Here is a 72,089-nt window from a genome sequence, read left to right on the forward strand (position 1 = left end):
CAAAGGAGAATTACATGTTTCGGGCTGTGCCCTTCATCAGATCTCCAGTGGCTGTGAAACAGGGGAATTTATAAGGGAGGGAAATAAAGAGGCATTACCACCCAATCCCTGGCTCCACCTTCTGGCCACTGGTTGTGAACAAAATACAGACAAAATAATGATGCACAAATACAGAGATACAAAAATACAAAATCCAAGGTTACAGATTGGGTGATGATCATGAAATGTATATGAAGACTGAGTAATAAAATCAAATAATAAAATAGATGGATGGAAAATGAATGCTAATGAATATGAGAAAATGATGATAATAGGCCCAATGGAGATGTGTAATGGATGAGTGAATGTAGGGAAAAGTAAAATAAAAATGTATATATGTGTGTGAGGGAAAAATAAAAATAAAAATAAAAATGAGGAAAAAAGGGGAGGGAGGGGGAGCACCGATCAACTTCCTCCAAATAGCAACAATTGGATTTTTCTCCTCTCTGTGGACAGTTGGCAACACAGCCACTGATTGAGTGACTTGTTTCCAAAATGTCTGTTCAACAGAAGTCCATTGTTAGATTAACTTCTGTTGAGCCGCAGTGAGGAAATATGGAACACACACACACACTTTACACCAGTGCCGGGACAAGATCATCCAGTGCCCAGGGTAAAAATGGGAAACTGCACCCACCGTCTATCACCCCCCCACCAGCCCCTGCTCCCTGTTGGATGGAGAAGAGGGGTGGGCCCAATATGGTGCCATGCGCCAAAATGTTTGTGGAATGCAAGTAAATAGTACCAATATTTGAGGTACGCTATAGCAAACCAAAAGGTTTAAATTTGGTGCACCAGTATGGGGCTAATTTTGGCAAATTGTCCCTGGGTTGGTGGGTCACTAAAATAAAAAAAAAAATGTCAGCATTAGCGGTGTCACTGAACTTAAATAAATGTACCCCAGTCGGTGGTGTGACCAGAATGAAAAAATGTCAGTGGTGAAAGAAACACCACCACAAAGCTCTACCACCTATCCCCCAGTATTAAGCTGTTTACTCTACCCCTCAAACCCCCCTCTCCCCCACTACAAAGCTTTTACTTAACCCCCCCCCCCCCATACATAGCCCTTCCACCCTCCCCACCCCCAGATACTTACCCAGTCCTCTCTGTAGGTGGCACACTGTCACTTGTAAACACAGAAACCGGCAGAGGAAGTCAGATTCTTTTTTTAGAATAAATGACTGCAGTTAGAACAGTGCCAGTGCTGGAGGTGGTGGTATTGTGTACCACCTCGCTGCAGACAATATAAAAGCCCTGTTGACAGGAGTGACACTGTAGTCACTCTTATAAAATGATATGTATACAGAGATTCTGTATATAGAACACCTCACTAATTCATCATTGTGGGAAATTAGTGTATGTTCCCACAGAAATAAAGCATGATGAATTAATGTATAAACAGGTTGCTTTTGGTGGGCAGTGCTGCCACTGAATGCAAATAATAAAGTTTAATGTGGCTGCCATGCAACCGCCCTGCATTTGACTGTGACATGTTAGTATGGTAACTATTGGGTTAAACAGCTCTGAAAAGCAATCAAAGCGTGGATCACTTTTCAGGGGTGAGTCACTTCCACACATGTGAATGAGCCCTTTACCCAGTTCCCTACTGGCGCATAGTAATATGATGCCGGCAGGAACACTCCGTAAATCCAGGCACCCATCATATGAAGTCCACCCGTTATCGCCGCTACTGCGCGCCCCCGGTGCTCGGGGGTGAGGCATGTCGCTCGGACACAGCCCATCCCCGGTCAGTGTAAAGAGCCAATGTAATTGGCTCTTTACCACGTAATCGGCTGTGTCCAATCTGTCAGGGAAGAACTTGATAAAGAATGGCAAAGTTTCCAATTTCCAAAATGGCTGCGCAGGACTGCCAGGAAATGACATATATGCTAATTCCAAAATGGCCATGTGGGACGTCCTAATTAGGGCCAATTATCAACACCCACTTCCTATATAAACTCAGCACTGGCTGCCATTCATTGCTGGATTATCTTCAGCTAGTACCCGATTGCCTTGTGCCTTGAAACTCCTGCTTGATTGACTACCCGTTACCGACCCGGCTATCCTTGACCTGCTCTGGCTTTCTCCTGCTTTGAACCCGGCTTGCCTTACGGACTTCTCCCTGCCTGCTCCTGATTGACTACCCGTGTTTGACCCTCGGCCTGGCTTCTGACCTTGATTTGCACTAACCTGCCTGCACTTCCAGTGATCCAAGTGACTGTCTTTCCTACTGCGGATCCGAGTCCTGACACAGCTACACCTACAGGCAACCCGTGCACCTTTGGGCACAGCACCCTCTGTCACCATCTCCAGGGGTGCTCTGCACTCAGCCGCAAGGGGAGCCCTCTCCTCACGTCAGCCTCCAACCAGGTTCATGACACAATCACAGCCAATCACATGAGAGGCTCCAGTACGAGCCACTCATTCTCGACGCAATGCGTGCCCCCAGGGGGGGGGGCGCAGCGCGGTGAACTGGGACAAGGCTCGTCCCTCGGACAGGGCCTATCCCCGATCAAGGCAAAGAGCCAATGAAATTGGCTCCTTACCACATGACCGGCTGTGTCCAATCACAGCCGGTCACAAATGTTAACAAAGATGGGGTAACTCTACCAGGTTCTCCTCCTCACACACCGATCCAGTAAACAGTGAGTTATCACTTTACTGTGCACACTACTGTGCCCTGATTGCCCACCAAATAAAGAGGACCTGTCACCAGCTGATCCTAGTACTTATCTGTGAGCCCATCGGAGTACCTGTCACCTGCCCATCAGAGTACCCGAGTACCTGTCACCTGCCCATCGGAGTACCCGAGTACCTGTCCCCTGCCCATCAGAGTACCTGAGTACCTGTCCCCTACCCATCAGGGTACCCGAATATCTGCCACTTGCCCATCAGAGTACCCGAGTACCTGTCACTGCCCATCAGAGTACCCGAGTACCTGTCACTGCCCATCAGAGTACCCGAGTACCCTCCACCTGCTCATCAGAGTACCTGCAGCCTGCCTATCAAAGTACTCGAGTACCTTCCATCTGCTCATCAGAGTACCCGAGTACCTTCCACCTGCTCATCAGAGTACCTGCCGCCTACCTATCAAAGTACCCGAGTATTGCCGCCTGCTCATCAGTACCCGAGTACCTGTCACCTGGCCATCAGAGTAACCGAGTACCTGTCACCCTTCATACAGCCACCATGTCCAAGTCCAGAAAAGTTTTCACTGCCGAAAAGGCATGTCAATTTCTAACCCTGACGGATGAGAGCAGCGGGGAGCTCTCACTGTCCGATTCCAGTTCCGAATCCGGTTCAGAATTTGAGCCCTTTGAAGGCTTTACATCGGGGACTGAATCGTAGGAGGAAGCAGTCCGTCCTAAAAGAAGATGCTCTGAAAACCAGTACCCAATAGCCAATCTGCAAACGCCAATGGCGCTAAACCCCAGGAGTAAAGGCCCAGTACAAGCACTGGAATTTCACACCAGCCCCAAAGAATTGGAGCCTAAATGCATCTTCCGGATGCCTTAGCAAACCCATTGTGGCTGCCTTCTAGCTCTTGGTCAGCTACAACCCCCCCCCCCCCCCTTTACAGCATAGCCAGGTTTGCAGGTCAACACTAAAGATTTTTCTTACATAGTTACATAGTGAGGTTGAAAAAAGACATCCGTACATCCAGTTCAACCTATGATGTGTGTGTGTGTTTGCTGTTAACCGTACATTGTATACCCCTGTATGTTGTGGTCTTTAAGGTGCCCATCTAATAGTTTTTTGAAACTATCGATGCTCCCTGCTAATATGACTGATTGTGGAAGAGAATTCCACATCCTTACCACTCTTACAGTGAAAAACCCCCTACGTACTTTGAGGTTAAACCGCCTTTCCTCTAGTTTTAGTGAGTGGCCACGTGTCTTATTGTATTCCCTTTATCTGAATAGTTTGTTCCTTATGCTAGGGTCGCCAGTACAGTATTTGTACATTGAGATCATATCCCCCCTCAATCGTCTCTTCTCCAGAGAGAATAAGTCCAGTGCTTGTAGTCTTTCCTCATAGCCTATGCCCTCCATTCCCCTAATTATTTTTGTTGCCCTTCTTTGGACTCTCTCCAGTTCCAGCACATCCTTCCTGAGGACCGGTGCCCAGAACTGGACAGCATACTCCAGATGTGGCCGGACCAGAGTCTTGTAGAGAGGGAGAATAATCTCTTTATTTCCGGAGTGAATCCCCTTTTTTATACATGCCAGTATTCTGTTGGCCTTGCTTGCAGTGGCTTGGCATTGCATGCCACTGTCAAGCCTGTTGTCTACCAGTACCCCCAAGTCTTTTTCCATCCTAGACTCACTCAGAGGTTCCCCCCCTAGTGAGTAGCTTGCTTTTGTATTTCTGGCACCCAAGTGCATTACTTTACATTTTTCAACATTAAACCTCATCTGCCATGTAGTTACCCACCCCATCATTTTGTTCAGGTCCGCTTGTACGGTTTTCACATCCTGCATAGAAGATATTGGCATGTTCAGTTTAGTATCATCTGCAAATACTGAGATTGTACTAGATATCCCCTCCTCTAGATCATTTATGAATAAATTAAACAGGATTGGTCCCAGGACAGAACCCTGGGGGACCCCACTTTCCACACCCGCCCAATCTGAGTACTCCCCATTAATCACCACCCTTTGCACTCTCCCCTGGAGCCAGTTCTCTATCCAGGTACTCACCTTATGGTCCATACCTACCTTCCTTAGTTTGAACAGTAAGCGTTTGTGGGGATCGGTGTCAAAGGCCTTTGCAAAGTCCAGATACACCACATCCACAGGCTTTCCTTTATCTAGGTGACAGCTCACTTCATCGTAGAAGGTTAATAGATTGGTTTGGCAAGAGCGATTTTTCATGAATCCATGCTGATTACTACTAATAATACCGTTTTCATTACTAAAGTCTTGTATGTGGTCCCTTAACATCCCCTCCAAAATCTTGCAGACTACTGATGTTAGGCTAACCGGCCTATAGTTATGCGTTCTGGCCTCGCTTTCTTACCGTTTATATACTTAAAGAATTTATTGGGGTTCTTTTTACTCTCTTTCGCTATATGTATCTCGTGTTCTATTTTAGCCACCCTGATTTCGTCTTTACATTTCTTATTGCACTCTTTGTAATGCTTAAATGCTGCCAATGACCCCTCAGTCTTGTATTTTTTGAATGCCTTTTCTTTAGCACTAATATGCATTTTTATGTTGGAGTTTAGCCACCCAAGGTTTAGTTTAGCTCTTTTAAATTTATTTCCCTTTGGAATGCACTGGTCAATCCCCTTGTTAAGTATGCTCTTGAAGCACTCCAATTTTTCCTCCGTGTTCTTTGTTCCCAGGGTTCTATACCATTTGATATTTTCTAGCTGCGAGCGCAGTTTTGGGAAATTGGCTCTTTTGAAATTCTGTGTCCTCATATTACCCTTGTGTTTACTATTGCTATGATTAATACTGAAACTAATTGACCTATGGTCATTGTTTCCTAAGTTGCCCCGTATTTCTATATCCGTGAGCAGGTCTGTATTGTTGGTAATCAGTAGGTCAAGTACTGCATTGTTTCTTGTCGGTGCATTCACCATCTGACCCATGATATTGTCCTGCAAAACATTTAGGAACTGCCGAGCCTTGGCTGAGTGTGCGGTTCCTTCTGCCCAGTCTATATCTGGATAATTAAAGTCCCCCATTATAATGACATTTCCCATCCTTGCTGCCAATCCAATCTGTAAAAGGAGGTCTGCCTCCCCCTCCTCCCTCTGGTTGGGGGGCCTATAGCATACGCCCAATATTACCTTCCCCACAGTGCCTTCCCTTTGAAGTTCTACCCATAGGGATTCTACCTCGTCCATAACTCCATTATTAACATCATCCCTCATATTTACCCAATTGATTTTTTAAATAAATGTTTTCCCTAATGAGTTCCTTCAAGGCATAGTGGACCAAACAAATCTTTTTACCCATCAGTTCATAGAGAAAAACCCCAACTCCTATTATGCCCGTACTTTCCAATGGAGACTCCTAACATTAGAAGAGCTTAAATTGTTTTTGGGTCTTACAATCAATATGGGGCTTACAAAAAAAAAATAAGTTGCATTCTTTTGGTCCACCAAACCCATCCACCACATGCCAATTTATTCATCGGTCATGTCCATGTCCCGTTATGACATTATAATGCGCTTCCTGAATTTCATTGATAACTCGCAGTGCTCTCCTTGAGATCATCGCAATTTTGGCAAACTATAAAATTTGCCCCCTAATTGATTTTTTTTTAAGCAGTACATTCCCAGCGTGAGGGCCAGGTACGGATTAAAACTAAACAAGCTCTGTGAAAGAACCACTGGGTATGTGTATGCCTTTCGCGTGTACGAAGGCAGAGACTCCCAGCTCCAGCCCCCTGAGTGCCCAATGTACATTGGAATAAGTGGATAAATTGTCTGGGACCTAGCCTTCTCACTGTTGCAAAAGGGGTACCACATTTATATGGATAACTATTACACAAGTTTGCCCCATTTCCGCCAACTGTACCTGAAAGAAATCTTTGGCCTGCAGTACCGCAGTGTCTAGTCACCACAAAATTATGAAACGGGGAATAAGCAAGCCTTAGGAACGAGAAAGTGTTGGCCGTGAAGTGGAGGGATAGGAAAGATGTACAGTGGGTACGGAAAGTATTCAGACCCCCTTAAATTTTTCACTCTTTGTTATATTGCAGCCATTTGCTAAAATCATTTAAGTTCATTCTTCTTCCTCATGAATGTACACATAGCACCCCATATTGACGGAAAAACACAGAATTGTTGACATTGTTGCAAATTTATTAAAAAAGAAAAACTGAAATATCACATGGTCCTAAGTATTCAGACCCTTTGCTGTGACACTCATATATTTAACTCAGGTGCTTTCCATTTCTTCTGATCATCCTTGAGATGGTTCTACACCTTCATTTGAGTCCAGCTGTGTTTGATTATACTGATTGGACTTGATTAGGAAAGCCACACACCTGTCTATATAAGACCTTCCAGATCACAATGCATGTCAGAGCAAATGAAAATCATGAGGTCAAAGGAACTGCCTGAAGAGCTCAGAGACAGAATTGTGGCAAGGCACAGATCTGGCCAAGGTTACAAAAAGATTTCTGCTGCACTTAAGGTTCCTAAGAGCACAGTGGCCTCCATAATCCTCAAATGGAAGACGTTTGGGACGACCAGAACCCTTCCTAGAGCTGGCCGTCCGGCCAAACTGAGCTATCGGGGGAGAAGAGCCTTGGTGAGAGAGGTAAAGAAGAACCCAAAGATCACTGTGGCTGAGCTCCAGAGATGCAGTCAGGAGATGGGAGAAAGTTGTAGAAGTCAACCATCACTGCAGCCCTCCACCAGTCGGGGCTTTATGGCAGAGTGGCCCGACGGAAGCCTCTCCTCAGTGTAAGACACATGAAAGCCCGCATGGAGTTTGCTAAAAAACACCTGAAGGACTCCAAGATGGTGAGAAATAAGATTCTCTGGTCTGATGAGACCAAAATAGAACTTTTTGGCCTTAATTCTAAGCGGTATGTGTGGAGAAAACCAGGCACTGCTCATCACCTGTCCAATACAGTCCCAACAGTGAAGCATGGTGGTGGCAGCATCATGCTGTGGGGGTGTTTTTCAGCTGCAGGGACAAGACGACTGGTTGCAATTGAGGGAAAGATGAATGCGGCCAAGTACAGGGATATCCTGGACAAAAACCTTCTCCAGAGTGCTCTGGACCTCAGACTGGGCCGAAGGTTTACCTTCCAACAAGACAATGACCCTAAGCACACAGCTAAAATAACGAAGGAGTGGCTTCACAACAACTCCGTGACTGTTCTTGAATGGCCCAGCCAGAGCCCTGACTTAAACCCAATTGAGCATCTCTGGAGAGACCTAAAAATGGCTGTCCACCAACGTTTACAATCCAACCTGACAGAACTGGAGAGGATCTGCAAGGAGGAATGGCAGAGGATCCCCAAATCCAGGTGTGAAAGACTTGTTGCATCTTTCCCAAAAAGACTCCTGGCTGTATTAGATCAAAAGGGGGCTTCTACTAAATACTGAGCAAAGGGTCTGAATACTTAGGACCATGTGATATTTCAGTTTTTCTTTTTTAATAAATCTGCAACAATGTCAACAATTCTGTGTTTTTATGTCAGTATGGGGTGTTATGTGTACATTCATGAGGAAGAAGAATGAACCTAAATGATTTTAGCAAATGGCTGCAATATAAAAAGAGTGAAAAATTTAAGGGGGTCTGAATACTTTCCGTACCCACTGTATACATCATGTCCACCATCCACGATGGAACCTCAGTGGAACTTCAAAGAAGACACTGTCCCGTTCAAAAGCCTGGTTGTATCCGCGAGTACAATAAGTTCATGGGGGTGAATTTAAATAATCAAATGTTGCAGCCCTATCTCCCGACACGAAAGTCCCTCTTTTTGTATAAAAAATTCGCAATTTTCCATTTGGCCATTTACAATGCATATGTCACCTATCAAAAATCTACAGAAACACCAAACACCTTCCTCCAGTTTATTGAAGATATTGCCACTGCCCTCATTTACAAGCAAGGATCCCCCCAGAAAGCATTCATTCCGATTGTGTCAGCAGACTTCATGAGCGCCATTTCCCTGACCATATCCCACCATCAGAAACCGGAAGAAGACGCTAAAAAAAAGTGTCGGGTGTGTAGCAAAAGAGTAATTAGGAAAGATACTAGTTTTTATTGTGCCCAATGTCCCTCCCAACCTGGCCTATGCATTGGAGATTGCTTCAGACTCTATCACACTGCCCTAAACTAAGCCCATATTTCAATCAGACTGCCATTTCCCCTTTTTCAATTTCTGTGCTGAATATTTTTCTGCTGCCTCAACCAACCATATCACTGCCTTCCATGTGAACCGACCCTGGCCTGTACATCGACTATGCCTCTGCCTGCCATCTGCATTGTTGGTCTGCATTGTTTATCCGCCACGTTTCTGCCTTTCACTTGAACTTACACTGGACTGTTTATCAATTATGCCTTAACCTACCGTCTATTTCTGCCTTTTACCTGCACTGACCTCGGCCTGTTACGACCATGTTTTTTGCCTGTCACTTAGATTGATCTTTCACTCTGCTACTGTAGTAGTGAGATTCAAAATAACACAGGGGTCTCACTTTTGTGAGGGGCTTCAGAATAGTGTTCGGAGTTGAGAAAACCAGTTTTTGATTTTCTCTGGGTTTTGTAATCCTGGAACAGGGTCTGGAGTCCGGAGGCTTCAAAGTGATTTGGGTGGGAGAAGCCTCTACCCCTGTCCCCATTCTTTCCCGGCCGAGGCCCTAAGCTTGATGGTCCTGCCTGCTGCCTGGACCAATAATTTGGCTGTGCTGATAATATCTCTGCCTGCAATGACCCAGGACTTTTTATGGAACATGTGCCTGTTGCCTGGACCAATACTTGGGCTGTACTGACCATATCTCTGCCTGCTGCCTTTACTAATTATGGACAGTATTCCTGCCTGCTGCATGGACAATCCTTTCGCTGCTGCTGACCATATCCCTGCCTGCTACCTGGACCAATGCTTTAGCTGTGCTGACAATATCTTCCTGTACTGACAATAGACAGTATTCCTGCCTGCTGCCTGAACGATCCTTTCACTGTCGCTGTCTACATTCCTCCCTGCTGCCTGGACCACTACTGCACTGCTAAAACCACAGGTAATCTTTTGTTTACCCTTTGCTCAGCAGAATGTATTTTGGTATGTATTATGCTATGTGTTAGGGGTCTTCAACAATGTGATAGGTTGTCAGGAATTTATGTGTGTGATTTATGTCCTTAGAACATCTGAAGGTATTACTTGGATGTTGAGTCTCTTTATGTGGCCAGGCTGTGTAAAAACCTCACACGTGTGGTATCGCCATACTCAGGAGGAGTAGCAAAATGTATTTTGGGGTGTCATTTTTGCTATGTACATTCTATGTGTTAAAAATATCCTATAAATTGACAACTTTGTGTAAAAAAAATAAAAAAATAATAAAAATAGGTTTTCATTTTTTCCCCACATTTTCCAAAAACTTGTGGAAAAAATGACATGTTCAAAAGACTATTAATGCCTCATAGAATATACTTTGGATTGTTTGCTTTCTAAAATGGGGTCATTTTGTGGGTGTTTCCATTGCCTTGGTGCTCCAGGGCCTTTAAAAGTGTGATGGGTAATCAGAAAGTTCTATGTGTATTTATGCTCCTAGAACGCCTGAAGGTGCTACTTGGATGGTAAAGGCCCGTACACACGATAAGAAAATCTGAAGGAAAATTTCATCCGACGACCGATCTGCCGATTTTCAGATTGTTAGTATCGTGCTTTCGACAGCCGACTCCGACTTTTCGGCCGAAAAAATCCTGATGTGCAGGCTATAAAATTTTTGTCGTCCGTAATACAACGTCCGATTTTCGTCTCATTAGTACAGATTTTGATGGAAAAAAATCTAAAGAGCAAGACTAGGCATGCTCAGAGACGAAAGAACATATACAAAACAATCCAACACATGACATCACTTCTGATGTAGAATTCTGTCGTTCGGGAAAATTTGTATGAAAATAACCTCTTCACTTTCCACATCAGACTAGCATGCCACAAAAAACGGACGACAGATCGTTCGATAATCTGATCGTGTGTACGGGGCTTAAGTCTCTTTTTGTGGCCAGGCTGTGTAAAAGTCTCACATATGTGGTATCGCCATACTCAGGAAGAGTAGCAGAATGTACTTTGGGGTGTCATTTTTGCTGTGTACATGCTATGTGTTAGAAATAGCTTATAATTTGACAACTTTGTGGGGAAAAAAAGAAAAACAAATTTTTTCTTAATTTTCCAAGAATTGTGGGAAAAAAATTACAACTTCAAAAAACTCACCATGTCGCTTACTAAATACCTTGACTGTCTACTTTCCAAAAAGGGGTCATTTGGTCGGTATTTGTACTGTCCTGACATTTCGGGGCCTCAAGAAAGGAGATAGGCCGTCAGTGTACATCAGGTGTGATCAATTTTCAATAATTGGTACCATAGCTTCTAGACTCAATAATTTTCACACAGACTAAATAATATACACTAATTTGGGTTATTTTTAACAGATATGTAGCAGTATAAAATTTGGCCCAAATATATGAAGAAAAATTTATTTTTTACAAAATTTTATAATAGAAACTAAAAAAAAGTGTTTTTTTTCCCCAAAACTTTTGCTCTTTTTTTGCTTATATCACGAAAAAAAAACCCAGTTGTGATCAAATACCACCAAAAGAAAGCTCTATTTGTGTGAAAAAAATGTTAAAAGTTTTATTTGGTTACAGTGTAGCATGACTGAGCAATTGTCCTTCAAAGTGTGAGAGTGCCCAAAGCTGAAAATTGGTCTGGGCAGGAAGGGGATGTAACGGCTCTGTATGGAAGTGGTTAAAGAAAAATATCCCATTTGGTCTTCACTATTGGAAAATGCCATGATGTCTAAGTGAAGACTGGAATGCTTAGGAGAGGACCTTCTCTCTTTTTATTGAAAGTCTTCATAGTGCATGCACTATTTTAGTCCATCAGTCAAGTCCACATAAGAAGGTCCAAAAGATCACCAAACAGATAAGCTCCTTAGCACTTAAAAAGTATTGTAAGAATAAGGGACCTAACTAAAAGCCAAATTCTAAAATGGTAGGTGCTTCTAATCTGCAAAGCATGGAGTACTAGCCTTGGTTTTAGGAGGTGATACTTCTCCTCTACCTCCAGCTTGCATTAACAGAAGCCAACCAAACCTTCACTGCACACTCAGGCTCAGCCTTATTTATTGCCAGCAGACAGTATAGCTAGGCAACTGGAGACAAGTTGAAGAAGCAGTGCAGGGATAGCTGAAGATTGCAGAGTTCCTCTGTCTGTCTTCCTGTAACATCGGGAGATTGAGATATCGGTGTCAGCCTGGCAGTAAAGAAGGCTGAGCCTAACATGCAGTGAACTCTGTTATCATGTGAGGCAATTTAATGCATTTATTTGCGGCTGCTGTAGAAGAGTTGCTCCAGCTCCAAGTACGCCCCTGCATCAACACAGAGCCCCTCTGCCCTGGTCAGGTGTCCCTTCTGCCCATGTCTTGTACCGGCCATGCAAACATGTAATGGCTTTGCACAGAGAAGCCCTGATCATCTTTTTTTTTGGGGTCCCCCACCAGCAGTCATGGCTTCTCCCTCTTGCCGAGTACCCCTAATAGTATGAATTGTGCTATATGAGCACTCAACTAGGCTAGCTCCTGAGCCACACTGTGTGTCTGTCCATTCACACACAGAGTGTGGCTCAGCCCCACCCCTCTCTCTCTCCTCATTGGCCCAATTGCTGTGATTGACAGCAGCAGGAGAGAGACCTGGGAGAGCTGCAGCTTTCATGCGCATCGCTGGATTTGGGATGGTTCTCAGGTAAGTATAAGGGGGGTGGGGGGGCTGGGTAGGGAGCTGCATTCAGAAGGTTTTTTTATCATCATGCATGAGATTTATTAAAGTGTTTGTTACCCCAACATTCCATATTCCTGATATGTGGCTGCTGTACCATGTACTTGTAGGAGAAAGTATCCTGTCCCCTTTGTATTGCTTCCTTTATGTGAAATCCCTAGTGTTCCTTCCAGTCCCTCTGATTTCCTATTAACAACTGACCACACTAAGCAGAAGAACACACCCGTGGTCAGTTCTCTAGCTACGCTAGGCTACTCTCCTCCATTGGTCAGACTTGTCCTGACTGGCCCCTGCTGCACAGCCATTCACTGGGAAGCTCTGTGTGCTTCTGTTTCTCCTCCCCCCAGCTCTTAGCAGCTGATAACAGAGGGTATGTGATCACTTATAAAAAAGGGGAAAAATGTATTTATGTTTTTTTATATTTATACACAAATATTTTGCTTATCATTTCTATTTTAAACTGAATGGGTTGTTTTACAAGGTGATCATTTACAATCACTTTAGGGAAGAAAAAAAAAACTTGAGCCTTTAGAACCACCCTAATGTTTATCCCATATTTCAAATGAAGATAAATTCAGACTGGATTTCACTTTCATTTCCCAAGTATGAAGCTGAATTTCAGTGATCTTTTTGAAGGTTTAGGTATCCAAATGGCTTTAGGGAGAAAGGGACCAAATCCTGAAACAAAGGCTATCCCCCCAAAACACAAAGAAGTGGCCCAAAATCCAAACAAGGCAAGCAGCATCTGAAATGAAATATAGCAATATAACTAGAGTTGAGCGGACACCTGGATGTCCGTGTTCGACGGGTTCGGCCGAACTTTAAAAAAAAGTCCGGGTCCGTGTCCCGGACTTTTGCCGAACTTTTCCCGGACACCGAACCCCATTGAAGTCAATGGGGACCCGAACTTTCAGGCACTAAAATGGCTCTAAAACACCAATGGAAAGGGCTAGAGTGCTGCAAATGGCAGCAAAACGTAGTTAAGAGCATGGCAAGTGCTCTGCAAACAAATGCGGATAGGGAAATAACTTAAAACAACAAAAAAAAACAGAAAAATAAAACAATGTTCTTCATCTCTGAAGGACGAGGCCCATATGGAGTAGGAGGGAGGTTGAGGTGGTGGTGGATGTGGCGATGTCATAGGCGTGCGCACAGGGTGTGCCGGGTGTACCTGGGCACACCCTAATCACCTAGGGCACATAGCATTATCGCTCTGTTTGCCAGTGAGGAGATGGGAAAGATCTCCCTCGGACCTGCTCTGCTCTATTTCACTTTGCCAGCAGGGAGAGAAATGTATCGGGGCCATGTACATGTAGGCAAACACATGCATGTGTATTTAAACTTTGGGATGCACACCCTAATGCAATAGGCTGCGCACACCTATGGGCGGTGTAGGTGGAAGCGGCGGTGGAGGAGGACCAGGGACAGATTAAGAGCATCATGGGCTTGGTGCTGAGGATTTTGAAGGGCCTTAAGGGCTGTGCCTTGGCATGCACCCAGAAGAGGAAGGGTGCAGCCATGCATGCCTAATTCAACATGGGATGCTGTCTCTGAAGCCCATAAACACATCCATGCATCAGCAACTGTCCCTCCTTGTCCGGCCTTGGTGCTGTGTGGGGAGGTTCTGAGGGAGCTGCCTGGGGAAGCGAGCATAGAAGCCAGACTTCTGTGTTTACAAGTGACAGAAGAGCGGTAACAGTGAATATGGCCAACCCGGGGCCTATATTAAGGTAGGGGCCTGGAGCTGCAGCTCCAATAGCCCCTATGTTAATCTGGCCCTGAGGAGGACGAGGTAGCCAACACTGCTTTTTTTCAGAAATTTTAAATGAGGGTACACCCCAAAAGAGTGAGAAAGAGCAAAAATAGAACAATGGCTGGGTAAGGTCGGTATCCATCGCTATTCTGCACAAGGTACGGAAAAGTCCTGTGGGATCCATGCCTGGTTCATTTTAATGAACGTGAGCTTGTCCACATTGTCTCTGGACAGGCGGCTGCGCTTGTCTGTGATAACGCCCCAAGCCGTGCTAAATACCCGTTCAGATAATAAACTGGCTGCAGGGCACGCCAGCACCTCCAAGGCGTAAAGGGCAAGCTCAGGCCATGTGCCCAATTTGGAGACCCAGAAGTTGAAGGGGGCAGACCCCTCATTCATTTCGTCTAGGCGTGTGCACACATACTGCTCCACCATGTTGGTGAAATGCTGCCTCCTGCTAAGACGTTCCATATGAGCTGCTGGTGCTGCTGTTTGTTGTGGCGTGCTGACAAAGCTTTTCCACATTTCGGCCATGCTAACCCTGCCTTCTGAGGTGCTGGCGGTGCCCTGGTTGCATTGGCGACCTCTTCCTCCTCCTCCTCTGCCTTGTGCTTCCACTGTGGCCCCGCTGTCAGGTGGGAATGCCAGCAGCATCGCGTCTACCAGCGTGTGCTTGTACTCGCGCATCTTGCGATCGTGCTCCAGTGAGTGAATTAAGGACGTTAATTTGTCCTTGTAACGGGGATCCAGCAGCGTGGCCACCCAGTAATCAGCACAAGTTAGAATGTGGGCAACTCGGCGGTCGTTGTGGAGACACTGCAGCATGTAATCGCTCATGTGTGCCAGGCTGCCCAGAGGCAACGAAAGGCTGTCCTCTGTGGGAGGTGTATCGTCCGTGTCCTCTGTATCCCCCCAGCCACGCACCAGTGATGGCCATGAGCTGGCCTGGGTGCCACCCTGCTGTGAACATGGTTCCATCTCCTCCTCCAGCTCCTCCTCCTCATCCTCCTCATCCTCCAGAACTGTGCCCCTGCTGGACAATTGTGTCCCTGGCGTTTGTGTGTGCAGGAACCCACCCTCGGAGCCCCTTGTGAATGAATGCCCTGAAAGCCTTGGAAATGTTACCTCTTCATCCTCCTCCTCCTCCTCCTCATCCTGTGCCACATCCTCTTCCATCATCGCCCGAATTGTTTTTTGAAGGAGGCATAGAAGTGGGATAGTTAAGCTGACAACGGCGTCATCGGCACTGGCCATGTTGGTGGAGTACTCAAAACAGCGCAACAAGGCACAAAGGTCTCGCATGGAGGCCCAGTTATTGGTGGTGAAGTGGTGCTGTTCCGCAGAGCGACTCACGCGTGCGTGCTGCAGCTGAAACTCCACTATGGCCTGCTGCTGCTCACACAGTCTTTCCAGCATGTGCAAGGTGGAGTTCTACCTTGTGGGCACGTCACATATGAGGCGGTGAGCGGGAAGGCCGAAGTTACGCTGCAGCGCTGACAGGCGAGCAGCAGCAGGGTGAAAACGCCGAAAGTGCGCACAGACGGCCCGCACTTTCTGCAGCAGCTCTGACATATCGGGGTAGTTTTTAAGGAACCTCTGCACCACCAAATTCAGCACATGCGCCAGGCAAGGGATGTGCGTCAAACCGGCTAGGCCCAGAGCTGCTATGAGATTTCGCCCGTTATCGCACACCACCAGGCCAGGCTTAAGGGTCGCTGGCAGCAACCACTCATTTGTCTGCTGTTCCATGCTCCTCCACAACTCCTGCGCGGTGTGTGGTTTTTCCCCCCAAACAGGCAAGTTTTAAAACTGCCTGCTGTCGTTTACCCCTGGCCGTGCTGAAGTTGGTGGTGAAGATATTACGCTGTCCGGATGAGGAGGCGGTAGAGGATGAGGAAGGGGAGTAGGAGGAGTTAGGAACAGGAGGCAAACTGAAGCGCCCTGCAATCCTCGGTGGTGGAAGGACATGCGCCAAATTGCTATCCGCCTCAGGCCCATCCGCCACTGCATTTACCCAGTGTGCCGTTAGGGAGATATAATGCCCCTGACCGTGCTTACTGGTCCACGTATCGGTAGTTAGGTGGACCTTGGCACAGATGGCGTTGCGCAGTGCACACCTGATTTTTTCCCCCACTTGGTTGTGCAGGGAAGGGATGGCTTGCCTGGAAAAGTAGTGGCGGCTGGGCACGACGTACTGTGGGACAGCCACCGACATAAGGTTTTTAAAACTGTGCGTCTCCACCAGACGGAATGACAGCATTTCAAAGGCCAAGAATTTTGAAATGCTGGCATTCAGGGCCAGGGATCGCGAGTGGGTAGGGGGGTACTTCCTCTTCCTCTCAAATGTTTGGGAGATGGAAAGCTGAACGCTTCCACAGGACATTGTGGAGATGGTTGGTGACCCAGGTGGTGGTGTTGCTGACAGATCGTCTGTTTGCGGGGTGGCAGGTGCCGGTATCACTACAGATGTGGATGGAGCGGCCGAGACTGCAGCAGAAGAGGAAGCAGGATGAGCCAGAGACGTTTCTTGGTTTTGAAGGTGTCTGCTCCACTGCAGCTCATGCTTTGCACTTAGATGCCTGATCATGCAGGTTGTGCTCAGGTTGAGAACGTTTATGCCTCGCTTCAGGCTCTGATTGCACAGGGTGCAAACCACTCGTGTCCTGTCATCAGCACATTTTCTAAAGAACTTCCACGCTAGAGAAATCCTTTGAGCTGACTTTGGTGCGCTCGTTCCCTTGCTGCGTTGGGCAGTAGCAGGCGTAGTGTCTAGGGCACGGCCGCTCCGCTTCTGCACCCTGCTCCCTCTTCTGCTGTGCTGGTGGTTCTGTGCGACCACCGCCTCTTCCTCCAAACTACTCAGGTCACCTCATGACCTTCATTCCATGTGGGGTCGAGGACCTCATCGTCCTCCACATCATCTTCCACCCAGTCTTCACCCCTGCCCTCCTTGTCGGTCTCCACAATGCTGAACGCCGCAGCAGTTGGCACCTGCGTTTCGTCATCATCGGAGACGTGCTGCGATGGTCCTTGCATGTACTCATCTTGAGAAATAAGTGGTTGGGCATCGCTGCACTCAATCTCTTCCACTTCTGGGGCAGGGCTAGGTGGATGGCCCTGGGAAACCCTGCTGACAGAGTCCTCAAAAAGAAGAAGAGACTGCTGTATGGCTTGGGGCTCAGACTGCTTGCCTGATTTGCAAGGGGGTGAGGTGAAAGATGGTTGGACATCAGCTGCAGGTGCCAACTCTGACCTTTCTGCAGTAGACTGGGTGGGAGACAATGTGAAGGAACTGGAGGCAGTGTCAGCAGCAAACCAATCTACTATCGCCTCTACGTATTCTGGCATCATCACTTCTAGAGGCGTATGATGCCCTACCAAATACTGATGCAGGTTCTGTCGCCTACTAACACTTGAGGAAGGTGTTTCACTTGTGCGTGTAGCTGGCACAGATCGACCACGTCCTCTCCTTGCAACAGGAGCTCTACCAGCAGCACCACGACCCAGGCCACGGCCCCTATTTGACGGTCTCCTCATATTTCTGTAATTTAAGATCTTGCCCTAGAAAGGTGTTTATTGAATAGCGGAACAAAACAACAACAGTATCGCACGGGTGTATCTCACAGTCAAATATGCCAACTATGCCGCAATTTTATGTTTTTTACCCCGAAAGGGTGTATATTGAATAGCGGAATAGGATAAAAAACGGTGTATCTCACACGTACAAACACAGACTAGGCCCCAATTAAAATTTTTTGTACCCTAAAGGGAGGATGAGGAAGGAGAGTAGGAGGAGTTGGGAACAGGAGGCAAACTGAAGTGCCCTGCAATCCTTGGCGGTGGAAGGAGATGTGCCAAACAAATTTAAAAGGTGTATCTCACACGTACCGATATAGACTATGCCGTAATTTAATTTTTTACACTCCAAAAGGGTGTATATTGAATAGCGGAATAGGAAAAATTTTATAATACGGTGTATCTCACACGTACAAACACAGACTAGGCCCCGATTACAATTTTTTGTACCCTAAAGGCAGGATGAGGAAGAGGAGTAGGAGGAGTTGGGAACAGGAGGCAAACTGAAGCGCCCTGCAATCCTCGGCGGTAGAAGGAGATGCGCCAAACAAATTTAAAAAGGTGTATCTCACATGTACCGATACAGACTATCCCGCAATTTAATTTTTTACACTCAATCAGGGTGTATATTGAATAGCGGAATAGGACAAATTTTACAAAACGGTGTATCTCGCACGTACAAACACAAACTAGGCCCCGATTACAATTTTTTGTACCCTAAAGGCAGGATGAGAAGTAGGAGGAGTTCGGAACAGGCAGGAGGCAGACTGAAGCACCCTCTAATCCTCGGCAGTATGATATGCGCCCCAAAAATTGGAAAGGTGTATCTCACACGTACCGACACAGACTATCCCGCAATTTAATTGTTTATACCCAAAGGTTTTGATTAAATAGCGGAATAGAAAATATGATATCAAAAGGTGTATGTATCTCACACGTACTAACACAGACTATCCCGCAATTTAATTGTTTATACCCAAAGGTTTTTATTGAATAGCGGAATAGAAACTATTATCAAAAAAAGTGTATGTATCTCACACGTACAGAACCACACTGGGCCCGAATTACTATATTTTGTACCCCTAAAAGGCAGGATGAGGAGTAGGAGGAGTTTGGAACAGGCAGCACCCTCAAATCCTCGGAAGTATGAGATGCACCCCAAAAATTGGAAAGGTGTATCTCACACGTACCAACACAGACTATCCCGCAATTTAATTGTTTATACCCAAAGGTTTTTATTGAATAGCGGAATAGAAAATATTATCAAAAAAGGTGTATGTATCTCACACGTACAGAACCACACTAGGCCCCAATTACTATTTTTTGTACCCCTAAAGGCAGGATGAGGAGTAGGAGGAGTACGGAACAGGCAGCACCCTCAAATCTTCAGAAGTATGAGATGAACCCAAAAAATTGGAAAGGTGTATCTCACACGTACCAACACAGACTATCCCGCAATTTAATTGTTTATACCCAAAGGTTTTTATTGAATAGCGGAATAGAAAATATTATCAAAAAAAGTGTATGTATCTCACACGTACAGAATCACACTAGGCCCCAATTACTATTTTTTGTACCCCTAAAAGGCAGGATGAGGAGTAGGAGGAGTTTGGAACAGGCAGCACCCTCAAATCCTCAGAAGTATGAGATGCACCCCAAAAATTGGAAAGGTGTATCTCACACGTACCAACACAGACTATCCCGCAATTTAATTGTTTATACCCAAAGGTTTTTATTGAATAGCGGAATAGAAAATATTATCAAAAAATGTATGTATTTCACACGTACAGAACCACACTAGGCCCCAATTGCTATTTTTTGTACCCCTAAAAGGCAGGATAAGGAGTAGGAGAAATTTTTGGAACAGGCAGCACCCTCAAATCCTCGGAAGTATGAGATGCACCCCAAAAATTGGAAAGGTGTATCTCACACGTACCAACACCGACTATCCCGCAATTTAATTGTTTATACCCAAAGGTTTTTATTGAATAGCGGAATAGAAAATATTATCAAAAAAAGTGTATGTATCTCACACGTACAGAACCATACTAGGCCCCAATTACTATTTTTTGTACCCCTAAAAAGCAGGATGAGGAGTAGGAGGAGTTTGGAACAGGCAGCACCCTCAAATCCTCAGGAAGTATGAGATGCACCCCAAAAATTGGAAAGGTGTATCTCACACGTACCAACACAGACTATCCCGCAATTTAATTGTTTATACCCAAAGGTTTTTATTGAATAGCGGAATAGAAAATATTATCAAAAAAAGTGTATGTATTTCACACGTACAGAACCACACTAGGCCCCAATTACTATTTTTTGTACCCCTAAAAGGCAGGATAAGGAGTAGGAGAAATTTTTGGAACAGGCAGCACCCTCAAATCCTCGGAAGTATGAGATGCACCCCAAAAATTGGAAAGGTGTATCTCACACGTACCAACACCGACTATCCCGCAATTTAATTGTTTATACCCAAAGGTTTTTATTGAATAGCGGAATAGAAAATATTATCAAAAAAAGTGTATGTATCTCACACGTACAGAACCACACTAGGCCCCAATTACTATTTTTTGTACCCCTAAAAGGCAGGATGAGGAGTAGGAGGAGTTTGGAACAGTAGCACCCTCAAATCCTCGGAAGTATGAGATGCACCCCAAAAATTGGAAAGGTGTATCTCACACGTACCAACACAGACTATCCCGCAATTTAATTGTTTATACCCAAAGGTTTTTATTGAATAGCGGAATAGAAAATATTATCAAAAAAAGTGTATGTATCTCACACGTACAGAACCACACTAGGCCCCAATTACTATTTTTTGTACCCCTAAAGGCAGGATGAGGAGTAGGAGGAGTACGGAACAGGCAGCACCCTCAAATCTTCAGAAGTATGAGATGAACCCCAAAAATTGGAAAGGTGGATCTCACACGTACCAACACAGACTATCCCGCAATTTAATTGTTTATACCCAAAGGTTTTTATTGAATAGCGGAATAGAAAATATGATATAAAATTGGTGTGATTTATCAATAGCACATGTGAACAGCAGTGTCTTATATCATTCAGCTCTGCTGCAGGCTATGGAGGGGAAAAAAAAATTCCCCTTTTAAGTTTGTACTTTTTAACTAGATTAGTACAGACTATGCCACAATTTAATTTTTTTTAACTCAAGGCTGTATATTGAATAGTGGAATAGAAAAAAGTGTATGATTTTTGAAACCACTCAATAATAGCACATGTGAACACTGAACACAGCAGTGTATGATCAGAGTCAGCACAGCACAGCACTGAAGGAAAAATGCTGCACACAGTGACTGATAGAAAAAGACTTTTCTCCCTCCTCCTCAGTGGGCAAAAAAGATTGTGTTCACTGCACCCCACACACAGCAAAATCGATGTGGACCACTGACACCTGCCTATCTCCAGCCTCTCCCTAAAAGATTGATAAGATCGGTCACTGCAAACCCCCCCCAAACAGCAATATCGATTGTAGAACACACTGACCCTAAAAATCAGCAGCCTCGCCCTAAAAGGATTGATAAGAGCGGTCACTGCAAACCCCCCCCCCCCCCCCACACAGCAAAATCGATTGTAGAAAACTGACCCTAAAAATCAGCAGCCTCGCCCTAAAAGGATTGATAAGATCGGTCACTGCAAACCCCCCCCCCACACAGCAATATCGATTGTAGAACACACTGACCCTAAAAATCAGCAGCCTCGCCCTAAAAGGATTGATAAGATCGGTCACTGCAAACCCCCCCCCCCACACAGCAAAATCGATTGTAGAAAACTGACCCTAAAAATCAGCAGCCTCGCCCTAAAATGCCCTACAACTCGCCCTGCCTAACACAATCCGACCTGTCCCTCAATTCTATCCGGACACAAATGAATTTTGCCTGTCTGTCCCTAATCAGCAGCCAGCACGTATGATGTGTGCTCTGTCCCTGAATTACACAGCAGAATGACGCCGCAGCGGCGCTGGCTCGAACTTATAAAGACTTGGTCACATGCTTCAGATGGCCAATCACAGCTACAAATACATTTGTAGGCATGGCTGGGATGGCTTAAGGCACACCAGTTAAACGCTTGTTGATTGGCTGTTGAAAGCCCGCCATGAAAAGCGCGCCAATGCATACAAAACCCGGAAATAAAATGACCGAACACGGATTTTTACCCGAATATACAGTAAAGTTTTCGGGTCCGTGTTCGGGTAACAAAACTCCAATTATTCGGTACGAACACGAATAATACAGTCCGTGTTGGCTCAACCCTAAATATAACACAACCAAAAAGTGAGCAACAATAACAAAAGAACGACAAGGACTCCATTACCAGTGTTACTGTTAAACCAGATGAGGATGGACCTAAAGTTTGAACATTGCAGACTCCTACCTGCCAATATATTGTAAAACAATTGTCAAAAACCCACCTGGCGGCTTCCATGACCGCCCGATTCAGAAGGAGTGGGAAGAATAACTTTGGGCCCCTAAACCAGCAGCCATTAGACAGCGCCGAAGAACAGACACAGATTGAAAAGTGGACAAAGCTGAACCATTTGAGTAAGAAAGAGCCAGACCCAGCAGGGCGAAACTGTAAATACTCGTTAGGCGGAAACAGGACAAATGGACGAGACATGCACCTTGAGCAGCCACAAATACACACCTTTTACCTGCTTGATCCATCTTAGATTGGTGGATAAACAGAACTACCAAAGAGCCATCACAGCAGACATCCTCCACCGGCAAGCCCCCTTGAGTCACCTTGGATGTGCTGACTAACTCACTGACGCTGAGAGCGCCGTAAAAAGGCTAATGCGAAGGCCACACAGAACAAGAGAATTTTATAACCCGAAGAGCAAACGTCTCGCACCTGCATGAATAGGGTCTGTAGGATGTCAAAAGTGATTGGCCAGGGCCCATCCATCTGGCCTCTGGGTACTCTTTCGATAACCTCTTAATGCCTGTTTAACCAAGAAATCCTTGGTGAAATCTCCAACATCCACCAGCTCCATGATGTCATCATGGAGGAGTGGAAGAGGACTCCAGTGGCAACCTGTGAAGCTCTGGTGAACTCCATGCCCAAGAGGGTTAAGGCAGTGCTGGAAAATAATGGTGGCCACACAAAATATTGACACTTGGGGCCCAATTTGGAAGTTTCACTTTGGGGTGTACTCACTTTTGTTGCCAGCTGTTTAGACATTAATGGCTGTGTGTTGAGTTATTTTGAGGGGACAGCAAATTTACACTGTTATACAAGCTGTACACTCACTACTTTACATTGTAACAAAGTATCATTTCTTCAGTGTTGTCACATGAAAAGATATAAAATATTTACAAAAAATTTGAGGGGTGTACTCACTTTTGTGAGGTATTGTAGCTACAGTACATTATCATCATTAACCACTCACAGATACATTTGTGGAAAGGTTATTTTATTGTATGAAATCATACATGTTTCCCAAACAACAAACCAAGCCTTGGAAAAGCAGACATCAGAAGAAGCAGAGAAAAGTCAAAAGTCCTTATCTGGTTCTAGGTAAGTGGCTCTGAAGTCTGAGAATAGACATGACCACCAAGGTTCTAACATTTTGAGGGGAGGTCAGCAAGAAATAGTTCTCTCAGCTAACAGGTCACCTGTAAAAGAAATGTTATTACACTTACCGGCTGTCTGTTGTCAGGGAATAACTGAATGAATAAATTAGTCAGCTAAATAAATCAAATCACAGTGCCTCCAATACAAAAACAATTGATAAAAATGATTTACTTGACTAAAATAATTATTTTGAGTTAATTTAGCCAAGCAGAACTATTTAACCACTTGCCTACAGTGCACTTTCACCCCCTTCCTGCCCAGACTGATTTTCAGCTTTCAGCGCTCTCACACTTTGAATGACAATTACTCAGTCATGCAACACTGTACCCATAAAAAATTTGTGTCCTTTTTTTCACACAAATAGAGCTTTCTTTTGATGGTATTTAATCACTACTGGGTTTTTTATTTTTTGTGCTATAAATAAAAAAAGACTGAAAATATTGTTAAAAAAACGCATTTTTCTTTGTTTCTGTCATAAAAATTAGCAAATGAGTAATTTTTCTTCACAAATTTTGGCCAAAATTTATACTGCTACTTATCTTTGGTAAAAAATAACCCAAATAAGTGTATATTATTTGGTCTTTGTGAAAGTTATAGAGTCCACAAGCTATGGTGCTATTCATTGAAAATTGATCACACTTGATCACACCTGATGTACTGAAGGCCTATCTCATTTCTTGAGACACTAAAAAGTCAGGAAAGTACAAATACCCCCCAAATGACCCCTTTTTGGAAAGTAGACATTCCAAGGTATTTAATAAGGGGCATGGTGAGTTTTTTGAAGTTGTAATTTTTTCCCACAACTTTTTGCAAAATGAAGATTTTTTTTTTTTACAAATTGACGTATTAACAGGTTATTTCTCTCACACAGCATATGTATACTTGCAACTACACCCCAAAACACATTCTACTACTCCTCCTGAGTATGGCGATACCACATGTGTGAGACTTTTTCACAGCCTGGCCACATACAGAGGCCTAACATCCAAGTAGCACCGTCCGGCATTCTAGGAGCACAAATTACACATATAATTTCCTGACAACCTATCGCACTTTTGAAGGTCCTGGAGCACCAGGACAATGGAAACCCCCATAAAATGACCCAATTTTGGAAAGCAAACAGCCCAACATATAATTTTTGAGGCATAATGAATCTTTTGAACTTGTCATTTTTTTCCACAAGTTTTTGGAAACTGTGGAAAGAAAATGAAAACACATTTTTTTTACACAAAGCTGTCCATTTATGCAATATTTCTAACACATAGCATGTACATAGCAAAAATTGCACCCCAAAATACATTCTGCTATTCCTCCTGAGTATGGCGATACCACATGTGTAACGCTTTTACACAGCCTAGCCACATACAGAGGCCTAACATCCAAGTAGCCCTTTTCACAAAGTTGTCCATTTATCCACTTTAAGACTGAGCCTATTTTTGACACTCTGTGTTTACAAGCTAAAATAATTTTTTTTGCTAGAAAACTACTTAGAACCCCCAAACATTATATATTTTTTTTAGCAGAGACCCTAGAGAATAAAATGGAGATCGTTGCAATATTTTTTATCACACCATATTTGCGCAGCAGTCTTCCAAATGCAATATTTTTGAAAAAAATTCACTTTTTTTAACTAAAAAATAAGAAAACAGTAAATTTAGCCCAATTCCATAATGTGAAAGATAATGTTACGCCGAGTAATTAGATACCCAACATGTCATGCTTCAAAATTGCGCATGCTCACAGAATGGCGCCAAACATTGGTACTTAAAAATCCCCATAGGCAATTTTAAAAATGTCTGCAGGTTACTAGTTTAGAGTTACAGAGGAGGTCTAGGGCTCAAATTATTGCTCTCGCTCTAACGATCGCGGAGATACCTCACATGTATGGTTTGAACACCGTTTACATATGTGGGCGGGACTTGCATATGCGTTTGCTTCTGCGCGCGAGCTAACGGGGACAGGGCGCTTTAATTTTTCTATTTATTTTATTTATTATTTTTTTATTTTTACACAGTTTAAAAAAAAAATGTTTTGATCATTTTTATTCCTATTACAAGGAATGTAAACATCCCTTGTAATAGAAATAGGCATGACAGGTCCTCTTTATTGTGAGATCTGGGGTCAAAAAGACCTCACACCTCACAACTACACTAAAAAAGAAAAAAAAAATTGTTGAAAAAGGAAAGAGAAAAAAAAAACGGCCCTTTAAATCGGTTGCTAGGCAACGACTTTTGACGTAGCTCCGGTCCTCCAAGACCATAGAGTCGAGTGAGGGCCATCTTGCCCTCACTCGACTTCCTGTCTCTGAGGATCCGGGACCGGAGAGTTTTCCCCGCTGCCGGCGGGTCCGGTAAGCTGGGAAAACGTCTGGGACGCGGCGGGAGGGGGGGGGGGCACCTCTTCCCCTGCACCGTAAGGGTAATTCCGCGGCGAATCCACCACTGGGACCACCCTTATCTGAAAGCTGACCGCCCGCAATACAGATAAAAAAAATGAAAAAACAAAACAAAAACAAAATTAGTTTAAAAAAATGGGGCGTGGGGTCTGTGGGGGGCCCTTGACTGTGGTTGTGGGGGTCTGCGGATGGGGGGCTTATCAGAATCTGGAAGCCCCCTTTAACAAGGGGGCCCCCAGATCCCACTCCGAACCCCCTATGTGAATGGGTATCCGGTTTTATTAAAGAATAAAAATATTCACCAAAAAAGTGTACAAAAAATAAATAAACACACAAGCCAATATTTGACAAGACCTTTATTCAAAAATAAAAATAATAAAAGTGTAAATCCAACGTCAATCACGCTGCTCGCCGCACCCGAAAAATGGAAAACAAAATCAAAGACACTTTCGCCTCTTCATAGGCGTCCCGCCGAATGAGGCGCTTGAGCTGTGACAGCTATTTTATAGGCAAGGGGGGGGACACACACGGTTACATCACTCAGTGCCACTGCCCCCTTCTGACGTCACGTGACATCATTATTGTCATATATTTTTATTTTTGAATAAAGGACTTGTCAAAAACTGGCTTTTGTGTTTTATTTTTTTTGTACACATTTTTGGTGAATGGGTAGGGGTACGATGTACCCGATACCCATTAACACGGGGGGGGCTGGGATCTGGTGGCCCCCCTTGTTAAAGGGGGCTTCCAGATTCCAATAAGACCCCCCCACCCGCAGACCCCCACAACCACAGCCCAGGGTTGTCGGGAAGAGGCCCTTGTCCCCATCAACAGGGGGACAAGGTGCTTTGGGGGGCACCCCAAAGCACCCTCCCCATGTTGAGGGCAAGCGGCCTGGTACGGTTTAGGGGGGGTGCTTGCTCTCCCCCCAGTGGCGGTTCTACATTAAATTGCTCCCTCCCGGCGCCCCCCCCAACAAAAAAAAAAATAACATGACAACATAACAATAAATGCAGAGTGCCACAGCATTGCCCCCAATAAATGCAGAGTGCCACAGCATTGCCCCCAATAAATGCAGAGTGCCACAGCAATGCCCCCAATAAATGCAGAGTCCGTATAGTAAGTCGCGCTAATTAAAAAAAATGGAAAATCAAGTCCATAAAGTCCATAGATGGGATCACAATATTCAAACAGGCTCCCTATGGATGTACGCTTACCAGAGCTGATAAGACAAAAGGCAGGTTCTTTAAATTAATCACGTCCCCTCGATAGCAGACCGGAACTGGTATTCTCCCGTAGATTCGGCAGTGTTGGATAGAAAAATAAAAAACGCAATAGCGTAAAACCCAACACAAATAGAGCTGTTACACCACAGTGCGTGATAACTGATAGTGAATATGTGCAATATTGACAAAAAAGTGGGATTAAAGTGATATGAATTTCAGTGAATGGGACACCTCTAGGTACCCCTTACCAAATATTAGTGATAGTAGGTGCAGATCAAATAACTGAAGTATGATTCTCAGCCAGCAGGTGTCGCCTCTTACCAGAATGAAAAAGTAGAAACGCCAAAGTGAGTACAGAATCCTATATAGATATCCTAGTGTGTGTGAAACCTCCACCAATGATGGCTCGCCTCTTACCAGAAGATAATGAGATCAAGCCAAATAGCTGAAACCAAGGACACCAAACAAAATGGCATGCCAGCCTTCACCGGAGAGATTGGCCTCTTACCCAAAGAGAGTACACAGATCGCCTGTAGCAATAATGGACCTCAAGGGAACTGTGGTGGAAACTTGTCCAGTAACTCCAGCCAGGCCAAAGGGATCACCATCAAATAAAAAGAAAGGCTACCATAGTGTAAAACCGCTTGATTTATTAAAACAGAAAAGGAGTAAAACTTACAGTAACAAAGGGAATGTGGAGCATGGATTGGAAGCCGCCGGTCGGACGGTCACCGCTCGTCCGCACTCCCAGGTTGCGATCAGATGACGTCAGTACGCCGTGTCCTTACGACGTTTCGTCATAGATGACGTTTTCAAAGGTGCGGACGGCGTACTGACGCCATCTATTTATCCAGATAGATTAGGTAGAACCTATCACTCAATACCCAGTGTGAGTGGCCATCATCCCGATTAGTAGGAAAAAGAAAAACCCCCAATGGTGTGGGACTTTGTATGCCACATGCACACTGAACAAGAATACGAAAATTGTAAGGGTACAAAACAATTTTATTACATAAAGCACAAAAATTTTTTTTTTTTTTTTTTTTTTACAACGTATATGTCTAAACAAGAATAGACACACAATTAAAAAACCTTGCAAGTGTTGACAGACCAGTATCCGTACAGAAGGCCCTTGGGTGTCATTGGTAGGATGAACCGGACACGATCCTACGCGTTTCGGGTTACAAACCCTTCATCAGGGGTCAACCAGGGTTCAGTACACAATGTCAACCTATTTGTGAGTATAAGTTGTATATTAGTATTGTCAAATTCATGGAACTTATGACATACAAAGATTAAAACAATAATATACTGTATTTTCTGGCGTATAAGACTACTTTTGAACCTCAAAAAAATCCCCCAAAAATGGGGGGTCGTCTTATACGCCGAGTATAATATCTCCAAGGTAACCCAAGTATAAGTATTACCGGTAGATCATGTAATAGGGGGGTCGTCTTATACGCCCAGTCGTCTTGTACGCCGGAAAATACGGTAGTATGTATTTATAACGAATATGGCAAAATACATGTCAATATTGTTCAATTTACGAATCTTGTGACATCAAAGATTGAGCGGTATACAATGTGCATTTAACAAGAATATGACACTCTTTGTAGATTTTTGAAGGTTGATACCTACCACAAGGGGAACTTCTTAGTAGGGGCAACTGGGCTGTCGATTAAAATCGGTGTCAACCGATGAGAGGATGTCAGGGGCTACAAGAACAGTATTCATTGGAAAAATAGCAACAGAATAGACCAATGTTGGCGGAAGCTGACCGGATCGAGGGCACCGCAGTGATCCGTCACTGATCCAAGTAACTTGAGAGTAATAATGTCACTCAAACGAATCCCAAAATATCACTGAAATAATGATAGAGTGAGGAAAAGTGAATAAAAACTCAAATGTGAATGATATAAGGCAAATGGGGTTGGTTAGCAGAGAGGAAAATACTTCTCACATACCTCTGTAGGGTACATTATATTCGTGGCAAAGGGTAAATATGGTGTAAAGAGTAAGGTAATTGTCTGACGTGGATATTCTCCTGGAGGGAAAAAAATATAAATGGACAAAACTGGGCAATGAGGGGGAAGGAGGAAGGGGGGAGGTGAAGTGATTGGTGGTGATGCAAAGGAAAGGTCGAACGACCAAAGTGATTGATATGCAAAACATGCGTGTCATAAAGAAAAAGCATGTGTGAGCGTGATGATCAGAAAAGGACAGGTGAAGATCATGTGAAATGCCATAGAATAGATAACCATAGATAGTGCAAGGTAGTCAATCTGTATATCACCTGAGCAGATATGGCAAAACTCGTATAATAGCAATAAGAGTAAAAATAGTTATCTAAGAAAGATTGATACAATCGGTGTTGCTGATATTGAACCTTATGAGTGTCCATATCATAAAGCCACAGGTGGAACAGAGAAAGACTTACATTATTGCAGTCCAAGTAATTGACATAATGAAAGAACACATGAATGAAGTGAGTGATGATAGAAATCATGCAGTATAAAATACGGTAAGGGTTAGAACGTGAAGGTATCCTGGAAGGCAGACATGCACCCTCGGCCGATGTATACATCACATGCATAAGTATCCAATGTGCAAATATAAAGACCCCTCAAATTGCAGCCATGCTGGGTATATTGGGAGTGAGGATAAATACTTACCTTCGTCTTGTTCACCTCGGCGTGGACATCCTCTGCAGATGAGACCTCGTGAGCCGTCTGCTATAAGGCGTCCCGAATGACGCCGGCGGCTGCGCAGTAGGATGAGGTCCTATGACCTCTGGAAAGGGGCCAATCGTGATCGCTTGTCGGCGGAGCGTGGCGCCCGCCCACAACCAGCAGGAAGTGACGAGAAGAGCGCCGCGTTACCTCGGCAACCAGCGATGGAAGGGGAAGTACGTCACCAACACAGGCAGAGAGGGTGAGCTTCCCAAGACAGGGGACGACTAAGTGAGAAGTGCCCCCTGCCTGCGCCAGGGGTAACTACAACACCCGGCCAGCGAGCGCCACATTGGGAAAAAACATTGAAAAGAAAAAGGAGAAAAAGGAGATATAGAGAGAAAGAAAAGAGAAGCTGAAGCTCGTATAGGGAAAGGGACCATATAAATTGATCCATAAATGTTTATGCTGGAGTTTGTATTTAATGTAGGGATATGTTCCAGGATATGTTCCAAACAATGTCCCAAGGGTCTAATGTATCACAATAAACAATAGGATATATACATCGAACAGTATAGAGGACCATACAAAAGATTATATTGGATTGTGGGAAAACAGGGATATAATTTGCAGTTTAAGGAACAAACAAAAACAATTCCTAGTAGGGTTATGGTAATTACAGTAATTTGATATAAACATGATAATGACTTAATGAATTTACAAATTATGTTATAAAATATATATGCAGGTATTCTTTTTAACCTGCAAATATTTTTTATTATTTATATATTTCTCAAGCGATTCCTGAGGGGGATCAGCAACAGGGATGGGAGCAGCCAATAATAAACAATATATGAGTTCAAAAAACTCGACAGTTCTATCTAATTCTAATCGAGTAATCATAAAGACAAGCTCCAATTGTTTGTAAACCAAGGGCCTGTTATATATGAATCACTTGTAACGATAGCTCCAAAGTGTATATGTTGGTAAGGAGAAACGTTGTTATCGAAATGATAATGTAAGAACCTATTATTGTTCCCATCCACCCGATGAGAACCCCTCCAAAAATGGCTTGAAACTCACCATATCGTTTAACCCTGGGGGTTTGGTTGCCTCCAGGTAAAGAATCCATCTAGTTTCTCTTTGTAATAACACCTTATTCCAATCCCCTCCACGGGGATTGGGGTGCACTCTGTCTAAAACAAAGAATTTTGGGCCAGGGAATTGGCCTGCATGTATATCACGTACATGTCTTCCCAGAGGAAGGTCTGGGTCACATTTACGCATACTTGTAATGTGTCTTGAGATGCGTTTGTGCAATGCCAGCTTGGTTTTCCCAATATAATAACTGCCACATGGGCATGAAAGAAAGTAAACCACTCCTACCGTCTTGCAATTAGCAAGATGGGTGGGTCTGAATGGTTTGCCATTTGGGAGTTTGATCTTATTAGAGGTGTTCAAATGTTGGCAATGATTACAGCCACCACAAGAGAATGTGCCAAACCTCTTGCAGGGATCCTTCCTAAATTTTCCAACGAATTGGCTCTGGGTTAGATGGTCTCGCAGAGACTTAGATTTTCTGTACGTTATGGACGGTTTCTCTGATACAAAGGGACTAATATTGGGGTCAATCAGTAAGAGATGCCAATATTTTTCGATTGTCTTACGAATTTTTTGATGTTGTTCCGTATACTGAAGTATTATCCTTGGTGATGTGAACTCTTTTTTAGATACATTTGTAATGGTTTTATTGTGAAAGATAAGGTTTTGTCTGGTATGGGAGATAGCACGGTTGTAAGCTTTTTTGAGGCAAGACTTAGTATAGCCTCGAAGGAGGAGCCGCTGTCGAAGATTATCGGCCTCTATTTTGAACTGGGAATCTACTGAACAATTTCTTCGGATGCGAAGATATTGACTATACGGTATTGAACGGATGAGAGGTTGCGGGTGAGAACTGGTCGCATGGAGGATTGTGTTGGCAGCCGTGGGTTTACGGTATAATGAAGTTTGAAAATTACCAAGAGAATCCTTCTTGATAGTTATATCTAGGAAATTGATGGCATACTGGTCAAATGTCATGGTAAATTTCAGGTTAAAGGTGTTATTGTTTAGGCGTATCATGAATTCTCCTAGTTGATCTTCAGAGCCACTCCATACTATAAATACATCATCGATGTAACGGTACCAAGATATAACATGTCTGGTCCATGGACTCAATAACTCTTCCGAGAAGATATAGCGTTCCCACTCCCCCAGGTACAGATTGGCATAGGATGGGGCACAAGAAGTCCCCATTGCTACGCCCTGTACCTGGAGGTAGTGGGAACCATCAAAAGAAAAAATATTGTGGGTCAGAATAAATTCTAAACCCCGCACAACAAAGTCATTCATATCATCATGAGTGCGGTCTGATTGTGACAGAATGTGGTCAATGATGTGGATGCCCTGTTGGAGTGGTATCGAACTGTAGAGGGCTTCTACATCGATAGCCACCAACAGGGCATCCGGAGGAACCGAAAGAGATTCCAAAATATTCAAAAGATGAATGGTGTCTTTGACATAAGACGGCAGATTTTCAACAAAAGGTCTTAACTTCGAATCTATTAGTTTACTCAAATTTTCTGAGATGCTGCCGCATCCTGACACAATGGGGCGACCGGGTGTTTTTTTTGCATTTTTGTGAATTTTTGGTAAACTATAGAAAGTTGGGACCATAGGGTGTTGGACCCGTAGAAAATTCCACGTTGGTTTATCTAAGATGTTTTGTAGATACGCATGATCGACCATTGTATAGAATTCTAGATTGAATTTATTTACGCACTCTTTAGGTACAGGTTTGTACCATTCCCTATTGCGCAAGATGTTGTTGCACATTTCCCTGTACTGTGAGTTTGAAAGAATGACAATATTCCCTCCTTTGTCTGATGATTTAAGGGTTAGATCGTATTGTTTGATCAGAGATTTTAATGCAATTTCTTCCGAGGAAGACAGGTTTGAAGTAGTCAAAGGTAATTTCAATTTCTGGATTTCTTGCGTCGTTAAGGTGACAAATGCGGCTAAATTAGCATTCAGACTCAAGGAGGGAAACTTGTCGGATTTTTTATGAAACCTCGTGTGTTGATTGGGAATCGAGGATTTAGTTGTTGTATCTACAAGGTTCAAAAGGGAATCAAGGTCGATGTTATCTATGAGGTCCCCACTTTCTTGTTCCTCCAATAATGTTAGTAGGCTGTCTAAGGCCTCATCTTGTGCAGTTTTGCATGTTGATGGTGGAGAGGAGCTATTTGTTTTAGTGCCCTGGGCAAATTGTGATTGCAATAATACTTTTCTTGCAAACAGATTTAAATCTTTGATGATGGAGAATTTATCCGTTTTAGAATATGGGCAGAAACTCAAGCCTTTTGATAAAAGAGACAGTTCACTCAAAGTGAGAGGATAGTCTGTCAAATTTATAACGTCACATGATGTAGACATATTGTCAATCTGGTTGGAAAAACCGTTCTCCTGTCTTGTGTCAGGGTGCGGGGCTAACGAGGGAGTTGTATATATTATTCCGGATCGGTTTGCCCTAAAAAACCGTCTGAGTCCTCGTTCTCAGAGGTTCCTATGTCTGTTTGAGCTGGTGTAGGTATTGACCGTTTCGTTTGTTTGGAGGATTGTTCCGCTAAATTGACCATCTGTCTAGTTTGTCTGATGTTTTGAACACTAGCGGCAGCTAAAGGTGGACGATTCGGTAGTGTCCCCTCAGTAATAAGTTTTTTTGAGGGGTTTTTTACACTCCTATTTGGTGATGTGCGTTTAGTTTTTGATGATTTTCTGGGGTTATCGAGTTTATAGGAGGATGATGAAATAGATGAGTTCAGGGAGGAGTTTGAACCGAATTGGTCTCTAGAAGGTCGAAGACCCCTCTGATTGGAATAACCCTGTTTTTGTGACCATCTATATGCCTGATGTTCACCTACAGATTTTGCGCTCTTTCTTAGTGATATTTTCACTTATTGTTTTATCCAATTGGACTCTAATATTGGTCTCCATGTTTTTATATCTGGATGATTCTTGAAAGGGAGTAAGTTTTTCGTATATTTTATCGATTTTCAATTCTAAGTTTTTTATACGCTTGTTATACTCTTCAATGAGCAAAGACATCATATTTTTGGAGCATACTTGTAGGTTTGATTCCCACCGTTTCTTGAAAGCATCGTCCAGGTCTTCCATGGTCGGGAAGATCTGGATTCTTAATCCAAAAGGATTGATATCCTCTTTAATATATTGTTCGAAGTTTTCAATATGGAGGTGTAAGTTTGTCTTTTTTTCTACAGTTTTTTTAAGTTGGAAAAATAGTGAGTCCATTTCGGACTCATGAGCCTCTTTTTTCCCTTGTTCCCTATAGGACGACAGAATAGATTCAAAATTTTTTCCTTTGAACATGATTGTGGGCCCAGACTAACAAATAATAGATAGAGTAATCTTAATCTTGAATTTTTTAAACAAATAGAAATGATAGAAAATAGTATTGTTGTAATGTGGTATTGGGTGATAGGAACAATTAAGGGGGGGTGGGTATCTTCTACCCGAATACGAAATAGATTAGGTAGAACCTATCACTCAATACCCAGTGTGAGTGGCCATCATCCCGATTAGTAGGAAAAAGAAAAACCCCCAATGGTGTGGGACTTTGTATGCCACATGCACACTGAACAAGAATACGAAAATTGTAAGGGTACAAAACAATTTTATTACATAAAGCATGTATAAGGGGGGAAGGGGAATATGAAGGTTAAGAAGGGGGATAAAAGGGATAGTTTAGGTAATCGGCATGTTGATAGAATCTATATAATATGGTATAAATGATATATATGTATAAGTACATGACATAGCATGAATGTAGAATATAGTTTTTAAAGAAGCCGATACCTTATATATGTATAAATGAGGTAAAACGGGAAAAGGGGGGACAGAAACGGGACTTTGAATGAGGTGTGCGGAGTCGGTGGTCACAATAAAAGAATACAGTCATATGAAGATAAAGATTTTAATGTATGTCATATAGAAATTGTATATATAACATAAACACAGTAATACAAATAACATCAACAATGCATGTGTGAAATGGCACAATCCCAAAGTAATAAAAGGCATCCTAAGTACCAAATCATGACTCATGGAATACACAATGAGAAAAGTAGATCATAGATAAAAACACATATAAAAGGTAACATGTTATTATTGGTAAGGAGTGCATCCGTATTAGGCTCGACGCGTTTCGTGGATATATTCCACTCGTCAGGAGCCAAGTGCACCCCAAAACATCATTTCAAGGGAAGGTCATTTCAGACAGAATGTTGTGGATGGGTGCTCCCGAAGGGTCAAAGAAGTCTGTTCCGGGAACTGTAGGGGCCCCGACTAGGGACAGAGGCACACCACATAGGCACTCCATAATGTCATGGAGGTGACAAAGATGTTTAAGAGATGATATCAACGTCTTGATCTCCAAGGATATCTAAGGGTGAGGATGTTAGATTAATATAAAGAAGATTTTCACTGTGAATACAGTGACAGGTATGAAATAATTAAATTAGTATAAGGGTAAATCTAGGGGTAGATGTAAATACCTAAATCTAGGGGTAGATGTAAATACCTAAATAAATTGGATTGATCGAGAGAGATAGGCTGGATCATCTGAAAAACTTCAGGGATGCTGAAAAAGGAGGAATCGATAAATAAAAAATATATATATAAAAAAAAATTACATATATATCATTTATACCATATTATATAGATTCTATCAACATGCCGATTACCTAAACTATCCCTTTTATCCCCCTTCTTAACCTTCATATTCCCCTTCCCCCCTTATACAATTAATAGGGATGGAGGTGGTTAGCCTTGGGCAGGCACCGCCTCATTTAAAGTCCCAACTGTCTTTGTCTTTTTGTCTGTTTCGTCTTTTTTTGTCCTGTGTCTTGTTATACTTTTGAATATTACATAAAGCACAAAAAATTTTTTTTTTTTTTTTTTTACAACGTATATGTCTAAACAAGAATAGACACACAATTAAAAAACCTTGCAAGTGTTGACAGACCAGTATCCGTACAGAAGGCCCTTGGGTGTCATTGGTAGGATGAACCGGACACGACCCTACGCGTTTCGGGTTACAAACCCTTCATCAGGGGTCAACCAGGGTTCAGTACACAATGTCAACCTATTTGTGAGTATAAGTTGTATATTAGTATTGTCAAATTCATGGAACTTATGACATACAAAGATTAAAACAATAATATAGTATGTATTTATAACGAATATGGCAAAATACATGTCAATATTGTTCAATTTACGAATCTTGTGACATCAAAGATTGAGCGGTATACAATGTGCATTTAACAAGAATATGACACTCTTTGTACTCTCAAGTTACTTGGATCAGTGACGGATCACTGCGGTGCCCTCGATCCGGTCAGCTTCCGCCAACATTGGTCTATTCTGTTGCTATTTTTCCAATGAATACTGTTCTTGTAGCCCCTGACATCCTCTCATCGGTTGACACCGATTTTAATCGACAGCCCAGTTGCTTCTACTAAGAAGTTCCCCTTGTGGTAGGTATCAACCTTCAAAAATCTACAAAGAGTGTCATATTCTTGTTAAATGCACATTGTATACCGCTCAATCTTTGATGTCACAAGATTCGTAAATTGAACAATATTGACATGTATTTTGCCATATTCGTTATAAATACATACTATATTATTGTTTTAATCTTTGTATGTCATAAGTTCCATGAATTTGACAATACTAATATACAACTTATACTCACAAATAGGTTGACATTGTGTACTGAACCCTGGTTGACCCCTGATGAAGGGTTTGTAACCCGAAACGCGTAGGGTCGTGTCCGGTTCATCCTACCAATGACACCCAAGGGCCTTCTGTACGGATACTGGTCTGTCAACACTTGCAAGGTTTTTTAATTGTGTGTCTATTCTTGTTTAGACATATACGTTGTAAAAAAAAAAAAAAAAAAAAAATGTTGTGCTTTATGTAATAAAATTGTTTTGTACCCTTACAATTTTCGTATTCTTGTTCAGTGTGCATGTGGCATACAAAGTCCCACACCATTGGGGGTTTTTCTTTTTCCTACTAATCGGGATGATGGCCACTCACACTGGGTATTGAGTGATAGGTTCTACCTAATCTATTTCGTATTCGGGTAGAAGATACCCACCCCCCCTTAATTGTTCCTATCACCCAATACCACATTACAACAATACTATTTTCTATAATTTCTATTTGTTTAAAAAATCCAAGATTAAGATTACTCTATCTATTATTTGTTAGTCTGGGCCCACAATCATGTTCAAAGGAAAAAATTTTGAATCTATTCTGTCGTCCTATAGGGAACAAGGGAAAAAAGAGGCTCATGAGTCCGAAATGGACTCACTATTTTTCCAACTTAAAAAAACTGTAGAAAAAAAGACAAACTTACACCTCCATATTGAAAACTTCGAACAATATATTAAAGAGGATATCAATCCTTTTGGATTAAGAATCCAGATCTTACCGACCATGGAAGACCTGGACGATGCTTTCAAGAAACGGTGGGAATCAAACCTACAAGTATGCTCCAAAAATATGATGTCTTTGCTCATTGAAGAGTATAACAAGCGTATAAAAAACTTAGAATTGAAAATCGATAAAATATACGAAAAACTTACTCCCTTTCAAGAATCATCCAGATATAAAAACATGGAGACCAATATTAGAGTCCAATTGGATAAAACAATAAGTGAAAACATCACTAAGAAAGAGCGCAAAATCTGTAGGGATAGAACAGCATTTAGGGAACATCAGGCATATAGATGGTCACAAAAACAGGGTTATTCCAATCAGAGGGGTCTTCGACCTTCTAGAGACCAATTCGGTTCAAACTCCTCCCTGAACTCATCTATTTCATCATCCTCCTATAAACTCGATAACCCCAGAAAATCATCAAAAACTAAACGCACATCACCAAATAGGAGTGTAAAAAACCCCTCAAAAAAACTTATTACTGAGGGGACACTACCGAATCGTCCACCTTTAGCTGCCGCTAGTGTTCAAAACATCAGACAAACTAGACAGATGGTCAATTTAGCGGAACAATCCTCCAAACAAACGAAACGGTCAATACCTACACCAGCTCAAACAGACATAGGAACCTCTGAGAACGAGGACTCAGACGGTTTTTTAGGGCAAACCGATCCGGAATAATATATACAACTCCCTCGTTAGCCCCGCACCCTGACACAAGACAGGAGAACGGTTTTTCCAACCAGATTGACAATATGTCTACATCATGTGACGTTATAAATTTGACAGACTATCCTCTCACTTTGAGTGAACTGTCTCTTTTATCAAAAGGCTTGAGTTTCTGCCCATATTCTAAAACGGATAAATTCTCCATCATCAAAGATTTAAATCTGTTTGCAAGAAAAGTATTATTACAATCACAATTTGCCCAGGGCACTAAAACAAATAGCTCCTCTCCACCATCAACATGCAAAACTGCACAAGATGAGGCCTTAGACAGCCTACTAACATTATTGGAGGAACAAGAAAGTGGGGACCTCATAGATAACATCGACCTTGATTCCCTTTTGAACCTTGTAGATACAACAACTAAATCCTCGATTCCCAATCAACACACGAGGTTTCATAAAAAATCCGACAAGTTTCCCTCCTTGAGTCTGAATGCTAATTTAGCCGCATTTGTCACCTTTACGACGCAAGAAATCCAGAAATTGAAATTACCTTTGACTACTTCAAACCTGTCTTCCTCTGAAGAAATTGCATTAAAATCTCTGATCAAACAATACGATCTAACCCTTAAATCATCAGACAAAGGAGGGAATATTGTCATTCTTTCAAACTCACAGTACAGGGAAATGTGCAACAACATCTTGCGCAATAGGGAATGGTACAAACCTGTACCTAAAGAGTGCGTAAATAAATTCAATCTAGAATTCTATACAATGGTCGATCATGCGTATCTACAAAACATCTTAGATAAACCAACGTGGAATTTTCTACGGGTCCAACACCCTATGGTCCCAACTTTCTATAGTTTACCAAAAATTCACAAAAATGCAAAAAAAACACCCGGTCGCCCCATTGTGTCAGGATGCGGCAGCATCTCAGAAAATTTGAGTAAACTAATAGATTCGAAGTTAAGACCTTTTGTTGAAAATCTGCCGTCTTATGTCAAAGACACCATTCATCTTTTGAATATTTTGGAATCTCTTTCGGTTCCTCCGGATGCCCTGTTGGTGGCTATCGATGTAGAAGCCCTCTACAGTTCGATACCACTCCAACAGGGCATCCACATCATTGACCACATTCTGTCACAATCAGACCGCACTCATGATGATATGAATGACTTTGTTGTGCGGGGTTTAGAATTTATTCTGACCCACAATATTTTTTCTTTTGATGGTTCCCACTACCTCCAGGTACAGGGCGTAGCAATGGGGACTTCTTGTGCCCCATCCTACGCCAATCTGTACCTGGGGGAGTGGGAACGCTATATCTTCTCGGAAGAGTTATTGAGTCCATGGACCAGACATGTTATATCTTGGTACCGTTACATCGATGATGTATTTATAGTATGGAGTGGCTCTGAAGATCAACTAGGAGAATTCATGATACGCCTAAACAATAACACCTTTAACCTGAAATTTACCATGACATTTGACCAGTATGCCATCAATTTCCTAGATATAACTATCAAGAAGGATTCTCTTGGTAATTTTCAAACTTCATTATACCGTAAACCCACGGCTGCCAACACAATCCTCCATGCGACCAGTTCTCACCCGCAACCTCTCATCCGTTCAATACCGTATAGTCAATATCTTCGCATCCGAAGAAATTGTTCAGTAGATTCCCAGTTCAAAATAGAGGCCGATAATCTTCGACAGCGGCTCCTCCTTCGAGGCTATACTAAGTCTTGCCTCAAAAAAGCTTACAACCGTGCTATCTCCCATACCAGACAAAACCTTATCTTTCACAATAAAACCATTACAAATGTATTTAAAAAAGAGTTCACATCACCAAGGATAATACTTCAGTATACGGAACAACATCAAAAAATTCGTAAGACAATCGAAAAATATTGGAATCTCTTACTGATTGACCCCAATATTAGTCCCTTTGTATCAGAGAAACCGTCCATAACGTACAGAAAATCTAAGTCTCTGCGAGACCATCTAACCCAGAGCCAATTCGTTGGAAAATTTAGGAAGGATCCCTGCAAGAGGTTTGGCACATTCTCTTGTGGTGGCTGTAATCATTGCCAACATTTGAACACCTCTAATAAGATCAAACTCCCAAATGGCAAACCATTCAGACCCACCCATTTTGCTAATTGCAAGACGGTAGGAGTGGTTTACTTTCTTTCATGCCCATGTGGCAGTTATTATATTGGGAAAACCAAGCTGGCATTGCACAAACGCATCTCAAGACACATTACAAGTATGCGTAAATGTGACCCAGACCTTCCTCTGGGAAGACATGTACGTGATATACATGCAGGCCAATTCCCTGGCCCAAAATTCTTTGTTTTAGACAGAGTGCACCCCAATCCCCGTGGAGGGGATTGGAATAAGGTGTTATTACAAAGAGAAACTAGATGGATTCTTTACCTGGAGGCAACCAAACCCCCAGGGTTAAACGATATGGTGAGTTTCAAGCCATTTTTGGAGGGGTTCTCATCGGGTGGATGGGAACAATAATAGGTTCTTACATTATCATTTCGATAACAACGTTTCTCCTTACCAACATATACACTTTGGAGCTATCGTTACAAGTGATTCATATATAACAGGCCCTTGGTTTACAAACAATTGGAGCTTGTCTTTATGATTACTCGATTAGAATTAGATAGAACTGTCGAGTTTTTTGAACTTATATATTGTTTATTATTGGCTGCTCCCATCCCTGTTGCTGATCCCCCTCAGGAATCGCTTGAGAAATATATAAATAATAAAAAATATTTGCAGGTTAAAAAGAATACCTGCATATATATTTTATAACATAATTTGTAAATTCATTAAGTCATTATCATGTTTATATCAAATTACTGTAATTACCATAACCCTACTAGGAATTGTTTTTGTTTGTTCCTTAAACTGCAAATTATATCCCTGTTTTCCCACAATCCAATATAATCTTTTGTATGGTCCTCTATACTGTTCGATGTATATATCCTATTGTTTATTGTGATACATTAGACCCTTGGGACATTGTTTGGAACATATCCTGGAACATATCCCTACATTAAATACAAACTCCAGCATAAACATTTATGGATCAATTTATATGGTCCCTTTCCCTATACGAGCTTCAGCTTCTCTTTTCTTTCTCTCTATATCTCCTTTTTCTCCTTTTTCTTTTCAATGTTTTTTCCCAGTGTGGCGCTCGCTGGCCGGGTGTTGTAGTTACCCCTGGCGCAGGCAGGGGGCACTTCTCACTTAGTCGTCCCCTGTCTTGGGAAGCTCACCCTCTCTGCCTGTGTTGGTGACGTACTTCCCCTTCCATCGCTGGTTGCCGAGGTAACGCGGCGCTCTTCTCGTCACTTCCTGCTGGTTGTGGGCGGGCGCCGCGCTCCGCCGACAAGCGATCACGATTGGCCCCTTTCCAGAGGTCATAGGACCTCATCCTACTGCGCAGCCGCCGGCGTCATTCGGGACGCCTTATAGCAGACGGCTCACGAGGTCTCATCTGCAGAGGATGTCCACGCCGAGGTGAACAAGACGAAGGTAAGTATTTATCCTCACTCCCAATATACCCAGCATGGCTGCAATTTGAGGGGTCTTTATATTTGCACATTGGATACTTATGCATGTGATGTATACATCGGCCGAGGGTGCATGTCTGCCTTCCAGGATACCTTCACGTTCTAACCCTTACCGTATTTTATACTGCATGATTTCTATCATCACTCACTTCATTCATGTGTTCTTTCATTATGTCAATTACTTGGACTGCAATAATGTAAGTCTTTCTCTGTTCCACCTGTGGCTTTATGATATGGACACTCATAAGGTTCAATATCAGCAACACCGATTGTATCAATCTTTCTTAGATAACTATTTTTACTCTTATTGCTATTATACGAGTTTTGCCATATCTGCTCAGGTGATATACAGATTGACTACCTTGCACTATCTATGGTTATCTATTCTATGGCATTCCACATGATCTTCACCTGTCCTTTTCTGATCATCACGCTCACACATGCTTTTTCTTTATGACACGCATGTTTTGCATATCAATCACTTTGGTCGTTCGACCTTTCCTTTGCATCACCACCAATCACTTCACCTCCCCCCTTCCTCCTTCCCCCTCATTGCCCAGTTTTGTCCATTTATATTTTTTCCCCTCCAGGAGAATATCCACGTCAGACAATTACCTTACTCTTTACACCATATTTACCCTTTGCCACGAATATAATGTACCCTACAGAGGTATGTGAGAAGTATTTTCCTCTCTGCTAACCAACCCCATTTGCCTTATATCATTCACATTTGAGTTTTTATTCACTTTTCCTCACTCTATCATTATTTCAGTGATATTTTGGGATTTGTTTGAGTGACATTATTACTCTCAAGTTACTTGGATCAGTGACGGATCACTGCGGTGCCCTCGATCCGGTCAGCTTCCGCCAACATTGGTCTATTCTGTTGCTATTTTTCCAATGAATACTGTTCTTGTAGCCCCTGACATCCTCTCATCGGTTGACACCGATTTTAATCGACAGCCCAGTTGCCCCTACTAAGAAGTTCCCCTTGTGGTAGGTATCAACCTTCAAAAATCTACAAAGAGTGTCATATTCTTGTTAAATGCACATTGTATACCGCTCAATCTTTGATGTCACAAGATTCGTAAATTGAACAATATTGACATGTATTTTGCCATATTCGTTATAAATACATACTATATTATTGTTTTAATCTTTGTATGTCATAAGTTCCATGAATTTGACAATACTAATATACAACTTATACTCACAAATAGGTTGACATTGTGTACTGAACCCTGGTTGACCCCTGATGAAGGGTTTGTAACCCGAAACGCGTAGGGTCGTGTCCGGTTCATCCTACCAATGACACCCAAGGGCCTTCTGTACGGATACTGGTCTGTCAACACTTGCAAGGTTTTTTAATTGTGTGTCTATTCTTGTTTAGACATATACGTTGTAAAAAAAAAAAAAAAAATCTTGTTCAGTGTGCATGTGGCATACAAAGTCCCACACCATTGGGGGTTTTTCTTTTTCCTACTAATCGGGATGATGGCCACTCACACTGGGTATTGAGTGATAGGTTCTACCTAATCTATTTCGTATTCGGGTAGAAGATACCCACCCCCCCTTAATTGTTCCTATCACCCAATACCACATTACAACAATACTATTTTCTATCATTTCTATTAAAAAATTCAAGATTAAGATTACTCTATCTATTATTTGTTAGTCTGGGCCCACAATCATGTTCAAAGGAAAAAATTTTGAATCTATTCTGTCGTCCTATAGGGAACAAGGGAAAAAAGAGGCTCATGAGTCCGAAATGGACTCACTATTTTTCCAACTTAAAAAAACTGTAGAAAAAAAGACAAACTTACACCTCCATATTGAAAACTTCGAACAATATATTAAAGAGGATATCAATCCTTTTGGATTAAGAATCCACATCTTACCGACCATGGAAGACCTGGACGATGCTTTCAAGAAACGGTTTTGTACCCTTACAATTTTCGTATTCTTGTTCAGTGTGCATGTGGCATACAAAGTCCCACACCATTGGGGGTTTTTCTTTTTTCTATTTATCCAGAAGGTATGGGGCAGAGCCACCGGATGTCGATGAGGACCGCTCCGCCATATTGCATGAGGGAACCAACCATTGAAAGTACCTAATCGAGATCGGGGCAAATGTATCAGCCCATATTGTGCATGGCAGACAGGATAAACAAGAGATCCCGCTGACTGCACAAAATCAACCCATGGACATAAAATAAATAACAACATTAATTGTAGCAATGTTAATATAGTCACATCTATTAATAGACAATGCTATTACAGCGCCATCTAGTGACGATACAATACATTGCATAATGCATATCACTAAATGATGAAAATAATACACTAAACATCAATATAAAATTATTAAAACATAAATTAAAAATTACAAAAATCCCCATTTCACAAAGGGGACCCCTCTGTGGTTGTCAAATTAAGACCAATAAATTATAGGCCAGATAAGAGAACAGTCAATATATTTAGGGTGACAGGTACACACCAAAATACCCTCTAGGTAAACAAATATCAACACAAATAGCTAATGGGATCTTTATTGGAATCAATTTATAAAGGATCAATATATAAAGAATGAAGTTTGGGAATAGCTTATTAAATAACTCAAGAATTATCAATAAAAGCATTCACTTCGATATCACCGTTGAGCGAAATATAAATCCTCCTCCTCTGATCTTTTGAAGAATCTTGAGAAAGAGGAAAAGGATCAGAGGATTAAGAAACGAAAAAAGTTTAATAGGGATCTCCAGGATTATCTGTCTAGCAGTGTCTTTGAGTGGCAGAAACGACTGATGGCAGAACTAAATCCTGAGGATGACACTATGGAAGTAACCACTTTTCAAACCAATGTGGTTGCACCAATTCCCCCACAAACGATCAATACTGGTAAAACACAACAGAAGGGACCCCATCAAAATAATCGTCGCCCTTCCTTCAAATCCCCTTTTAGGGGCCAAAACCCCAAAAAAGGTAAACAACCTTCTAATCAACACAAGCCAAATAACTCTTATAATAATCAAGGTTATAAGACTAATTGGCAACAGGGTAATAGAGAACATCAAAATGCTCCAAACTACCACAAGGGAGAGTTTATACCAACACCAGGTTATCCAAACACTCCACAATGGAGAAGGGGTCCTTATAATTACCCTGAGTCAGCTTACCACTATCAGAGGGATCAGGGTCCTGATTATGGCCATCAACGTCCAACATATGGGAGGTATGATCATAGTCCCCCCTAGGCCAAGTACACATTGGTATGATCCACCTCCAGGACCTATTAGAGGTCCAGATAGGGACCAGCGTTGGCAAGGAAGACCTGATAACCGACAGGACAATTATCACTACAATGTCCCGATAGAGAATAGGTTTTATCCTTTAAGAGATAACGAGAGCCCCAATAACATCCAATTGCCCTCAAGCTCAAATGTGGTCCAACAATCTAGAGAGATAACATCTGAAAACAATGCACCCCAATACCCAAGTAATCAAAGTTATCCAGGTTGGGGTTTTCCCAAAGCCACACAGGGAACCAAGCGCCCCGCCGAACCTCAAGAGGAGGAAGAGGAGGCAGGCGCATCCAATCTAAAAAAAGTAAAAACCTAGCAGGGGCTGGGGTGTTTAATTTGAGTAAAATAACGTTGTCAGAATCTGAAAAACTCATTTTAGACAAGGGCCTCAAATATGCTCCCCCTAAAGGCCTGGATAAGTTCCAAACTTACATGGATATTCATGAATATGTAAGAAAACTTAATGTTAAGAGATACATACTGAGTAACCCTATCAAGGAAAATCGCATTGTTAGCTCAGAGATTCACCACTCTGGGCTATCTAATGCTTCCCTTTTTAATCCACCTGGATCTCTGGCCCCATCCTTGAGGGTTTTTAGAGATGTGTTACTCAGAGATTTGGACAAAATTAGGCCACACAGAACCTCCCTCTCAGCCGACCTACAAAAGGGCCTTGATTCTTTGTGTAACAACAAGGACTTGGTCATTAGGCCGGCAGACAAGGGGGGAGGTATCGTGGTACTTGACCGTTGTGACTATAACAACGAAATGCGACGCATTCTTGATGATAATCAGACATATATCCCCCTTTCTAAAGACCCAAAGTCTTCATACAAAAAGGCTTTGGTAGAGATAGTGGACAGGGGATTTGACCAAAACATAATCAATAAAAAGGAAAGAGCATATCTGGTTCCTAAGTGCCCTCGCACTCCGGTCATTTACTATCTCCCAAAATTGCATAAGAGTCTGACTTCCCCCCCGGGTCGTCCCATAGTCAGTGGTATTGACTCTGTGACGTCCCGGGTGGGGAAGTATATAGACTCTTATTTGCAACCCTTAGTGCAGACTACACCAGCGTACATTAAAGATACAAGGCACGTCATTGGCCTTCTGTCATCTTTGACCCCCACTGAACACCTTTGGATGGTCACGGCCGACGTGTCATCTTTATATACGGTCATTCCCCACAATGTGGGATTAAATGCTGTGAACATGTATCTCAACAGGGATTCAGACCTACCATTTAGGCAGATTTCCTTTATTATGGAACTATTGGAGTTCGCCACCCACCACAATTATTTTTGGTACAGTGGACAGTTCTATCGCCAAGTTACTGGCGTGGCCATGGGGGCCAAATACGCCCCTTCTTTGGCCAACCTGTTCATGGCCCAATGGGAGGAGGACGTCATCTATGCCCATTGCAGGCCACAGATACTGCTTTGGGCTAGGTACATAGATGACGTGCTCCTCCTTTGGGATGGCCAATACAATGAGCTCACATCTTTTTTGGATCTATTGAACGTGAATGATCGTGGCATACACTTAAATTATGAATGCAGCCAGACCACCATAAATTTTTTGGATCTCACCATAGGCATCAAGGATGGAATGTTCACCACCTCAACATATTTTAAAGCAACCAACAGGAATTCTTATATTCCTGTCGATAGTTGCCATCACGCTCCTTGGTTAAAGGCAATTCCCAAGGGTCAATATCTTCGCATTAGGCGGAATTGCTCTAATTTTCATGATTTTCAAACCCAAGCTCATACTCTCACAGAGAGATTTTTAGATAAAGGTTACGACGGTAAATTCCTTCAAGAGATCTTATTAGAGGTAAGCCAAATAGATAGAGAACAGCTATTAAAGAATACCAATAAAGCTGAACAAAATAACTCATCCTATAGTTTGCCATTTGTAACTCCTTTCTCGAGTCAACACATGAGTGTTATATATATTATTAAACGACACTGGCACATTTTGGGCAATGATCCTGTTTTGGGAACTACCTTGCCTGATAAACCACGTATAGTGTTTAGGGGGGCTCCTACCTTAAGGGATAAAGTAGCACCCAACATTCTAGAACCACCTGCACCGAAACCTACCTTTCTGAGCCAATTAACTGATTTTTATAGAGATGCCGAGTTTGCTCATTCAGCTCTAATAAATGCAGATCTGTTAAACACTTTACAGCCACAAGCACCAACAAAATTTATGCCATAAAGCCATTCATTTCTTGCACGACCACTGGTATCGTTTATCTTCTCCAGTGCCCATGTGGGCTTCAATATATAGGGAGAACCAAAAGACCCCTACAAGTTAGATTAAACGAACATGTGTCCAACATATTAAAAGGGTTCCCAAAGCATTCTGTGTCTAGACATTATGCTTTGGTTCACGATAAAAACCCCAAAAATACCCTTTTTTTGGGGATAGACAAATTTGAACCCCACTGGAGGGGTGAACCTCTCGTTAGGGGCATCTCTAAATTAGAGATGACTTGGATACACCGTGCTAAAACGTATGTGCCGTTTGGGCTCAACGTTGATATCGAAGTGAATGCTTTTATTGATAATTCTTGAGTTATTTAATAAGCTATTCCCAAACTTCATTCTTTATATATTGATCCTTTATAAATTGATTCCAATAGAGATCCCATTAGCTATTTGTGTTGATATTTGTTTACCTAGAGGGTATTTTGGTGTGTACCTGTCACCCTAAATATATTGACTGTTCTCTTATCTGGCCTATAATTTATTGGTCTTAATTTGACAACCACAGAGGGGTCCCCTTTGTGAAATGGGGATTTTTGTAATTTTTAATTTATGTTTTAATAATTTTATATTGATGTTTAGTGTATTATTTTCATCATTTAGTGATATGCATTATGCAATGTATTGTATCGTCACTAGATGGCTATTAATAGATGTGACTATATTGACATTGCTACAATTAATGTTGTTATTTATTTTATGTCCATGGGTTGATTTTGTGCAGTCAGCGGGATCTCTTGTTTATCCTGTCTGCCATGCACAATATGGGCTGATACATTTGCCCCGATCTCCATTAGGTACTTTCAATGGTTGGTTCCCTCATGCAATATGGCGGAGCGGTCCTCATCGACATCCGGTGGCTCTGCCCCATACCTTCTGGATAAATAGATGGCGTCAGTACGCCGTCCGCACCTTTGAAAACGTCATCTATGACGAAACGTCGTAAGGACACGGCGTACTGACGTCATCTGATCGCGACCTGGGAGTGCGGATGGACGAGCGGTGACCGTCCGGCCGGCGGCTTCCAATCCATGCTCCACATTCCCTTTGTTACTGTAAGTTTTACTCCTTTTCTGTTTTAATAAATAAAGCGGTTTTACACTATGGTAGCCTTTCTTTTTATTTGATGGTGATCCCTTTGGCCTGGCTGGAGTTACTGGACAAGTTTCCACCACAGTTCCCTTGAGGTCCATTATTGCTACAGGCGATCTGTGTACTCCCTTTGGGTAAGAGGCCAATCTCTCCGGTGAAGGCTGGCATGCCATTTTGTTTGGTGTCCTTGGTTTCAGCTATTTGGCTTGATCTCATTATCTTCTGGTAAGAGGTGAGCCATCATTGGTGGAGGTTTCACACACACTAGGATATCTATATAGGATTCTGTACTCACTTTGGCGTTTCTACTTTTTCATTCTGGTAAGAGGCGACACCTGCTGGCTGAGAATCATACTTCAGTTATTTGATCTGCACCTACTATCACTAATATTTGGTAAGGGGTACCTATAGGTGTCCCATTCACTGAAATTCATCTCACTTTAATCCCACTTTTTTGTCAATATTGCACATATTCACTATCAGTTATCACGCACTGTGGTGTAACAGCTCTATTTGTGTTGGGTTTTACGGTATTGCGTTTTTTATTTTTCTATCCAACACTGCCGAATCTACGGGAGAATACCAGTTCCGGTCTGCTATCAAGGGGACGTGATTAATTTAAAGAACCTGCCTTTTGTCTTATCAGCTCTGGTAAGCGTACATCCATAGGGAGCCTGTTTGAATATTGTAATCCAATCTATGGACTTTATGGACTTGATTTTCCATTTTTTTAATTAGCGCGACTTACTATACGGATTCTTTTGGGGGTGTGGTCACACTTGAAGTCGCTGCTGTGTGCTTCTTTCCATTAGCGCGGTTATTCACTTTTTTAATAAATGCAGAGTGCCACAGCAATGCCCCCAATAAATGCAGAGTGCCACAGCATTGCCCCCAATAAATGCAGAGTGCCACAGCATTGCCCCCCAATAAATGCAGAGTGCCACAGCATTGCCCCCCAATAAATGCAGAGTGCCACAGCAATGCCCCCAATAAATGCAGAGTGCCACAGCAATGCCAACCAATAAATGCAGAGTGCCACAGCAATGCCCCCAATAAATGCAGAGTGCCACAGCATTGCCCCCAATAAATGCAGAGTGCCACAGCAATGCCCCCTTTCAATGCAGAGCGCCACAGCAATGCCCCCTTTCAATGCAGAGCACCAAAGCATTGCCCCCTTTCAATGCAGAGCGCCACAGCATTTCCCCTTTCAATGCAGAGCGCCACAGCATTGCCCCCTTTCAATGCAGAGCGCCACAACATTGCCCCCTTTCAATGCAGAGTGCCACAGCAATGCCCCCTTTCAATGCAGAGTGCCACAGCAATGCCCCCTTTCAATGCAGAGCGCCACAGCATTGCCCCCTTTCAATGCAGAGCGCCACAGCAATGCCTCTTTTCAATGCAGAGCGCCACAGCAATGCTCCCTTTCAATGCAGAGTGCCACAGCAATGCCCCCTTTCAATGTAGAGCACCACAGCATTGCCCCCTTTCAATGCAGAGCGCCACAGCAATGCCCCCTGTCAATGCAGAGTGCCACAGCAATGCCCCCTTTCAATGCAGAGCGCCACAGCATTGCCCCCTTTCAATGCAGAGCACCACAGCATTGCCCCCTTTCAATGCAGAGTGCCACAGCATTGCCCCCTTTCAATGCAGAGCGCCACAGCATTGCCCCCTTTCAATGCAGAGCGCCGCAGCAATGCCCCCTTTCAATGCAGAGCGCCACAGCAATGCCCCCTTTCAATGCAGAGCGCCAGCGTTCCCCCCGCGAGACCCGTCCGTGCACTTACCTCACTTCTCTTCCGTTCAGTCCCCGGATTCCTCGCGTCTCCTCAGTCCTCCTGCAGCGCCTCCTCCTCGGCCAATGGCGTGGGGTTTGCCTTTCGGCCAATCAGGAAGCGGGAGGACCCGTTCCCTGATTGGCCAGGAGGAGGATCAGTGTGACAATAGCGAATTTTCATTCGCTATTGTCACACAATGGGCGGGCTCGGGGGGAGCAATGCTCTGCGCCTCGGCTTGGCTCGGCTGCGGCAGTGGTGGTTTTAGGCATGGGCAAACGGGGCACGGGCGGCCCGGTACCATTTGATCCACGGATCGGTACCGGTCCGCGGCCCGGGCATGCCGCCCCCCACATGTCATGAAAAAATGCTGCCCCGGGCGGCTTCCCCGTTCGCCCATGCCTAAAAAACGCCACTGTCTCCCCCCCCTATCCTGGCCTGCCAGGCTGCGTGCTCGGATAAGGGTCTGGTAAGGATTTTGGGGGGACCCCACACTTTTTTTTTTTAATTCTGTCATAGGGTTCTACTTAAATATAGGGCACTTTCACCCCCTTCCTGCCTAGACTAATTTTCATCTTTCAGTGCTCATTGGCGTCAATGGGTAATCTCAGTCAGCTTGACATGGCACTGTTCCCGAACTATTAGTGACAGGGACACAAAACTTGGGGAGCACTGAGAGGGGACCCATGACTGCAACCTATCTATACACTGACTGCACTAAACTAACTCAACTCACTATCCACTAGCTACCTGCCTAACCTCTATTATCACACACTATACATGGTTGCCGTGTAAGCAGCAGCCTTATATAGTGTGGGGCGTGGACTTAGCTCCTGAGCCATGATTGGCCCTGCCTTTGACCAATCATGACTCTGACAGGACATTGTGCTGTGATTGGCCAAAGCATACAGATCATGTGCATGCTTTCGCCAATCATCAGCATTTTATTCACTGCACCAGCGCAGTGCATTATGGGGCACTCATTGGCGGGCGCACTTCCCGCCGAGTGCCCCATTTGTTTGTGTTCGGCGGTGCTGGTTGAGGTTGAATCAGGTAGTGAGAGAGGTGAGTTCCTGACAGATGCCATAGAAGTAGTCCCTCTACAGTCCTGGGAGAGTAGGTCTGGGGGGGTAAAAAGAAATGTAGAAACCCAAGGGCAGAAGGGATAGCAGAGAGACCAGTGTGATCCTGTTAAAGATGAGGAAGAATTGTTTGTGGAAGCACACCTGGAAAAAGGTCAGACAAGATGGAACCCCTGTTGCTGATAGGTGGCACACAGGTGCCAGGGTGAAGTGCTTTGTTTCTCCCTCCAGTGCACATTAAGGAGGGGAATATGTGGCAGGGTGAGCCCATGTCACTGTGTGATAAGGCAGTTTAGACAGGATTTTGGAGGAGATAAGTACACTAATGATGCAGGTGTGGGCTGCCTTCATCTGAGAGCCAGGTTCAGAGCTCAGTGCCCCACCCTTCCAAGGGGGTCAGTGTGTGAAGGGGGCAGAGAGAGAGGTGCAGTCTGCACAATGCTGTCCAGATCAGGTCAGACCAGGGCCCGAGCCTGAGAGAGAGTCCATGAGGGACAGAGCAGCAGGGAGCTGCAAGGAAAGACACAGAGCTGAGGTACAGCATCTGTGTACAAACACTGGGACATGTTTTATGGTCAGGAGGACCAAAAGGTACAAATCTGAGCAGTAAATCTGCCAGGAGACTAAGTAATATTTTGTTCATATTAATGGTGAGAACCCCCTGCGTAGGAAGACATACCTATATAAATTTTTGACTTTCTTTTAAATTAAAGTTGGCAGGAAAGCCCTGAAAACTACTTTTGGTGTGGAGTAAACCCACTGTTTTTGCACTACCACTGAACTACAAAACCCCAACTTGTTATTTTATATATGCATATACTGCTCTAAAAAAAAATTAAAGGAAAACTTTGAAAACACATTGGATCTCAATGGGGAAAAATATCACGCTGGATATCTATACTGATATGGACTGGGTAATGTGTTAGGAATGAAAGGATGCCACATCGTTAGATAAAAATGAAATTTACCACCCTACAGGGGGCTGAATTCAAAGACCTCCTGAAAATCAAAGTGAAAGAATGATGCAGCGGGCGAGTCCATTTTACTGAAATTTCATTGCAGAAACTCAAATTGGCACTCTGCATTTTGTATGGCCCCCATGTGTTTGTATGCATGCCTGATAACGTCGGGGTATGCTCCTATTGAGACGATAGATTATGTCCTGGGGTATTTCCTCCCAGATCTGGACCAGGGCATCACTGAGCTCCTGAACAGACTATGGTGCAACCTGACGGCGTGGGATCAACTGAAACATAATGTCCCAGAGGTGTTCTATTGGATTTAGGTCAGGCGAGCATGGAGGCTATTCAATGGTATCAATTCCTTTATCCTCCAGGAACTGGCTGCATACTCTTGCCACATGAGGCTGGGCATTGTCGTGCACCAGGAGAAACCCAGGACCTATTGCACCAGCCTAAGGTCTGACAATGGGTCCAAGGATTTCATCCCGATATCTAATGGCAGTCAGGGTGCCATTGTCTAGCCTGTAGAGGTCTGTGTGTCCTTCCATGGATATGCCTCCCCAGACCATCACTGAACCACCACCAAACCGGTCATGCTGAACATTGTTACAGGCAGCATAACGTTCTCCGTGGCTTCTCCAGACCCTTTCACGTCTGTCACATGTGCTCAGGGTGAACCTGCTCTCATCTGTGAAAAGCACAGGGTTCCAGTGGTGGATCTGCCAATTCTGGTGTACAATGACAAATGCCAATAGAGCTCTACGGTGCCAGGCAGTGAGCACAGGGCCCACTAGAGGACATTTGGCCCTCAGGCCACCCTCATGAAGTCTGTTTCTGATTGTTTGGTCAGAGACATTCACACCAGTGGCCTGCTGAAGGAGGTCATTTTGTAGGGCTCTGGCAATGCTCATCCTGTTCCTCCTTGCACAAAGGAGCAGACACGGATCCTGCTGATGGGTTAAGGACCTTCTATGGCCCTGTCCAGCTCTCCTAGAAAAACTGCCTGTCTCCTGGAATCTCCTCCATGCTCCTGAGACTGTGCTGGGAGACACATCAAACCTTTTGACAATGGCATGTATGGCTGTGCCATCCTGGAGGAGTTGGACTGTCTGTAAAACATCTATAGGGCCCAGGTATGGCCTCATGCTACCAGTAGTGACACTGACCCTAGCCAAATGCAAAACTAGTAAAAAAAACAGTCAGAAAAGATGAGTAGGGAAAAAATGTCTGGCCTCCACCTGTAAAACTATTCCTGTTTTGGAGGTTGTCTCGTTGTCCATCTAGTGCACCTGTTGTTAATTTCATTAACTCCAAAGCATCTGAAACTGATTAACAACCCCCTCTGCTACTTAACTGACCAGAGCAGTATCCCAGAAGATTAATTGATTTGATGCTATACTGCGGATGTGAGAGGACGTGCTGTCCTGTGTAACTCCATATCCTGCCTCGGTTTCTGCAATCCGCCGGTGCCCTGTGCCCCCTGGAGTACCGCGATCACCTGGTGAGTCCCCCATCTTCTTTCCGCGATGTCTAAAAGGGGTAAAGAGGGGAAATCTGCACAGGCCGGCCCGAGCCAAGATATCGGCGCCCCGCAGCACACAGCACAGAAGGCCACTTATCTGAAGGCTGCTCAAAAACTGTTTGCTTAGCCTGCTGCCCGGGACCCCCAATTACATTCTGGAGGCCAGCGATCCGGCTCACCGGGGTCACACTCTGATACGGATGACACTGTACCACTGGGGGATCTTTCCCGCCAGATTGCTGATTGGGAGGCTGCTGATGTGGACCAGGCCCCGAGGCAATCATCTCCAACACCTGACACAGAACCCACGCTGCGGGATATTATGGCTGCAGTGACCACCTGTACCACTTCGATTACGGCCCTGACAGCGGAGTTAAAGGGGGTTAAGGCTGAGCTATCGTTCATGCGACATGATATGCAGAAACTGAGGGAGAGGACAGCTGCGGTGGAGGGCAGGATTAGCTCCCTGGAAGATGATATGGTGCCTTTGCAAAGGGAAGTGAAACATACTGCCCTGCTCTCAGCCCAACAAGCTGCACGTCTGAATGATCTAGAGAATAGGATGAGACGGAGCAATATTAGAGCAATTGGGATCCCTGAGCGGGCGGAAGGTAAAAATCCTGTGGCTTTTATTGAGAACTGGCTGCTCTCTACTTTTGGGCAAGAATCCTTTACCACCATGTTTTCAGTGGAACGTGCTCACCGGGTGCCTATGCGACCTCTCCCTCCTGGAGCCTCCCCGCGCACTTTCATCTTCAAACTCCTCAATTATAAGGACCGAGACACCATCCTCACTAAAGCCAGGGGCATGCAGGGGAGGCTCAAAATTGACAACTCCAGGATCTCCCTGTTCCCAGATTACTCTGCGGAGGTGCAGAAGCAAAGGGTGAAATTTGTTGAGGTAAAGAGGAGACTGAGGGACTTGAATGTTCAATACGCTATGCTGTACCCTTCCAAGCTCCGGGTGGTGGCCCGGGATGAGGTGTTGTTCTTTGACAAGCCTTCTGCTGCTGTTCAATGGCTGGATGCGAATGGTGGGGCCTTGAGGGCGGCTTTCTCCCCTAGGCGAGAAGACCCTTGAGGATTGCTCCTGTTCTTTGGAACTTTTGGACTCTGTTTGGCCAGTAATGGATCTTTCCTGTTATCCTATCAGTATCTGGCCCTTGATGTTACACGCACTTTTCCTGTTTTGGCTGGAGCTCTTATGCTGCACTAATGGCTGCTACCCCTCACATGGTTGCTACCTTGGAGGAGACTGCAATAGCATCTGTGGTCCCTCTCCGGTTTCCTCCCCTTGGTCCTGACTGGACATACCCCATTGACTTGTCCCTTCCCCCACACGTGGCAGACGTGTATTCCCTTTTTATCCTCCTTTTTCTCTTTTTTTTGGTCCTGGACTTTGATTCAGTTTTTTTTTTTACTGCATGCTCTTTATTGCTTTACTGCATTTATGATATCCTGTATTAAGGCTGCTCCTACTGAATGCTTTCTATGCTGGGGCTACACTGGTCCTATGTGGGCTGGGCAGTTGCACCTGTTACGGTCTTTATATGGCTGAGATGTGCTCATGGGGTGTAGTGGGATCACCCTGTCTGGGTGCCCTGTGTTGCCTCTGTGGCCGGGATGCCTGACGCACCGTGTATGTCTGCACTTCAATTATGGCTGATAGTATCTGTGTAATGTTCTGGAACGTGCGAGGCCTCGGGCAACCCGGTCAAGAGGACACGGTGCTCCACACCATTAAACGCCTGCAGGCGGACGTGGTTTGCCTGCAGGAGACCCATATGTCTCCCTTCACTACCCTGAGTTTGGCTCCTAGTGTATTTAGTCATCAGTTCCATTCTGTTTACTCCACTTACTCGAGAGGGGTGTGTATTCTGATTAAGAAACAAAGAATGTGTCGGCAGATAAGAACCATTTGGCCCATCTAGTCTGCCCAATATATCTGAATCCTATGAATAGTCCCTGGCCCTATCTTATATGAAGGAGAGCCTTATGCCTATCCCATGCATGCTTAAACTCTTTCACTGTATTTGCAGCTACCACTTCTGCAGGAAGGTTATTCCATGCATCCACTACTCTCTCAGTAAAGTAATACTTCCTCATATTACTTTTAAACCTTTGCCCCTCTAATTTAAAACTGTGTCCTCTTGTGGTAGTTTTTCTTCTTTTAAATATGCTCTCCTCCTTTACCGAGTTGATTCCCTTTATGTATTTAAAAGTTTCTATCATATCCCCTCTGTCTCTTCTTTCTTCCAAGCTATACATGTTAAGGTCCTTTAACCTTTCCTGGTAAGTTTTTTCCTGCAATCCATGTACTAGTTTAGTAGCTCTTCTCTGAACTCTCTCTAGAGTATCTATATCCTTCTGGAGATATGGCCTCCAGTACTGCGCACAATACTCCAAGTGAGGTCTCACCAGTGTTCTGTAGAGCGGCATAAGCACTTCTCTCTTTCTACTGCTTATACCTCTCCCTATACATCCAAGCATTCTGCTGGCATTTCGTGCTGCTCTATTACATTGTCTTCCCACCTTTAAGTCTTCTGAAATAATTACTCCTAAATCCCTTTCCTCAGATACTGAGGTCAGGACTGTGTCAAATATTCTATATTCTGCCCTTGGGTTTTTACGCCCCAGGTGCATTATCTTGCACTTATCCACATTAAATTTCAGTTGCCAGAGTTCTGAGCATTCTTCTAGTTTTCCTAAATCCTTTTCCATTTGGCGTTTCCCTCCAGGAACATCAACCCTGTTACATATCTTTGTGTCATCAGCAAAAAGACAAACCTTACCATCGAGGCCTTTTGCAATATCACTTATGAAGATATTAAACAAAATTGGTCCGAAGAACAGATCCCTGAGGTACCCCACTGGTAACATGACCTTGTTCTGAATGTTCTCCATTGACTACAACCCTCTGTTGTCTGTCACTCAGCCACTGCCTAATCCACTCAACAATATGGGAGTCCATGCTCAATGACTGCAGTTTATTGATAAGTCTTCTATGTGGGACAGTGTCAAAAGCCTTACTAAAATCTAGATATGCAATGTCTACTGCACCTCCACCGTCTATTATTTTAGTCACCCAGTCAAAAAAATCTATAAGATTTGTTTGACATGATCTCCCTGAAGTAAACCCATGTTGTTTTTCATCTTGCAATCCATGGGATTTAAGATGTTCCACAATCCTATCCTTTAATAGGGTTCCCATTAATTTGCCTACTATTGATGTCAGACTCACTGGTCTATAGTTGCTTGATTCCTCCCTACTACCTTTCTTGTGAATGGGCACGACATTTGCCAATTTCCAATCTCCCGGGACGACTCCTGTTACTAATGATTGGTTAAATAAATCGGTTAATGGTTTTGCCAGCTCACCACTAAGCTCTTTTAATAATTTCGGGTGTATCTCATCAGGACCCTGTGACTTATTTGTTTTCACTTTAGACAGCAATCTTAGAACGTCTTCCTCTGTAAAGACACATGCATCAAACGATTCATTAGTCATCCTTTCAAGTGGAGGTCCTTCTTCTTTTTCTTCTGTAAAAACTGAACAGAAGTATTCATTAAGGCAGTCGGCTAGCCCTTTATTCTCTTCTACATACCTTCCGTCCTTTGTTTTTAATTTAGTTATTCCTTGTTTTAATTTCCTTTTTTCATTTATATATCTGAAGAATGTCTTATCCCCCTTTTTCATAGACTGAGCTAGTTTTTCTTCTGCCTGCGCTTTAGAAGTTCTTATAACTTGCTTGGCCTCTTTCTGCCTAATCTTGTAGATTTCCTTATCTTCATTGCTCTGGGTTTTTTTATAATTACAAAATGCTAGCTTTTTATTTTTAATGATTTGGGCCACTTCTGCTGAGTACCACAGTGGTCTCTTCCTTTTTTTTGTTTTTACTGACAAGTCTAATGCAATTTTCTGTTGCCTTCAATAATGCACCTTTTAAGTAGTCCCATTTCTCCTGGACTCCATGTAATCCGTTCCAGTCTGATAAGGACTAATTTATGACTAATTTCATTTTTGAAAAGTCTGTTTTTCTAAAATCTAAAACTTTTGTTTTTGTGTGGTGTGACTCTTTCACAGTTCTTATATTAAACCACACTGACTGGTGATCACTAGATCCCAAGGTTTCACCTACAATGACATCATATACCGAATCCCCATTTGTGAATACCAAATCCAAAATGACCTCCCTCCGGGTTGGCTCCTCAACCACTTGTTGCAGAGACAACCCCAGTAGGGAATTTAGAATATCTGTACTCATTGTCATTTTAGCTATTTCTTCAACTAGTAGATCATTTAGTTCTTTAACTTGACCAGGTGGTCTATATATCAAACCTACACGAGTTACTGCATGATTAGCAAACTGCAACGTAACCCAAACTGACTCTATGTTGGCCTCACCAACTTGTATTAGGTTAGATTTAATGCTATCTTTCACATACAGGGCCACTCCTCCTCCTTTCTTGCCTTCTCTGTCTCTTCTGTATAAAGAGTATCCTGGTATGGTTATGTCCCAGTCATTTCTTTCATTAAACCATATTTCCGTAACAGCCACTAAATCTACATTCTCAGATGCCATTATTGACCCAAGTTCATTGATTTTTTTACCTAAACTGCGAGCATTTGTAGACAGGACTCTGAGCTTATCATTTCTTAACCTCTGTGCTTCTGACCTGTTCTGGCATTGTTTCGGGGGGCAATTGGACTCTTGTATTTTCACTCTTTTGCCCCCCCTTCCTAGTTTAAATACTCTTTCGCAAATTCTTGGAGTTGTTCACTAAGTACATTTGTTCCTTTGAGAGAAAAATGCAAACCATCTTTTTTGTACAGTTCCTTTCTATTCCAAGTAGAGCTATCATGAGAAACAAAGCCAAATCCTTGCTCTTGACACCATTTACTAAGCCATATGTTGAACTCCTTTATGCGCCTCTGCCTATCATTCTGAACATTATGCACAGGCAGAACTTCAGAAAATGAAATGGTGGATGCAAAATCCTGTACGTCATTACCAAGTGTGATAAAAGATTTTTTCACCTCTGACACTTCATTGCAAGCCAGGTCATTTGTCCCCAGATGGACAAGAACATCCATGTCCCCTTCCTGCTTTGCTTGCTTAACAATATTAATAATACGTCTTCTATCTCGTCTAGCAGTAGCACCAGGGAGACATCTCACAAAACCATTTTCTTTAAGCTCCACACTTCTTATGATTGAATCACCCAGCAACAGCTGCTTCCTTTGAGACTTCACTTTATCTTTTTTGTCCTTGGCTGCAGTCTTGCGTACATTAGACATAGGAGTCGATGGTTTCTCAACCTCTGTGCTTGAGTCCATATCCATGTTGTCCTTACATTCTGAGAGTGCTGCAAATGAATTATGGAGAACCACCGACTGTGGGACATGTCTTCTATCCACCACTTTAAGTCTTCCAGAACCTACAGTAACCCATCTGCCATTTCTGGGGGTCCTCTGTGGCAGTGGCATTGCAGCAGTCCCAGCTGGAGTTTGTTTAACAGATAATTTAAATATCTCTGATTTCAAAAATGCAATTTCCTGCTGCAGTAAGGAGAATTGCCTACAGATCTGACAGCATCCGAATCTCCAAAGAGTGGAACATGAAATAAATGCACAACAATTCCTGCACTGAACCAAGTCTGCCATTTTAAAGAGGAGAGAAAAAAAAAAAATTGTAAATTTAAGTCAAACAAATCTTACCTTTTTTTTTTCTTTTTTCCACCTTCCAGCCTACCTCCTGACTATCTCCTGCAATATCTCTTCACTGTACTTAAAATGTTGTACTTGAATGGAGTACTTGCAGCTAATGAATGAAAAAACGTTTCTGTTAAAACCACAAAAATGTGGGAAGGGGGAAAACCAAATAAATAAGTAAAAACATATGTGAAGAATGTATGATGGAAATAAATGGATGAATTTATGAAGAAATGTGATTGGATTGTGTGCAGTGTAAGAGGGGGGAAGCTGCACACATGGACCTATAGAAAATACAAAGAATTGTGTATGGAGATCTGTGCTGCGCTTATCCCAATAAAAATAGTGAAATAATCTCACCAAGTGATGCTCAAAAAAATGATAGAAAGCATAAAATATAAATAAACCGTTGTTGTGAATTGTGAGTCCTTGATAAATTAATAAAAAGTCCAATTAATCGTTCCAATCCAAAATAAGTGAAATATGGATATGAAGAACTACAAGTCCCAGCACATATGTGCTAGAAGAAGAAACACTCTAGGGTATGTTCCAAAGGCTGCTTGCCAGATGAAAATGGTCCTCCAATGTAATGGATAAACCTGAAAATGAATAGAAGAATGGGCCAGGTATGGATGACTTCTAGTATAATGCACATGTACAGGGATACTCAGGATAGAAGAAATAGGTTTGGGAAATCCGCGCTGTGGAATAGCTAAAGGCTGCAGCCTACCTCAAAATACCATCCAATGGATTGTATTCGGTAATGTTATAAAGGTTTGGGGGGTGAATGGCGCTGCCTTTCAATAAGTTATTTTAGGGGTATTATAGGTAAATGACCGGGTGTGCTAAAATATTTCTATTCCTATTATGACAGGATCTTCCAACTTATTCTTCATCGTATTCCCTTATTCACATCACAGTGATAGTAAACAATACATAGAAATAGTTCATGAATAATAAAATATTGTGAATATTAAAAGGTGCAAATAGTGCAATAAAATTGTATTAAATCATGATGTGACCTTTAACCACTTGCCGACCGCCGCACGACTATCTACGTCGGCGGTCAGCCCCTCACAGGCAAACTGACGTAGGTCTACGTCGCTTGCTTGTGAGGGTCTAGGGAGCGAGCGCGCGCCCCCGAAGGCGCGCTCCCGCGTGGTCACGGACCCCCCCCGCGCGTGTGACCGGCGGACCCGATGTCCGCCGGTCACTCGGCGATCGGCGGGGGAGAGGGAGAAAGTCAGGCGGCTTGTGTAAACAAGCTGCCTGTCATTCTCCCCTGTGTATGATTGATGATCATACGGTTCTACTATGTAGAACCGTTGATCACCGTTCATCAGCTGAAGCCACAGCCAATCACAGTAGAAAGCACCTAGGGACACACATAGCCCCTCCCTTTAAAAAAAAGTTAACCCCTTCACTGCCAGTGTATTTTTACAGTAACAGTGCATATGTATAGCACTGATTACTGTAGAAATGTCACTGGTAACCCCAAAAGTGTCAAAAATGTCAGTCAAGGGTCCGATCTGTCCGCCGCAATGTCGCAGTACCGCAAAAAAAAAATTGCAGATCGCTGCCATTACGCGTTAAAAAAAAAAACAACAAAAATGACAAAAATCTTTCCCTTTGTTAGTAAACGCGATAACTTTTGCGCAAACCAATCAAAATACGCTTTTTGCGATTTTATTTTACCAAACATATGTAGCATAAAACAAATTGGCCGAAAATGTTAAAAAATTTTGATTTTTACATTTCTTTTTTGGGGAATTTCATATAAAAAAATGTGAAAAATATTGTTATTTTTGCAAAATTGACGCTATTTTTTTGTTTATAGCGCAAAAAGTAAAAAGCGCACAGGTGATCAAATACCACCAAAAGAAAGCTCTGTTTGTGGGAAAAAAAAGGACGTCAAATTCGTTTAGGTACAGCGTCGCACCACCGAGCAATTGTCCGTTAAAGTCACGCAGTGCCGAATCGCAAAATACCCCCTGGTCGTTTAGCAGCCAAATCCTCCGGGGCTTAAGTGGTTAAAGAGGAAGTAAACCCTCCTCTGACACTTGTACCTATAGGTGATCCTATGATAAGGCTTACCTATAGGTACTGTAAATATCTCCTAAACATGTACCGTTTAGGAGATCTTTATCTTACATGCAGCCAGTGAAGTCATTTGCGCATGCGCTCTGAAGGAACGGCCGCTGGTGCCATTCCTTCAAAGCCCCGTGCCGTGACTGTCAGCTCCCGCGCGCGTGCGCGGGAGTGACGTCACCGTGGCTCAGGCCAATCAGATGGCCGGATGCAGCAATCCCGGAAGACAGGTGACTGGAAAGAAAGCTCTGTTTGTGGTAAAAAAAGGACATCAAATTCGTTTAGGTACAGCGTCACACGACCGCGCAATTGTCCGTTAAAGTCACGCAGTGCCGAATTGCAAAATAGGCCCTGGTCAGGAAGGGGGTAAAATCTTCCGGGGCTTAAGTGGTTAAGAATAAGTTGGAAGATCCTGTCATAATACGAATAGAAATATTTTTAGCACACCCCGTCATTTACCTATCCACTTAAGTCCTGGAAGATTTTACCCCCTTCCTGACCAGGACCTATTTTGCGATTCAGCACTGCGTGACTTTAACGGACAATTGCGCAGTCATGCAACGCTGTACCTAAACAAAATTGATGTCCTTTTTTTCCCACAAATACAGCTTTCTTTTGGTGGTATTTGATCACATGTGCGATTTTTTTTGATCATGCGCTATAAACAAAAAAGAACGTCAATTTTGCAAAAATAACAATATTTTTCACATTTTTTTATATGAAATTCCCCCCCAAAAAAATGTAAAAATCAAAACATTTTTTAACATTTTAGGCCAATTTGTTTTCTGCTACATATGTTTGGTGAAAAAAAATTACAAAAAGCGTATTTTGCATGGTTTGCGCAAAAGTTATCGCGTTTACTAACTAAGGGAAAGATTTTTATCATTTTTGTTGTTTTATTTTTAACGAGTAATGGCGGCGATCTGCGTTTTTTTTTTTTTTGCAGGACTGCGACATTGCGGCGGACAGATCGGACCCCTGACTGACATTTTTGACACTTTTAGGAGTACCAATGACATTACTACAGTAATCAGTGCTATAAATATGCACTGTTACTGTAAAAATGACACTGGCAGGGAAGGAGTTAACGTTATTTGAGAAGGAGGGGTTAAGTGTGTCCCTAGGGGCGTGATTCTTACTGTGATTGGATGTGGCTACTGGTGTAAGAACAGAGATCAATGGTCCTACATAGCAGAACCGTGTGATCTCCATTCTTAAGCAGGGTACACACTAGTAGAAAATCAGCCGAAAATTCCCGCCCGATGTGAAATCGTCCGATTTTCGCCTAGTGTGTACACAACTTTCAGCAGCCGATCCCGACATTTTCAATGAAAAAAAACGGAGGGAGAAACACCAAAAATTTTTTCGGCCGTCTTCAGCACGACCAATTTTTGTTTAATGTGTACACAGTACGTCCGGGAAAAATCGGCTACGAAAGATGGCGCATGATCGGAAGTTACTGACGACCCGGAAGTTTATCAGGAAAAAACAACTAAAATGGATAATTCGTATCCATCTTCGTTGTACTTGACTTTGTATGTATATAGCAATTCATAGTTATATTACATGTTTATTCAGTCTACAGGGGATGTGTATTCTATACAGCAATGTATATATGTCAGCATAGAGAAAACTACAGTGTTGTGAAGTATTTACATATCCATTGTCTTTGCATGTGTATTGGCAATTCATTAGTTTCAATACATGTGTATTCAGTCTACAGGGGGTGTGTATATTCTATAAACTAATGTTGTTACATATATTACCATGTATGAGTGTTGGACAAATAAAAACACAACTATTAATATATGAAATAAGTATTTTTTTATTTAAACAAAATCAACAAAACATTGAACACTACCCATCTCAACAGGAAATGGAAATAAATAAATTCATATAATAACTTCACAGAACACAAATAATTAGAAAAGTGCAAATGCAAAGTAGCAAAAAAAAAAAAAAGTTTTAAAATGTAACTAAAATCATAAATTAGTGTATCGGTAATCCTGGGGCCACGGTGAGTTATTATGTCCATCTGGTCCAGGATAACGCCAATGTGATGTTGGCAGAGGTGAGGCTGGAGTTGGAGTAGGAGCCATGTACTCAGACACACAAGTGTTGTTGGTAATATCACCTCTTACACCTTTGTTGAGAACGTTCAATACAAGGCACTCCGCCATTTGTCTTTGCTCCTCAGACATGCTACGTAGATTATTGGCAGTCAGTAAACCAAACGCATCTGCAGCGTCAGATTTTTTGTTCAGAGCTGCAGACGCCTGACTCAAAAATGATGTTGTAACATCCTCAGCATTTTTTAGTTTCCTCTTTGCTGCAGGCAAGCGAGGTGTGGGCATGACAGTATCGCTGTCCTAGAGATGATAATGAGAAAAAACATATAAACATCTTTTGTCATTTAACTAATGTCATTAGAAATTTCACATTGAAAAAATAAACTTACCGCCGTCCCTGAGAACTCCTGGGCCAGTGATGGCTCTTGTGTGAGCGGTATCTCCTCATTGTCTTCCCTAAACAGTTCAGGTGACTCTGACTCTGTAGAGGTAGATGGTAATGTGGACAATGAAGGCCTGCAGTCACACTCATCCGTCAGAAAGCGTAAGCTCTCGAAGTACCACAATCTTGGCACGTAGATGTCATCTGCCCCAGCTCCGGAACGTTCCGAGTCCTTGATCTTGTTCAATTCCTTTTTGAACACAATGCGCAGATTTGAAATTTTATTCTTCACATAGTTAATGTCTGCGTTAGGACTTATGGTTTTACACAGCTCCACTAGCTTTCCCAAAGCCTCATTTTTAAGAACCCTGTTCGAATACTCCTTGGATTTAATTTTCCATAAGCAGGGCATCTTTTGGTACTCCTCAATAAATTGCGGCAAGAAAGAAGGTGAGGTGAACTTGTCTGCCATATCTGTCACCTGCAACATACAAAAAGAATGTCAACCATCGTTTGTAATAGCATACACACTACAAAGAATATTCTTGTAAAGAAATGAATTTACCTTTGTTCGTAGAGCCAAGATTCTGCGGTGGATGAACTTTGGTGATGGGAAAAAATCCGTATATCACAAAGAAAGATCAGTCTCAAAAAGAACCTTCCGTAGTATAGGAGAACTTCGGGAACAATGGCGAAAGTTCCGGTTAAAAAAGGTTCATGTTCAATGTCACGTGCGTTCTGTGCGTGGCTCCGCCCTTCCATATCACGCGGAGTTGGTATGTGCCCGCCAGACGCCATCTGCGACACAGGGCTACAGGAAAGATGGAGGACACCGGAGAAGGCCGCAAGAGCAGCAAGCAAGGAGGTAGAGTAAAGGCAACAGCCATGAGCAGTGAAGAAATGGTGGAGATGGTGCACCTGCTCGAAAAATACGATTATAATGGACGGTTGAAGAACTACCTCAAACCAAACACCAGAAAGGACCAGATTCTTACGAAAATTCTGCAAAAGAAGTGTGGGGTTGAAAGATCCAAAGAGCAAGTCAGAAAGAGATAGTCAGATCTCAAACATCGAGAACCTGAGAAGCTTGCAAGTATCCACAAAATCCTAAAGAAAAGTAAGTATTGTGGCTTTTCAATCTTATGATTTTTCAATGTGGGTGAACTGTGCACCTGTTGTAAGCATATAGAATTGACACGACATGTTCTTGTTTTCAGGAAAAATCAAGAAGCAACTTTCTAAATGGAAAATATCTATGAAAAGATATGCTAACAGCTCAAATGGGAAAAGTGAACAGTGTTCAACGATAATAATTGAAAACGTGGACTCAGACACCCTTCAGAGCAGTACAGGTAGGTGCTCATAATGTATGATTTGTGTTATATCCAATGAACATTGTATATTTGACATATATGTAAAAAGATGTATATATCTATATATATAAATGTATATGTATCTGTGTATATAGATATACAGTAAAACCTTGGATTGTGAGCATAATTAGTTCCGGAAACATGCTTGTAATCCAAAGCACTCTTATATCAAAGCGCATTTTCCCATAAGAAATAATGAAAACTCAGATGATCCGTTCCACAACTATTTAATCATAAGTCTTTCAGTTTATAGTCCATATACAAAGATTATAGCAATGTGACATCATAAAATGTCCATCCACAAATGGCAGCCTCCACAAGGGGATTAGAAGCAAAATCCAGCAGGAGCTACAGAGTATAAAAGAGAAGAGAGGCGCCTCTAAGTGTAGCAGTATGGGGACATTTAAAGAAGGTACAACATTTAGCAACTCACATGGTTGATGATTAAAGAGGCACATCTAAGTATGCAGGCATCCGGGGTAAAGCTGTTCACATAGACCATCTTCTGAACCACTGGCTCTCACCGATGTCAGTCTGCAATTGTGATTGGGAAGACTACCCTGCAGTAGAGTGATCTGAAAGCGAGACTTTGGAGCGCAGCGTGGAGGGGTGTGATGAAGATTACAGTGCGGAGGATGGTCTATGTGGAAAGCTTTACCACGGATTCCTGCATACTTAGATGTGCCTGTTTTAATCATCAACCATGTGAGCTGCTAAATATTGAACCTTCATTAAATGTAACAATATTGCTACACTTAGAGGCGCCTCTCTTCTCTTTTATACCCAGTTGTGACATGACGCTACTTGTATATCAAGACATCGCTTGTATATCAAGTCAAATTTTTTTTAAAAAATGTGCTTGTCTTGCAAAGCGCTCTCAAACCAAGTTACTCTCAAACCAAGGTTTTACTGTACATATATATATATATATATATATATATATATATATATATATATACACACATATACATACATACACACACTATATATATATATATATATATATATATATATATATATATATATATATATATATATATATTATAGAGAGAGAGAAAGAGAAAATAATGTGGATTTCTAAAAAGTGTACTATCATACTTTTTTTGCCGTGCAGAATACTACAGTTAATGTCATTTTTTATAATCTACAGTCGTACAGGTAGATGTCAGTGATGAGGATAGTTCGAAGACAATGGATACAACTAGTATACCAGATCTACCATTTGAAGAGGAAGCACTAGAGAACATTGCCAGCAAAGATCTGTCATGCACAGGTGAGTTTAATTATATAATATTTATATAGTATATATATATATATATATATATATATATATATATATATATATATATATATATATAGTATATATATATAGTATATATTTATATAGTATTTACTATAATTAAAAACTGTGTCTCTATGCTATTGTTCACAAGTCTCTCAGCCATTTATTTTATAAAAGTTGAGTATTACATTAGAAACCAAAAAGGTCAACAACACCCCCTATAAACTTTTGCTTTTCTATATAATAAGGTGTGGGCACAACCACTGCGAATGAAGATAATATACATTCAACATACCCTGATTCTGCGATTGACATCCAAGATGACATTCCCAATCTAGATGTGAGCTTGGATGGAGACAATGTTGACGCTCATGTTTCTTCAAGAATACATGACAGTGAGTATGTCTCCTACACATGTATTGTACATACAGTGGGTACGGAAAGTATTCAGACCCCCTTAAATTTTTCACTCTTTGTTATATTGCAGCCATTTGCTAAAATCATTTAGGTTCATTCTTATTCCTCATGAATGTACACATAGCACCCCATACTGACAGAAAAACACAGAATTGTTGACATTGTTGCAGATTTATTAAACAAGAAAAAAACTGAAATATCACATGGTCCTAAGTATTCAGACCCTTTGCTCAGTATTTAGTAGAAGCCCCCTTTTGATCTAATACAGCCAGGAGTCTTTTTGGGAAAGATGCAACAAGTCTTTCACACCTGGATTTGGGGATCCTCTGCCATTCCTCCTTGCAGATCTTTTCCAGTTCTGTCAGGTTGGATGGTAAACGTTGGTGGACAGCCATTTTTAGGTCTCCCCAGAGATGCTCAATTGGGTTTAAGTCAGGGCTCTGGCTGGGCCATTCAAGAACAGTCACGGAGTTGTTGTGAAGACACTCCTTCGTTATATTAGCTGTGTGCTTAGGGTCATTGTCTTGTTGGAAGGTAAACCTTTGGCCCAGTCTGAGGTCCAGAGCACTCTGGAGAAGGTTTTTGTCCAGGATATCCCTGTACTTGGCCGCATTCATCTTTCCCCAGTCGTCCTGTCCCTGCAGCTGAAAAACACCCCCACACCATGATGCTGCCACCACCATGCTTCACTGTTGGGACTGTATTGGACAGGTGATGAGCAGTGCCTGGTTTTCTCCACACATACCGCTTAGAATTAAGGCCAAAAAGTTCTATTTTGGTCTCATCAGACCAGAGAATCTTATTTCTCACCATCTTGGAGTCCTTCAGGTGTTTTTTAGCAAACTCCATGCGGGCTTTCATGTGTCTTACACTGAGGAGAGGCTTCCGTCGGGCCACTCTGCCATAAATCCCCGACTGGTGGAGGGCTGCAGTGATGGTTGACTTTCTACAACTTTCTCCCATCTCCTGACTGCATCTCTGGAGCTCAGCCACAGTGATCTTTGGGTTCTTCTTTACCTCTCTCACCAAGGCTCTTCTCCCCCAATAGCTCAGTTTGGCCGGACGGCCAGCTCTAGGAAGGGTTCTGGTCGTCCCAAACGTCTTCCATTTGAGGATTATGGAGGCCACTGTGCTCTTAGGAACCTTAAGTGCAGCAGAAATCTTTTTGTAACCTTGGCCAGATCTGTGCCTTGCCACAATTCTGTCTCTGAGCTCTTCAGGCAGTTCCTTTGACCTCATGATTCTCATTTGCTCTGACATGCATTGTGATCTGGAAGGTCTTATATAGACAGTAGTGTTGAGCGAACACGGACTGTATTATTCGTGTTCGTACCGAATAATTGGATTTTTTTTACCCGAACACGGACACGGACACTTTACTGTATGTTCGGGTAAAAATCCGTGTTCGGTCGTTTTATTTCCGGGTTTTGCATGCTTTGGCGCTCTTTTCATGGCGGGCTTTCAACAGCCAATCAACAATCGTTTAACTGGTGTGCCTTAAGCCATCCCAGCCATGCCTGCAAATGTCTTAGTAGCTGTGATTGGCCGTCTGAAGCATGTGACCAAGTCTTTATAAGTTCGAGGCAGCCGCCGCAGCAGCGTCATTCTGCTGCTTAGCTAAGGGACAGAGCACACATCAATGTGCTGGCTGCTGATTAGGGAAAGATAGGCAGGAAAAAACCATTTGTGTCCGGATAGAATTGAGGGACAGGTCGGAGTGTTTAGGCAGGGCGAGTTGTAGGCATTTTAGGGATAGAGTCTGCTGAATTATAGGGTCAGTGTCTTCTACAAACTACAATCGATATTGCTGTGTGGGGGGTGGGGTGAATCTGCACTCAATCCTGATCTACGATCTCTTCTCAATCCTGTTAGGGACAGAGTCTGCTGAATTTTAGGGAAACTGTGTTCTACAAACTACAATCGATATTGCTGTGTGGTGTGGGATTGGAGATAGGCAGGTGTCAGTGATCCACATCCATTTTTCTGTGTGTGAGCTGCAGTGAACACAATCTTTTTGGGCTGCAGTGAACACAATCTTTTTGGGCTGCAGTGAACACAATCTTTTTGGGCTGCAGTGAACACAATCTTTTTGGGGTGCAGTGAACAAAATCTTTTTGGGGTGCAGTGAACACAATCCTTTTTGGGGTGCAGTGAACACAATCTTTGTGGGGTGCAGTGAACAAAATCCTTTGTGGGGTGCAGTGAACACAATCTTTTTGGGGTGCAGTGAACAAAATCCTTTTTGGGGTGCAGTGAACAACATCCTTTTTGGGGTGCAGTGAACACAATCTTTTTGGGGTGCAGTGAACACAATCTTTGTGGGGTGCAGTGAACACAATCTTTTTGGGGTGGAGTGAACAACATCCTTTTTGGGGTGCAGTGAACAACATCCTTTTTGGGGTGCAGTGAACACAATCTTTTTGGGGTGCAGTGAACACAATCTTTGTGGGGTACAGTGAACAGAATCTTTGTGGGGTGCAGTGAACACAATCTTTGGGGGGTACAGTGAACACAATCTTTTTGGGGTGCAGTGAACACAATCTTTGTGGGGTGCAGTGAACACAATCTTTTTGGGGTGGAGTGAACAAAATCATTTTTGGGGTGCAGTGAACAACATCCTTTTTGGGGTGCAGTGATCAAAATCCTTTTTGGGGTGCAGTGAACACAATCTTTTTGGGGTGCAGTGAACAAAATCCTTTGTGGGGTGCAGTGAACAGAATCTTTGTGGGGTGCAGTGAACACAATCTTTGGGGGGGTACAGTGAACACAATCTTTTTGGGGTGCAGTGAACACAATCTTTGTGGGGTACAGTGAACAGAATCTTTGTGGGGTGCAGTGAACACAATCTTTGGGGGGTACAGTGAACACAATCTTTTTGGGGTGCAGTGAACACAATCTTTGGGGGGTACAGTGAACACAATCTTTTTGGGGTGCAGTGAACACAATCTTTGTGGGGTGCAGTGAACACAATCTTTGGGGGGGTACAGTGAACACAATCCTTTTAGGGTGCAGTGAACACAATCTTTGTGGGGTGCAGTGAACAACATCCTTTTAGGGTGCAGTGAACACAATCTTTGTGGGGTACAGTGAACAGAATCTTTGTGGGGTGCAGTGAACACAATCTTTGGGGGGTACAGTGAACACAATCTTTGTGAGGTGCAGTGAACACAATCTTTGTGGGGTGCAGTGAACACAATCATTGTGGGGTGCAGTGAACTCAATCTTTGTGGGGTACAGTGAACACAATCTCATACTTCTGAAGATTTGAGGGTGCTGCCTGTTCCATACTCCCCCTACTCCTCATCTAGCCTTTTAGGGGTACAAACAATAGTAATTGGGGCCTAGTGTGGTTGTGTACGTGTGATATACATACACTTTTTTTGGATCATATTTTCTATTCCGCTATTTAATCAAAAACCTTTGGGGATCAGTTAAATTGGGGGATAGTCTGTGTTGGTACGTGTGAGAGAGATCCACCTTTCCAAGTTGTTGGGGTTCATCTCATACTTCTGAAGGTTTGAGGGTGCTGCCTGTTCCATACTCCCCCTACTCCTAGCCTTTTAGGGGTACAAACAATAGTAATTGGGGCCTAGTGTGGTTGTGTACGTGTGATATACATACACTTTTTTTGGATCATATTTTCTATTCCGCTATTTAATCAAAAACCTTTGGGGATCAGTTAAATTGGGGGATAGTCTGTGTTGGTACGTGTGAGAGAGATCCACCTTTCCAAGTTGTTGGGGTTCATCTCATACTTCTGAAGGTTTGAGGGTGCTGCCTGTTCCATACTCCCCCTACTCCTAGCCTTTTAGGGGTACAAACAATAGTAATTGGGGCCTAGTGTGGTTGTGTACGTGTGATATACATACACTTTTTTTGGATCATATTTTCTATTCCGCTATTTAATCAAAAACCTTTGGGGATCAGTTAAATTGGGGGATAGTCTGTGTTGGTACGTGTGAGAGAGATCCACCTTTCCAAGTTGTTGGGGTTCATCTCATACTTCTGAAGGTTTGAGGGTGCTGCCTGTTCCATACTCCCCCTACTCCTCATCTAGCCTTTTAGGGGTACAAACAATAGTAATTGGGGCCCAGTGTGGTTGTGTACGTGTGATATACATACACTTTTTTTGGATCATATTTTCTATTCCGCTATTTAATCAAAAACCTTTGGGGATCAGTTAAATTGGGGGATAGTCTGTGTTGGTACGTGTGAGAGAGATCCACCTTTCCAAGTTGTTGGGGTTCATCTCATACTTCTGAAGGTTTGAGGGTGCTGCCTGTTCCATACTCCCCCTACTCCTAGCCTTTTAGGGGTACAAACAATAGTAATTGGGGCCTAGTGTGGTTGTGTACGTGTGATATACATACACTTTTTTTGGATCATATTTTCTATTCCGCTATTTAATCAAAAACCTTTGGGGATCAGTTAAATTGGGGGATAGTCTGTGTTGGTACGTGTGAGAGAGATCCACCTTTCCAAGTTGTTGGGGTTCATCTCATACTTCTGAAGGTTTGAGGGTGCTGCCTGTTCCATACTCCCCCTACTCCTCATCTAGCCTTTTAGGGGTACAAACAATAGTAATTGGGGCCCAGTGTGGTTGTGTACGTGTGATATACATACACTTTTTTTGGATCATATTTTCTATTCCGCTATTTAATCAAAAACCTTTGGGGATCAGTTAAATTGGGGGATAGTCTGTGTTGGTACGTGTGAGAGAGATCCACCTTTCCAAGTTGTTGGGGTTCATCTCATACTTCTGAAGGTTTGAGGGTGCTGCCTGTTCCATACTCCCCCTACTCCTAGCCTTTTAGGGGTACAAACAATAGTAATTGGGGCCTAGTGTGGTTGTGTACGTGTGATATACATACACTTTTTTTGGATCATATTTTCTATTCCGCTATTTAATCAAAAACCTTTGGGGATCAGTTAAATTGGGGGATAGTCTGTGTTGGTACGTGTGAGAGAGATCCACCTTTCCAAGTTGTTGGGGTTCATCTCATACTTCTGAAGGTTTGAGGGTGCTGCCTGTTCCATACTCCCCCTACTCCTAGCCTTTTAGGGGTACAAACAATAGTAATTGGGGCCTAGTGTGGTTGTGTACGTGTGATATACATACACTTTTTTTGGATCATATTTTCTATTCCGCTATTTAATCAAAAACCTTTGGGGATCAGTTAAATTGGGGGATAGTCTGTGTTGGTACGTGTGAG

This window comes from Pelophylax lessonae (genome assembly GCF_965119305.1).
Source record: "Pelophylax lessonae genome assembly, chromosome: 9".
NCBI classification, from domain to species: domain Eukaryota; kingdom Metazoa; phylum Chordata; class Amphibia; order Anura; family Ranidae; genus Pelophylax; species Pelophylax lessonae.